This window comes from Salvelinus fontinalis, chromosome 11 (genome assembly GCF_029448725.1).
Source record: "Salvelinus fontinalis isolate EN_2023a chromosome 11, ASM2944872v1, whole genome shotgun sequence".
Lineage (NCBI taxonomy): Eukaryota > Metazoa > Chordata > Actinopteri > Salmoniformes > Salmonidae > Salvelinus > Salvelinus fontinalis.
The window spans coordinates 35,800,738-35,856,741 of record NC_074675.1 but is presented as its reverse complement, the minus strand read 5'-3'; the positions used below and the strand labels follow the sequence as shown (position 1 = coordinate 35,856,741).

General features: G+C 44.0%; 2 protein-coding genes across 4 annotated transcripts; one reads left to right on the top strand and one right to left on the bottom strand.

The window, feature by feature from the left end:
* Positions 1-6,208: 6,208 nt before the first annotated feature.
* Positions 6,209-23,848, bottom strand: syt4 (synaptotagmin IV). 2 transcript variants are annotated; one of them, XM_055938563.1, is made up of 4 exons: positions 23,376-23,848; positions 21,477-22,420; positions 11,985-12,105; positions 6,209-7,337 (listed from the first exon to the last, which is right to left on the bottom strand). In XM_055938563.1, exons 1-4 carry the CDS (start codon positions 23,407-23,409, stop codon positions 7,009-7,011), a joined length of 1,428 nt encoding a protein of 475 aa, XP_055794538.1. In that variant the 5' UTR covers positions 23,410-23,848; the 3' UTR covers positions 6,209-7,008. The 2 variants fall into 2 exon arrangements, with proteins under 2 accessions (XP_055794538.1, XP_055794539.1); XM_055938564.1 differs by having other exon boundaries at positions 21,477-22,417.
* A 22,067-nt stretch (positions 23,849-45,915) lies between these two features.
* On the top strand, positions 45,916-51,630 carry LOC129865635 (liver-expressed antimicrobial peptide 2-like). 2 transcript variants are annotated; one of them, XM_055938561.1, is made up of 3 exons: positions 45,916-49,370; positions 49,718-49,899; positions 50,814-51,630. In XM_055938561.1, the coding sequence occupies exons 1-3, from the start codon at positions 49,293-49,295 to the stop codon at positions 50,851-50,853; spliced, it is 300 nt and encodes a 99-aa protein (XP_055794536.1). In that variant the 5' UTR covers positions 45,916-49,292; the 3' UTR covers positions 50,854-51,630. The 2 variants fall into 2 exon arrangements, with proteins under 2 accessions (XP_055794536.1, XP_055794537.1); XM_055938562.1 differs by having other exon boundaries at positions 45,916-49,508.
* Positions 51,631-56,004: the final 4,374 nt, after the last annotated feature.

The window sequence follows — 56,004 nt, the reverse complement described above, 5'->3', positions numbered from 1 at the left end:
AGAGCACTTTTTTGCCAGTCCGGTCTGGTCCAAAGACGGTGGGTTTGTGCCCATAGGCAACGTTGTGCCGGTGATGTCTGGTGAGGACCTGCCTTACAACAGGCCTCTCAGTCCAGCCTCTCTCAGCCTATTGCGCACAGTCTGAGCACTGATGGAGGGATTGTGCATTCCTTGTGTAATTCAGGCAATAGTTGCCATCCTGTACCTGTCCCGCAGGTGTGATGTTCGGTTGTACCGATCCTGTGCAGGTGTAGTTACACGTGGTTTGCCACTGCGAGGACGATCAGCTGTCCGTCCTGTCTCCCTGTAGCACAGTCTTAGGAGTCTCACAGTACGGACATTGCAATTTATTGCCCTGGCCACATCTGCATTCCTCATGCCTCCTTGCAGCATGCCTAAGGCACGTTCACACAGATGAGAAGGGACCCTGGGCATCTTTCTTTTGGTGTTTTTCAGAGTCATTAGAAAGGCCTCTTTACTGTCCTAAGTTGTCATTGCCGCGTTTTCGCTGTAAGACACTTAGAAAATCTGAAATATTGTCTGTATTCACAGGATCTGTGTCTTTCGATTAGTGTATGCTGTGTATTTTTACGAAATGTTTGATGATTAGTAAGTAGGTAAACACGTTGCTCTATGTAGTTATTCTAGTCCATTTGTGACGGTGGGTGCAATTGTAACCTATGCCATCTACCTGAAATATGCACATTTTTCTAACAAAACCTATCCCATACCATAAATATGTTATCAGACTGTCATCTGATGAGTTTTTTTCTTGGTTAGGGGCTATAAATATCTTAGTTTAGCCGAATTGGTGATAGCTACTGGTGTTGGTGGACAAATAAAAGATGGTGGATTATGCTAATGTGTTTTTAGGTAATAGATTTACATCTTTACATATTGTGTCTTCCCTCTAAAACATTTTAAAAATCGGACATGTTGGCTGGATTCACAAGATCTGTGTCTTTCATTAGCTGTATTGGACTTTAATGTGTGAAAGTTAAATATTAAAAAAAAAAAAAATAATTGAATTTCGCGGCTCTGCCTTTTCAGTGGGGGTGGGGGGGGAGTGCCGCTAGCGGCACCCTCAGCCTAGACAGGTTAATAGTCACAGTGGGTACAACATCTCAAATGCACTTCCTTATATACTCACTCACAGAGTCAGCGTATAAACTGATGTTATTCTCTGTCCAGAACATTTCTCAGTCCGTGAGATCGTCCACCAGAGACTGGACATTGGCGAGTAATACACTTGGAAGTGATGGGTGGTATGCATGCATTCGAAGTCTGACCAGGAGGTCGCTCCATCTACCTCTTCTGTGGCGACGTTGTTTTGCGTCGGCCTCTGGGATTAGAACCAATGTCCTGAGTGGTGGTCCGAACAATGGATTCGCTTTAGGAATGTCCTGGTCGTAATGTTGGTAAGTGGACGTCGCTCTTATATCCAATAGTTCTTCCCGGCTGTATGTAATAACACTTAAGATTCTCTGAGGTAACAATGTAAGAAATAATACGTAAGAAAACAAAAAATTGCATAGTTTCCTTAGGATTCGAAGCGAGGCGACCATCTCTGTCGGCGCCATCTTGTTTCCGTACGCACTACAGAGAGAGTGCGTACGACCCAGTACACCACTGGGGCCAAGCTTCCCACCAGCCAGGACCTCTGTGCCAGGAGGTGTCAGAGGAAGGCCCTAATATTTGTCAAAGTTCCCAGCGACCCTAGTCATAGACTGTTCTCTCTGCTAACGCACGGCAAGCGGTACTGGAGCGCCAAGTCTAGGTCCAAAAGGCTTCTTTACAGCTTCTACCCACTAGCCATAAGACTCCTGAATAGCTAATCAAAGGGCTACCCAGACGCTGCTGCCACTCTCTGTTTATTATCTACAGTATGCATGGTCATTTTAACTCTACCTACATGTACATATTATCTCAATTACCTTGACTAACCGGTGCCCGCGCACATTGACTGTGTACTGGTACCCCCTTTATATAGCCTCTGTGTTGTTATTTTTCTGCTGCTGTTTAATTATTTGTTACTTTTATTTTCGAAGGATTCGAAGCGAGGTGACCATCTCTGTCGGCGCCATCTTGTTTCCGTACGCACTACAGAGAGAGTGCGTATGACCCAGTACACCACTGGGGCCAAGCTTCCCACCATCCAGGACCTCTGTGCCAGGAGGTGTCAGAGGAAGGCCCTAATATTTGTCAAAGTTCCCAGCGACCCTAGTCATAGACTGTTCTCTCTGCTAACGCACGGCAAGCGGTACTGGAGCGCCAAGTCTAGGTCCAAAAGGCTTCTTTACAGCTTCTACCCACTAGCCATAAGACTCCTGAATAGCTAATCAAAGGGCTACCCAGACGCTGCTGCCACTCTCTGTTTATCATCTACAGTATGCATGGTCATTTTAACTCTACCTACATGTACATATTACCTCAATTACCTTGACTAACCGGTGCCCCCGCACATTGACTGTGTACTGGTACCCCCTTTATATAGCCTCTGTGTTGTTATTTTTCTGCTGCTGTTTAATTATTTGTTACTTTTATTTTCTATTTTCTATTTTTTACTTATATATTTGTTATTTGTTTTTTTCCTTAACTTCTTAAAACTTAGACTGTAAGGTCTACACATGTTGTATTCGGTGCATGTGACAATAACATTTTATTTTATACAACAGCCAACTTTCCGAGACATACACATGTCTAATATGGGCAGAAAGCTTATATTCTTGTTAATCTAACTGCAGTGTCCAATTAACAGTAGCTATTACAGTGAAAAAAATACCATGCTATTGTTTGAGAGTGGACAATTTTTAACATGAAACGTTATTAATTAAATTAGACTTATTTGGTCAGTGTTGATAGAACATTTTGAACAGAAATCCAATGGTTCATTGGATCAGTCTAAAACTTTTCACATACCCTGCTGCCATCTAGTAGCCAAAATCTAAATTGCACCTGGAATAATACATTATCGCCTTTCTCTTGCATTTCAAAGATGATGGTAGAAAAACAATTCAAAAGAACGATTGTTTTTTAATTTGTATTATCTTCTACCAGATCTACTGTGTTATATTCTCCTACATTCCTTTCACATTTCTACAAACTTTAAAGTATTTCCTTTCAAATGGTACCAAGAATAAGCATATCCTTGCTTCAGGGCCTGAGCTACAGGGAGTTAGATTTGGGTATGCCATTTTAGGCCAAAATTGAAAAAAAGGGGCGGGTCCTTAAGAGTCTAGCCTCACCAACAGAGCACATTTACGTTACTGAATAAGGTAAGTCTGAATACCAAATTCTGAGAAGTGCCTAGGAAAGCGTGCATAGGAAAGGCATACGTCTGAATAGGCCAATTAGTGAATAAGATAAAGAGCTCTCTACACAGCTAAGCGGAGAAGTATTTGTGAGCTTCAGGCAGTGAACAAAAAAGTATGACTGTGTCGATCACTCGGGCTCCCGAGTGGCGCTGCGGTCTAAGGGAATGCTTATCAGTGCAAGAGGCATCAGTACAGGCTGTATCACATCCGGCTGTGATTGGGAGTCCCTTAGGGCGGCGCACAATTGGCCCGGGGTAGGCCGTCACAGTAAATAAGAATTTGTTCTTAACTGACTTGCCAAGTTAAATAAAGGTTTGAAATTTTAAAAAATCATGTATAATATGTATATTATATATTTTTATCTGTATCGGGACGTCAGGTAAATCAAATCAAAGTGAATTGGTCGCATACACAGCTCCTAACAATCCAGTGAAATGTCAAACAAGTACACAAATAATAAATGATAAAATCATCAAGAAATCAAGAAATGTCGGGAAACGAATCTAATGATAAATATACACAAGAAACAGTGCTTTCAGAACGTATTCATACCCCTTGACCTATTCATGTTGTTACAGCCTGAAATTAAAATGGATAATAAAAAAATTCACCCATCTACACACAATACCCCATAATGACAAAGTGAAACCATGTTTATTTTATTTTTGGCTAATTTATTACAAATGAAATACAGAAATCTAATTTACATAAGGATTCACACGCCTGAATCAAAACATGTTAGAATCACCTTTGGCAGCGATTACAGAGTCTTTCTGAATAAGTCTCTAATAGCTTGGACTTGGACTGTAAAATATTTGCTTGTTATTCAATGGTGTCTTGGTAGGCAGCTCCAGTGTACATTTGTCCTTGTGTTTTAGGTTAATGTCCTGCTGAAAGTGAATTTGTCTCCCAGTGTCTATTGGAAAGCAGGTTATTCTGTGTAGGCCAGTGACACAAAATCTCAATTTAATCCATTTTAAATTCAGGCTGTAATGCAACAAAATGTGGAAAAAGTCAATTGATGGGAATACTTTCTGAAGGCGCTGTATACTAAGATTTGTATGTAAAGCAGTTCAGTATATACACTACATGAAAAAAAATATGTAGACACCTGCTTGTCGAACATCTCATTCCAAAATCATGCGCATTAATATGGAGTTGGTCCCCCCTTTGCCGCTATAACAGCCTCCACTCTTCTGGGAAGGCTTTGCACTAGATGTTGGTTGGAGCATTGCAGCGGGGACTTGCTTCCATTCAGCCTCGAGCATTAGTGAGGTCGGGCACTGATGTTGGGCGGTTAGGCCTGGCTAGCAGTCGGCGTTCCAATTCATTGATGGGGTTAAGATCAGGGCTCTGTGCAGGCCAGTCAAGTTCTTCCACACCGATCTCGGCAAACCATGTCTGTTGTCATGCTGAAACAGGGAACTGCCTTCCCCAAACTGTTGCCACAAAGTTGGAAGCATAGAATTGTCTAGAATGTCATTGTATGCTGTAGTGTTGACTTCCCTTCACTGGAACTAAGGGGACTAGCCCAAACCATGAAAAACAGCCCCAGATCATTATTCCTCCTCCACCACACTTTACAGTTGGCACTATGCATTCAGGCAGGTAGTGTTCTCGTAGCAACCGACAAACCCAGACTCACCCGTCGGACTGCCAGATGGTGAAACGTGATTCATCACTCCTGAAAATGTGTTTCCACTCAGTCCAATGGAGGTGAGCTTTACACCACTCCTGCTGACGCTTGGCATGGTGATCTTATGTTTCTGTGCGGCTGCTCGGCCATGGAAACCCATTTCATGAAGCTCCCGAGGAACAGTTCTTGTGCCGAGGTTGCTTCCAGAGGCCGTTTAGAACTCTGCAGTGAGGTCTGCAACTGAGGACAGACGATTTTTGAGCTTTGTTCTGTGAGCTTGTGTAGCCTACCACTTCCTGGCTGAGCCGTTGTTGCTCCTAAACATTTCCACTTCACAATAACAGCACTTACAGTTGACCGGGGCAGCTCTAGCAGTGCAGAAATTTGACAAACTACCTTGTTGGAAAGGTGCCGTACTATGATGGTGCCACGTTGAAAGTCACTGAGCTCTTCAGTAAAGCCATTCTACTGCCAATGTTTGTCTATGGGGATTGCATGGCTGTGTGCTTGATTTTGTTCACCTGTAAGCAACGGGTGTGGCTGAAATAGCCAAATCCACTCATTTGAAGGGGTGTCCATATACTTTTGTATATATAGTGTATTAGAGTGAGCTATGTCAAGAATCCAGTATTTAAATAAACATGCAGTGTGTATAAACAGTGTAACTAAAATGCAATGTACAGTAATAGAAGTATTAGATATGGTATAGTCTTGACACTAATGACGCTAATTGGAGAGCGAGAGAGAGGAGGGTGGAGAGAGAGTGAGAAAGAGAGCAAGGATGGATAGCAAAGAGTCAAAAACAGAGACAGAGCATGAGAGAGAGAGTGAGCGAGAGGGAGGAAGGGAACAAGTGTGGGCGCTGTGCCAACTGTACCTCATCTTGCAGCACTTAGCTGATATTAAATTCTACAGTGCCATGATATCATCTGAGAGTAGCTACCTTCTCACTGATTACATCATCCACTCAGGGAGGGAGGGAGTGATGTCATCTTCAAGGTTTTCTAAGGACAGGCCAGTGGAATTGAAGGGAATATATTGACTAGATTCTATAGAATGTTCATTAGATTCAAGAACGTTCATTAGATTCTAGAATGTTAATTTCATTCTAGAACATTCTGAAACATTATAATTTTCTGTGCAGGCAAACTGGGAATTGGATTTCAGGGTGCATGGTTTGTGTACAGGATGTTAAACTTATGTGTATTTTAAGGATGTTTTTGTGATGCATTGAAATAAAACACACAACCGATTGAGGTGCTTTTCTCAGAACTTGACATGTTTTATAGTAAGGTACATGTACATTTCAGGCTGTCTTTGTGCTCACAGTAAAGACAGAATACACACTGCCTCTCATCCCTTCTGACCTAAATACAAATGCACAATGTCCTTTATGCACTCCAAGCTTCGTTCCTGTCACCTAATTTAGGCTAGTCTCGCCCCTCTGGGATGCAATGATATGAAATACCACTTTTACTTACAAAACATACTCAGGAACTCAACCAGAAGAGTACAAAAACGAAAAAATAAATAAATATAACTTTGATAAATAAAAGATAGCATCTTTATAAAATAAAGTTTTGATGATCCACATCTTTATACATCAGTAGTAATATTAAAATGTTTTTTGTTGTACAACGGAGTAATGTTAATAGTAATAATAGTAGAAGTTAGCGACAGTTACTAGGACATTCTGCACTGCACAAGGTTGCCGTGACGATCAGATGATGTTGCCATGGAGATAGAGAGCTGCATTGCCGGGGGTCGTTGTGTTGACAGTCTATGGGATCATAGACGGATGATTCGGTTTCTCGGTCACCATAACCAAACAATTTCAAAGATCGATAAATTGATTGAATAACTGATTGATTGATTAATTACACCATCACTTAGAATGAACTCCACCCCCCTCCCCCCTTTCACTTATCAATAGTTCCTTGGGTGTTGGTCACGTTAAAATCTACTTGTTGTTAGGCAATGCCCGTCGATGTCGACCCCCCCCCCCCCAAATAACCGTAGCTCCGCTGTAACCTTGACGGCGAAGCCTCAACAAAAACCTTAGTCTTCGGACAGGATGTGCCACTTGGCAATCTGCCGGCGCGGGTGGTCGCAGATCTCCCTCCAGTGCTCCCCGGGGGTGCCGGCAGCAGCCGTACCCAGGATCAGGCGCCCCAAGATGGGATTGGGGGAGTCTCCCCGCCTGGTTGGTGGAGACTCAGAGTCCATGAGCAGGAGCTCTATGCTGGTCTCCTTCAGCCCCTCCTGGGAGGCTATGTCGAACACAAACAGCTCGTTGAACACAGGGTTGGGGGAACACTTTTTCACATGGGTCTTCTTTTTACTGACACGCTTCTTCCCTTTAAAGAGGTTGACTTTCACATATGGGTCTGGAGGGAAGGAGAGTGGGAAGGAAGGAAGGAGGGAGGTAGGAAGGGATGAGAGGAAGGAGAGAGAGAGAGAGAGGCAGAGTGAATAGAATTCATATCACAGCTCTGAAAATGGCACAATGGATCAATACGGTGGTATACGTGTACATGTGTGTGTGTGTGTGTGTACATGCGTGTGTGTGGTATTGACTGGCTCAGTTTGTTGGTAGTATGAGCATCTGTAGAGCATCTACAGATGGACTATCCGGACTATCCAAAGAAAGTGTGACCAAACACTGTGATATGGCTAAGACTCTGTTTTATCTAAAGTGTTTTTATTACAAGATTACATTACCTCAGTCTCTGTCATTACAACCTGTAAAAGAGTATTAGGGTTGTGTCCCAAATGACAACCTACTCCCTATATAGGGCACTACTTTTGACGAGGGCCCACTGGCTCTGGTCAAAAGTAGTGCACTGTGTAGGGAATAGGGTGCCATTTGGGAACTCCACCCATAAGTACTCCTGAAGGGGCTGAGTGTCTGATTACTGAGAGAATCATTTTGTTCCTAGTATCCTGGGTCTGTGTGTGCATGTCTCTGTGTGCGCGTGCATATCTGTGTGTGCACATTCTTGTGTGTATGAGTACGTTCTTGTGTGCATACTTATATTTTTGCGTGTCTGTGTATGTGTGTATGCCTGTGTGTCAGGGGAGAATGACTGCGCCCTCTCATTGAAGCCACAAAGTTCAAGACTGACTGCAGTAATGCAGGCTTTGTTTGCAGAAAACAAGATTCACCATTCACTATAATGGCAATCTTCGTGGCAATTTTCCATGTAAAAATGAATAATTAGAATCTATTATCGCACACAGAAGTTATAAGGATCATTTAGTTGACAATGGCAGCCTGTAGTACCCCGATCAGGCTTCAACTTGAGCTACTCAATGAGAGGGGTCAGCACTGAGATAGCCTAAAACGTCACTTCCTGGAGTAGCTCATACCACACATTTTATGTCTACCAGTGGGAGCTGGTGGGATGAGCTATTGGAGGAAGGGCTCATTGTAATGGAATTAATGGAACGGAGTCAAACATGTAGTTTATATATGTTTGTGTTTGATACCGTTCCATTTATTCCATTCCAGCCATTACAATGAGTCCGTCCTCCTATAGCTCCTCCCACCAGCTTTCTCTGATGCATACATACATCTCCCCAATGAGATAACATTTTAGAATGCTAAAACCGACTTTCTTGGCTTCAAATGCGCTATTGATTCTATACATAGGAATGAAGGGTGTCACGTGATCAATGGTTTTGTCCATTCATATATAGTAATTGCTGTGTGTCAATTATTTATATATACGCTAGATGACTGATACGGGACGTTGTGTTGAAGAGTCCATGCCTCCATCTTGGCACAATTACTCTATTACAGACACCTTAATGTATACTTTATAATTATATAATATATGTGAGATAAGCATAAAAATAAAATAAAACATATATTTTTTGATTAATAATGTTACTGTCCCCACTATAAAAACCAGTCAAGTACCAGTCAAATGTTTGGACACATCTACTTATTGAAGGGTTTTTCTTTATTTTTACTATTTTCTACATTGTAGAATAATAGTGAAGACATCAAAACTAGGAAATAACACATATGAAATCATGTAGTAACCAAAAAGTGTTAAACAAATCAAAATATATTAGAGATTCTTCAAAGTAGCCACCCTTTGCCTTGATGACAGCTTTGCACACCTTTGGCATTCTCTCAACCAGCTTCATGAGGTATTCACCTGAAATGCTTTTCAATTAACAGGTGTGCATTGTTAAAAGTTAATTTGTGGAATTTCTTGCCGTCTTAATGTGTTTGGGAAAATATGTTGTGTTGTGACAAGGTAGGGGTGGTATACAGAAGATAGCTCTATTTGGTAAAATACCAAGTCCATATTATGGCAAGAACAGCTCAAATAAGCAAAGAGAAATATAGGTCTGTCAATCTGGAAAATTTCAAGAACTTTTAAAGTTTCTTCAAGTGCAGTCGCAAAAACCATTGCTCTCATGAGGACCGCCACAGGAAAGGAAGATCCAGAGTTACCTCTGCTGCAGAGGATAAGTTCATTAGAGTTAACTACACCTCAGATTGCAGCCCAAATAAATGCTTCACAGAGTTCAAGTAGCAGACACATCTCAACATCAACTGTTCAGAGGAGACTGAGTAAATCAGGCCTTCATGGTCGAATTGCTGCAAAGAAACCACTACTAAAGGACACCAATAAGAAGAAGAGACTTGCTTGGACTACGAAACACGAGTAATGGACAATACATCAGTGGAAAACTGTCCTTTGGTCTGATAAGTCCAAATTTGAGATTTTTGGTTCCAACCACTGTGTCTTTGTGAGATGCAGAGTAGGTGAACGGATGATCTCCGTATTTGTGATTCCCACAGTGAAGCTTGGAGGAGGAGGTGTGATGGTGTGGGGGTGCTTTGCTGGTGACACTGTCTGTGATTTATTTAGAATTCAAGGCACACTTTACCAGTATGGTTACCACAACATTCTGCAGCGATATGCCATCCCATCTGGTTTTCACTTGTTTTTCAAAAGGACAATGACCCAAAACACACCTCCAGGCTGTGTGCGGGATATTTGACTAAGGAGAGTGATGAAGTGCTGCATCAGATGACCTGGCCTCCACAATCACCCGATCTCAACCCAATTGAAATGGTTTGGGAAGAGTTGGACCGAAGAGTGAAGGAAAAGCAGCCAACAAATCTTCAGCATAAAGAAATATCATTGAATGAGTAGGTGTCCAAACTTTTAACTGGTACTGTATATACTTTAATACATGTATAATTTTGTCCTTGAAACATTTAATTAAAATACTGCAGAATTCCATTTGTTCATCTGGAGGACTGCTCCTATTGGGGAGTGCCAATATGACTAACCTGTGACTTCAAAGCCTCTTAATGGCCAATACATCAGCAATCCAAGTTTTACAGATGTGCTCAAATTTGTTGGTACCCCTCCACAAAAAAATGAAGAATGCACAGTTATCTATGGAATAACTTTAAACTGACAAAAGTAATTGGCATCCACCATTGTTGATTCCATATTTAATAGATATCAGACTTTACTTTAGATTTTTTTATTCAACATAATATTGTAAATAATAAAACAAATTAAAATGGCATGGACAAAAATTATGGGACCCTTAACCTAATATTTTGTTGCACAACCTTTAGAGGCAATCACTGCAATCAAAAGTTTTCTTTAGCTCTCAATGAGCTCAATGAGCTCACTGCAAGTTTCAGCTCTTTCCATAGATGTTCGATAGGATTCAGATCAGGACTCATAGAAGGCCACTTCAGAATAGTCCTATGTTTTGTTGTTATCCATTCTTGGGTGCTTTTAGCTGTGTGTTTTGGGTCATTATCCTGTTGGAGGACCCATGACCTGCGACTGAGACCGAGCTTTCTGACACTGGGCAGTACGTTTCGCTCCAGAATGTCTTAATAGTCTTGAGATTTTATTCTGCCCTGCACAGATTCAAGGCACTCTGTGCCAGGCGCAGCAAAGCAGCTCCAAAACATAACCCAGCCTCCTCCATGTTTCACTGTAGGTATGGTGTTCATTTCTTTGAAAGCTTCATTTTTTCATCTGTGAACATAGAGCTGATGTGACTTGCCAAAAAGCTCCAGTTTTGACTCATCTGTCCAAAGGACATTCTCCCAGAAGGATTGTGGCTTGTCAATATGCATTTTAGCAAATTCCAGTCTGGCTTTTTTATGTTTTTCTTTCAAAAGTGGAGTCCTCCTGGGTCTTCTTCCATGGAGCCCACTTTCACTCAAAAAGTGACGGATGGTGCGATCAGGAACTGACGTACCTTCACCTTGGAGTTCAGCTTGTATCTATTTGGCAGTTATCCTTGGTTCTTTTTCTACTATTCGCACATTCCTTCTGTTCAATCTGGGGTCGATTTTCCTCTTGCGGCCGTGCCCAGGGAGGTTGGCTCCAGTTCCATGGACCTAAACTTCTGAATAATATTTGCAACTGTTGTCACAGGAACATCAAGCTGCTTGGATATGGTCTTGTAGCCTTTACCTTTACCATGCTTGTCTATTATTTTCTTTCTGATCTCCTCAGACAAATCTCTCCTTTGCTTTCTCTGGTCCATGTTCAGTGTGGCGCACACAATTATACCAAACAGCACAACGACTACTTTTCTACATTTAAATAGGCTGAATGACAGATTACAAGATTATAGACATGTGTGATACTGATTAAAGAAACAAATTAGTTTGAAATATCACTATAATCCAAATATTTAGTATCTTTTCTAAGGGGCACAAACAAATATGTTGCGCCATTTTAGAATATCTTTGTAGAATAAGCAATAATTCATCTCTTTTCACAGCTTCTTCGTTTTATTCTATGACATATTAAAGGCATGCAAGTATACATGATAAAATGTCTTTTCATTTCATCACTTTTCAGGAATCATTATTTCAATGAGGACATTTGTATACATGATTGGTGTGTGTGTGCGCGCGTGCGTGCGTGCGTGTGTGTGTGTGCATGCATGCGTGCGTACGTACGTACTTAGATTTGCATGTGTGTGTGTGTGGGGGGGGGGGGGGGGTTTGGAGGGGTGTCTGTATGTACCTGAGGGCCTGTGGTTGTCGGTCTTCAGCAGGTGGCGAGCCTTCAGCACCACGACTGTTAGAGTACTGGTGGTAGACTGGTAACACAGAGACAACAGCAGCTCCCCTCGACCTGCACTCCTCTATAAACAGAGAGGGAGAGGGGGGAGGGGAATAGAGAGAGCGTGAGAGATAGAGGTGGAAGGAGGACAGATGGAGGGAGGAGAGAGAGAAATTCCCCATCAGAATATCAAAACTTCGAGACCCGAGCAAGGGACTGACTAGTGACGAGGAAGATTGGGTTTACACTGACATGATGATGAACTGATGAACTACACCAAGTTATAAAGTAGAGATATATACAGTCAGTTCCAAAATGATTGGCACCCTTGATAAAGATGAGCAAAAAAATACAATTACTGAGCTATATTGTATGGCAAAAAAAGGGGAAATTATATTATTTTATAGAAAAAGTGACAAGTAATACCTTTTTCTAAAAAAGATAAGGGGTCAAAATTATTGGCACCCCTGTTTTCAATATGTTACCTTGCGAGGATAATGGCACTGAGCCTTGTTCTAAAATGTTTTATGAGAAGAAAACATTGGGAGGTATCTTAGACCAATCCAAGTGCTTATGGACTGTCCTCTTCAATTCAAACCACAGATTTTCAAAAGGGTTCAAGTCCGGAGACCGAGATGGCCATTGCAAAATGTTGATTCCTTTTAAAATATTTTTTTCAAAAGATACATTGAACAAAATAGTCAAAACATAGTGTAAACGCAGGTGAGGTGGTACAACACCTTTTGGCCATTTTCTGGTGTTTTGTTGTGAAAAACTGAGCAGGTCATTTTAAAAAGGAATCAACATTTTGCAATGGCCATCTCAGTCTCTGGACTTCTTATTTATTTTATTTCAACTTTATTTAACCAGGTAGGCCAGTTGTGTAAAGGTTGTCGTAGTCGTTCTCCTCCTCAGACGAGGAGGAGCATGGATCGGACCAAGATGCGGATTGGTAAGTATTCATGATTTAATGGCAAACCAACAAACACTACAAATTAACAAAACAACAAACGTGACTAACCTGCAACAGTCCTGTGTGGCCCAAACGCTGACACAGGAACAAACACCCACAAAACACCAGTGAAACCCTGGCTGCCTTAGTATGACTCTCAATCAGAGACAAACGATACACACCTGTCTCTGATTGAGAATCATACCAGGCCGAACACAAAAACCCAACATAGAAATAGAAAACATAGACTGCCCACCCAAAACTCACGCCCTGACCAATAAACACATACAAAACAAGAGAAAACAGGTCAGGAACGTGACAAGTTGAGAACAAGTTCTCATTTACAACTGCGACCTGGCCAAGATAAAGCAAAGCAGTGCTACAAAAACACAACACAACACCTAAACAAACGTACAGTCAATAACACATAGAAAAATCTATGTTATGGCGAAAAAAATTCAATTTAGCATTAACACTAGAGTGATAGATGTGCAGATGATGATGTGCAAGTAGAAATACTGGGGTGCAAAAGAGAAAGAAGATAAATAACAATATGGGGATGAGGTAGTTGGGTGTGCTATTAACAGATTGGCTGTGTACAGGTACAGTGATCGGTAAGCTGCTCTGACAGCTGATGCTTAAAGTTAGAGAGGGAGATATAAGTCTCCAGCTTCAGTGATTTTTGCAATTCGTTCCAGTCATTGGCAGCAGAGAACTGGAAGGAAACACGGCCAAAGGAAGTGTGGGCTTTGGGGATGACCAGTGAATATACCTGCTGGAGCGGGTGCTACGGGTGGGTGTTGCTATGGTGACCAGTGAGCTAAGATAAGGCGGGACTTTACCTAGCAAAGACTTATAGATGACCTGGAGCCAGTGGGTTTGGCGAAGAATATGTAGCGAGGGCCAGCCAACGAGAGGATACAGGTTGCAGTGTTGGGTAGTATATGGGGCTTTGGTGACAAAACGGATGGCACTGTGATAGACTACATCCAGTTTGCCGAGTAGGGTGTTGGAGTCTATTTTGTAAATAACATCGCCTAAGTCAAGGATCGATAGAATAGTCAGTTTTACGAGGGTATGTTCGGCAGCATGAGTGAAGGAGGCTTTGTTGCAAAATAGGAAGCCGATTCTAGATGTAATTTTTGATTGGAGATGCTTCATGTGAGTCTGAAAGGAGAGTTTACAGTCTAACCAGACACCTAGGTATTTGTAGTTGTCCACATATACTAAGTCAGAACCGTCCAGAGTAGTGATGCTAGTCGGACGGGCGGGTGTGGGCAGCAATCGGTTGAAGAGCATGCATTTCATTTTACTACCATTTAAAAGCAGTTGAAGGCCACAGAAGGAGTGTTGTATGGCATTGAAGCTGGATTGGAGGTTTGTTAAAACTTCTTATGGGCAGGTGGGATGGTAACGTCCCACCTGGCCAACATCCGGTGAAATAGCAGAGCGCCAAATTCAGAAAACAGAAATACTCATAATAAACATTCATAAAATATACAAGTGTTATACATCGGTTTAACTTCTCTATGGTAGGGGGAAGCATTTTCACATACCCACATGCAACTGCCAGCTACTCATCCCCATAAGATAAGATATGCATATTGTTAGTAGATTTGGTTAGAAAACACTCTGAAGTTTCGAAAACTGTTTGAATCATGTCTGTGAGTATAACAGAACTTATTTAGCAGGCGAAACCCTGAGGACAAACCATTCAGATTTTTTTTTTTGAGGTCACTCTCTCTGGGAAACCAGATTTCTAAGCGACTTGCTTGCAGTTCCTACGGCTTCCACTGGATGTCAACAGTCTTGAGAAATTGGTTGAGGTTATTCCTTTGTGTAATGAAGAAGTACGGCCGTCTTGAAGTCGAGTCACTCGACGTGTCCTGTTTGTTAGAGGTGGGAGACCAGAAAGCATGCTACACATTGTTTTCCTCCGGTATTGAACACAGATCACCCCGTCTTCAATTTTATCGATTATTAACCTTAAAAAATACCTAAAGTTGTATTACAAAAGTAGTTTGACATTTTTGGGCAAAGTTTACAAGTAACCTTTGAGATATTTTGTCGTCACATTTGAGCAAGTTGGAACCTGTGTTTTTCTGAATCAAACGCGCCAAATAAATTGACATTTTGGATATATATCGACGGAATTAATCGAACAAAAGGACCATTTGTGATGTTTATGGGACATATTGGAGTGCCAACAACAGAAGCTCGTCAAAGGTAAAGCATGAATTATATTTTTCTTTCTGCGTTTTGTGTCGGCGCCTGCAGGGTTGAAATGTTTTCTCTCTTTTGTTTACTATGGTGCTATGCTCAGATAATAGCATCGTATGCTTTCGCTGAAAAGCCTATTTGAATTCTGACATGTTGGCTGGATTCACAACCAGTGTAGCTTTAATTTGGTATCTTTCATGTGTGATTTAATGAAAGTTTGATTTTATAGTAATTTTCATAGTAATTAATTTTAATTTGGCGCTCTGCATTTTCTCAGTCTTTTTGCCAAGTGAGACAGTAGCGTCCAGTCTAAACTCAGATTATTTTTATATAAATATGAACTTTACCGAACAAAACATACATGTATTGTATAACATGAAGTCCTATGAGTGTCGTCTGATGAAGATCATCAAAGGTTAGTGATTAATTTTATCTCTATTTCTGCTTTTTGTTACTGCTCTCTTTGGCTAGAAAAATGGCTGTCTTTTTCTGTGACTTGGCTCATCCCTAACATAATCGTTTGGTGTGCTTTCATCGTAAAACCTTTTTGAAATCGGACACTGTGGCTGGATTTACAACAAGTGTATCTTTAAAATGGTGTAAAATACTTGTATGTTTGAGGAATTTAAATTATGGGATTTCTGTTGTTTGGAATTTGGTGCCCTCCAGTTTCACTGGCTGTTGCCGAGGTGGAACGCTACCGTCCTACATACCCTGGTGAGGTTAAGAAAAATATTGATAAGTAAAAATTGAAAGTAGAAAATAAAAGTAACAAATAATTAAACCGCAGCAGTACATGTAGGTAGAGTTAAAGTGACCATGAATAGATTATAAACAGAGAGTAGCAGCAGTGTAAAAGAGGGGTCTTTGATTAGCTGTTCAGGAGTGTTATGGCTTGGGGGTAGAAGCTGTTAAGAAGCCTTTTGGGCCTCGATTTGCCGCTCCGGTACCGCTTGCCGTGCGGTAGCAGAGAACAGTCTATGACTCGGGTGACTGGAGTCTTTGACAATTTTTTGGGCCTTCTCCTGACACCGTCTGACATAGAGGTCCTGGATGGAAGGAAGCTTGGTTCCAGGACGCACTACCCTCTGTAGTGCGTACTGGTCGGAGGCCGAACAATTGGCATACCAGGCAGTGATGCAACCAGTCAGGATGCTCTCGATGGTGCAGCTGTAGAAGCTTTTGAAGTTCTGAGGACCCATGCCAAATCTTTTCAGTCTCCTGAGGGGGAATAGGCTTTGTCGTGCCCTCTCACAACTGTCTTAGTGTGTTTGGACCATGAAAGTTTGTTGGTGATGTGGACACCAAGGAACTTGAAGCTCTCAACCTGTTACACTACAGCCCCGTCGATGAGAACGGGGCTGCTCGGTCCTCATTTTCCTGTAGTCCACAATCATCTCTTTTGTCTTGATCACATTGAGGGAGAGGTTGTTGTCCTTGCACCACACGACCAGGTCTCTGACCTCCTCCCTATAGGCTGTCTCATCGTTGCCGTTGTCGGTAAGACAGCATTCTAGGTGACTACCTCATGAAGCTGGTTGAGTGAATGCTAAGAGATTGCAAAGCTGTCATCAATGCAAAGTGTGGCTATTTTGAAGAATCTCAAATATAAAATATGTTTTGATTTGTTTAACACTTTTTTGGTTACTACATGATTCCATATGTGTTATTTCATAGTTTTGATGTCTTCTCTATTATTCCACAATGTGGAAAATATAAAAAATAAAGAAAAACCCTGGAATGAGTAGGTGTGTCCAAACTTTTGACTGGTACTGTATATTTTAATCAATTTTAGAATAAGGCTGTAAAGTAACAAAATGTAGAAAAAGTAAAGGGTTCTGAATAGTTTCCGAAGTCACTGTATATCCGCCTCACTTTCAGAGAAATTAGTACTACTAGGTTACACACAGTCAAATGTAACAAATAACTATATTTTTAATGTATTACATTTTTGGGAAATTATACATTTGTGACATCAATATGTTTGTTTTAAATAAATCAATCAATACAGTAACATGAGATTTGTAAGTAAAACATTTACATTTGGCATTTTAATTATTTAGCAGATGCTCTTATTGTCACGATCGTATTGACTTGAATGAGAGGACCAAGGCGCAACATGATATGAATACATCTTCTTTATTTATAACGACGAAGATGATCACGAAACACTTAAACAACACTAACAAAAAACAACAAACGATCGTGAAACTTCAAACGCAAGTGCACACACAAACTACTTACGTCGACATATACATATACAATGACCCACAAACAGCTAAAGCCTATGATCGCCTTAAATATGGTTCCCAATTAGAGACAACAGAAACCAGCGTTCTCTAATTGAGAACCCATTCAGGCAACCATAGACTTTCCTAGAAAACTCCACACAACATAGACACAGCTAGATACATACACTCAACACAAACCCATACACTACCACCAACACCCCCTCTACCATATAATACCCCAAACACACACATACCCCATGTCACACCCTGACCTAACTAAAATAATAAAGAAAACAAATAATACTAAGGCCAGGGTGTGACATAACCCCCCCCTTAAAGTGCGAACTCCGGGCGCACCAACCCATAGTCTAGGGGAGGGTCTGGGTGGGCGTCCTTCCACGGCGGCGGCTCCGGCACTGGTCGTGGTCCCCACCCCACCATAGTCACTACCCTCCACATTAACCCCACTGGATTAAGGGGCAGCACCGGACCAAGGGGCAGCACCGGACCAAGGGGCAGCACCGGACCAAGGGGCAGCACCGAACTAAGGGTCAGCACCAGGATAAGGGGCAGCACCGGGATAAGGGGCAGCACCGGGATAAGGGACAGCACCGGGATAAGGGGCAGCACCGGGATAAGGGGCAGCACCGGGATAAGGGGCAGCACCGGGATAAGGGGCAGCACCAAGATAATGGGCAGATCCTGGCTGGATGACGGCTCATGGCTGGCTGACGGATCTGGCTGCTCATGGCTAGCTGACGGATCCGGCTTCTCATGGCTGGCTGACGGATCTGGACGCTCATGGCTGGCTGACGGATCTGGACGCTCATGGCTGGCTGACGGATCTGGACGCTCATGGCTGGCTGACGGCTCTGGCAGATCCTGTCTGGTTGGCGGCTCTGGCAGATCCTGTCTGGTTGGCGGCTCTGGCAGATCCTGTCTGGTTGGCGGCTCTGGCAGATCCTGTCTGGTTGGCGGCTCTGGCAGATCCTGTCTGGTTGGCGGCTCTGGCAGATCCTGTCTGGTTGGCGGCTCTGGCAGATCCTGTCTGGTTGGCGGCTCTGGCAGATCCTGTCTGGTTGGCGGCTCTGGCAGATCCTGACTGACGAATGGCTCTAGCGACTCCTGACTGACTAACGGCTCTGACGGCTCGGGACAGACGGGCGGCTCTAATGGCTCTGGACAGACGGATGGCTCAGACGGCACTGGGCAGATGGATGGCTCAGACGGCGCTGGGGAGACGGATGGCTCAGACTGCGCTGGGGAGACGGATGGCTCAGACTGCGCTGGGGAGACGGATGGCTCAGACGGCGCTGGGGAGACGGATGGCTCTGGCCGGATGAGGCGCACTGTAGGCCTGGTGCGTGGTGCCGGAACTGGAGGCACCGGGCTAAAGGCACGCACTTTCAGGCTAGTGCGAGGAGAAGGAACAGGGCATACTGGACCCTGGGGACGCACATTAGGCCTAGTGCGTGTGGCCGGAACTGGTGGTACCGGACTGGGGACACGCATCTCAGGGCTAGTGCGGGGAGCAGCAACAGGATGCACAGGACTCTGGAGACGCACAGGAGGCTTAGTGCGTGGTGCCGGAATTGGTGGTACCGGGCTGGAGACACGCACCATAGGACGAGTAACAGGGCTCTGGAGACACACTGGAAGCCTGTTACGTGGTGTAGGCACTGGTGGAACTGGACTGGGGCGGGGAGGTGGCGCCGGAAATACCGGACCGTGCAGGCGTACTGGTTCCCTTGAACACCGAGCCTGCCCAACCTTACCTGGTTGAATGCTCCCCGTCTCCCGATCAGTGCGGGGAGGTGGAATAACCCGCACCGGGCTATGTAGGCGAACCGTGCGTAAGGCCATGCGTACCATGCGTAAGGCTGGTGCCATGTATACCGGCCCGAGGAGACGCACTGGAGACCAGACGCGTTGAGCCGGCATCATGGCACCTGGCTCAATGCCCAATCTAGCCCTACCAGTGCGGGGAGGTGGAATAACCCGCACCGGGCTATGACATGTACAGGAGACACCGTGCGCTCTACTGCGTAACACGGTGTCCGCCCGTACTCCCGCTCTCCACGGTTAGCCTGGGAAGTGGGCGCAGGTCTCCTACCTGCCCTCGGCCCACTACCTCCTAGCCCCCCCCCAAGAAATTTTTGGGTTGTACTCGCGGGTCTCCAGCCTTGCCTCCGTGCTGCCTCCTCATATCGCCTCCTCTCGGCTTTCGCTGCCTCCAGCTCTTCACGCGGGAGGCGATATTCTCCCGGTTGTGCCCAAGGTCCCTTACCATCTAAAATCTCCTCCCATGTCCATGAATCCGTAATGCCTTGATCCTGTTGCCTCTGGTCATGTTGCTTGGTCGTAGATTGGTGGGTCATTCTGTCACGATCGTATTGACGTGAATGAGAGGACCAAGGGGCAACATGATATAAATACATCTTCTTTATTTATAACGACGAAGATGATCACGAAACACTTAAACAACACTAACAAAAAACAACAAACGATCGTGAAACTTCAAACGCAAGTGCACACACAAACTACTTACGTCGACATATACATATACAATGACCCACAAACAGCTAAAGCCTATGATCGCCTTAAATATGGTTCCCAATTAGAGACAACAGAAACCAGCTGTCTCTAATTGAGAACCCATTCAGGCAACCATAGACTTTCCTAGAAAACTCCACACAACATAGACATAGCTAGATACATACACTCAACACAAACCCATACACTACCACCAACACCCCCTCTACCATATAATACCCCAAACACACACATACCCCATGTCACACCCTGACCTAACTAAAATAATAAAGAAAACAAATAATACTAAGGCCAGGGCGTGACACTTATCCAGAGCGGCTTACAGTGAGTGCATTCAACTTTAGATATCTATGTGAGACAATCACATATCACTGTCAACTATGCAGGATACAAACATTCCATTACAGTTAAACAATGTTATATAGCATTTAGCAAAAAAACAAAAACATTTTCATACACATCTAAAATCTATTGTTAAGTTTTTTTTAGAACAGTAATATTTTACACAAACATGAAGGTACCCATAAGCAATCAATTATAATGAAAAATTGGTTGATATAGCATTTTGGAAATAAACTCTTCATGCATTTGTAAACATTAGAAAAGAGGGAGAACATAAAACCAAGAAACAACAAATCAGTAATACAACCAAGCCCTTTTCTCAGTCCCTTTACTAAGCAGCAGAGCAGCAGCAGAGAGAGAAGTCATGTTTACCAGCAGCGTAGAAGAGTCTAGAAGCTTGGCACACAACACTACACAAAGACATACGGCTCACTCTCTCACTCCCTTGCCAATGTACACAGTATACAGTACAATACAATTCAATAGAGCCTACAACTCTCTCCCTTCACGTAGTACTACTCCTCACCTATCATATGGAAAAGACAGCAAAAGCAACAGCCCAGCCCAGCGCTACATAGAGGATAGAATATCAGTATCAATTCTAGAATAATCTATTCTAGAATGATCTAGAGATTCTAAAGACACAGTGGCTGGTACAATGATACCTGCAATCTTACAACATTCATAAACTGTGGTTGCGTCCAAAATTGCACCCTATTCCCTATATAGTACACTACTTTTGACCAGAGCCATATAGGTCCTCTCAAAAGTAGTACACTATAGGGAATAGGGTGACATTTGGGACTCTCCTTGTGTTATTCCATTAGTACCCTGTAACATTTAACTACAGGAGGCTGTATTATCATATTACATATTACTGTAGGAATAAACTCTCACTACAAAGAGGATTTAATTAATATTATGCTAAGGGTTATTATGCCAAGCAGAATTTCTATTAGACGCTAATAGTGCACCGTCATTGTGATCATGATTCCCTCAGAGCTAGAATGGAGAGGGGTTGTTTTACTGTACTCTATAGTAGTGAAGGTGTAAAAGCTGAGCATGATGAATATGATGATGGGGATGATGATGACTATAATAATGAGAATTATAATAATGATGATGATGATGATGAACCAAGTAACTATCTCTTACCCTGACATTCTTCTTGATGATCTCACGGCTCATCAGGACACGCCCCTCCGTCAGGTCGATCCCGGCCAATGGGATGAGCATCTCGCCGATAACCTCATCACGGGAGAACCTATCGAAGCTGAGCACCATGAAGTGGAGCGACAGCTCCTGCACGCGGATCATTGGGATCCCATAGAAGCTGAAGGTCTCGTCGAACACCGGGTCCAGAGTCTTCCTCAGGACGCGGGTCTTGACCCGGTGCTTCTTCTCAGGCAGCAGGGTCAGCTTGATGTAGGGGTCAGAAGTCAGGGACTGCTCGTCGGTTGGAGTCAGCCTGTGGGCCTCCTTAATGTGAACCACGAAGGCCTTCTTCTCTGAGTTGTACTCTAGAGAGAAGTGGAGGGTCCCAAGGCCGACATCGGGGCCTCCGTCCTGGGGTTTGTCCTGGTCCGCGTCCCCTTGGGTGCGGGTGGTGGCCTGGCTGGAGAGACTGTCGCTGGTGGGGGAAACCAGGGCCAGGTCTCTAACCCCAGGTTGGGTGAACCCTGGGTGGGGCGAGGGAAGATCCAAGTCTGGGGAGCTGCGGACCTTGGTGTGGATCTGGACATTGGGGTGTGGAGGTTTGGTGGTGATGGTGAAGTTGTCATTCAGGTCTTGTTGATTTTCCAGGTCGAGGTGGAGGGCCATTCTGCCCCCTGCTGGGCTGGAGGCCACTTGTTGTTGTTGTTGTTTACCATTGTTGCTGTTGACATTACAGTTTCCGTTCACGTCGATCTTGCTGTCTAACTTCTTGTCGCTGAGGCTCTCTGGGTAGATGTCAATGCCTTTGAGCATGTGCATGAACTTGTAGGGTGTTGTCTCCTGGGACTTGGTGTTCTTACGTTGGCAGCAGATCCAGGCGAAGATGGAGACGCAGGACACTAGGCCAAACACACTTACCACGGCAACACTCACCGGCACCTCTGCTATGGAGAAGGGGGGGGGGGGGGGGGACACAGAGAGAGTAGGGGAGAAGTCGGGGGGAGAGAGAGAAAGATAAATTAATACTTTTGTCTTGTTTTTGTAACTGTCCCTCCCTCCTGTTGATCCGTCTGTCTGTTGAGTGTGTCTCTGTGTGTGTGTGTGTGTGTGTGTGTGTGAATGTGCGGAAGCTTCCTTTGTCTTACTAGGTCTGTAGATGAATGTAATGACAAGCTGCGTCAGAAACCCACTGCTTAATACTAATTACTAATAGACTGAATGACTGACTGGCTGGCTGACTAATGCACTGTCTGAGTCAGAGACAGCATAACAACTGCACAATCTCGGGGCGTGTCACAAATGGCACCTTATTCCATATGGACACTGGTCAAAAGTATTGCACTATATAGGGAATAGGGTGCCAGAGACATCACACGTATCATATGACAACAGCACAATCTGACTCCTACATTACATGACTGACTAATCAAGGCCCGTATAGAGTCATGAGATGTACTGAATATGAATAGAGAAAATGCCTTTTTGACGTAAACATTTAGATGTCATGGCGATTTGAAGACAAAGTCATTCACTTGCTTACTGATTTATCTAACTGATTACTGATTAATGAACTATCACTAATCTCAAATAGTAATCCAATCAGATGAGTGACTAGGGTGCTTGGTTAGTTAGCAACACAAATAGATATTCTTAGCTTAGTGTCAGAGCACAAACTGGGTAGGCAACCCCAGTGCATTAGGACATGACAGGATATTTTCAATATGAACTCCTAAATAAATAAAGGATAAATACATTTAATAAATAGTGAATAGGGTACTATTTGTGACGCAACTGAATATTACCAACCAAAATAAAAGAGACAGGGGCTTTTAAAGTTCTCCCACCAACTATTGGCTGCTCCCACTCAAATAAGACAGTTTTCCCATCCCAGCTACTTACCGAACTGCATTTCTTTCGTCATCATTGGAGCCATGGTCCCGCTCGCGTGCTCTATCCAAGGTGCTGAAAATGCTCCCTCTTCGACTTAATTCAGCGCTCGTGCTCTATAAACCTACCGTCAACCAACAACCCTGCGCACCAATAGTCAACCTCTCTCGGTAGCTTATATCTAGGTATATCTCCTTGACAGGGAATAGCGATTGTTTTTTTACCAATAGTCAACCTCTCTCGGTAGCTTAAATCTAGGTATATCTCCTTGACAGCGAATAGCGATTGTTTTTTTATGATGTGACTCCTTCAATCATTTAATCTGTTTGTTTCCGTTTAATAAGTCAATCCCAGCTGTTCCTTTCAGAGAGGCGAAGGTTGGTATTCTCCGTTCTCTTCCAAGTGCTAGTCTCACCCTGCTCGTGTTGTTACTCTCTGCACTATGATCTTCTCTGAGGAGGCACCACCCTCTCTCTCTCTCTCTCTCTCTCTCTCTCTATCCTCTCTCCTCCCTCCCTCCTTCCTTCCTTCCCTCCCTACCTCCCTCCCCCGCCTCCACCAACCATGCTGAGTTCACTGCCACTGCCAGAATTGTGATGGCTTCAGAAATCACTGCCTCAGTGACAGCACAACAAGTAACAAGCTCATCAATTTCCCTGACTGGTTGGCTGACTGAAGGTCTGAATTGTTGACTGAATGCCTAGCCATGAAAGGAGTTTCCCAGACCCCAGAGGTGTGTGTGTGGTGTGCAGGGCGTCACGGGCGGGTCTTATGGGGCCTGGCCTGCCCTACCTTACCTCTTTGTCTGTTCAAAGAAAATATTCAAATATTGATAATTTATTTGACCGAGACTGCCCCTCTGTCTCAGTATGTGTAGACCATGTATCTGATGCTGTATGGACCAAAAGATTATGGCTTGGCATTCTATTTCTGTCCAGACAGCATCAGATGCATGGGCTACATATAGTTGGCAGTAAATTGATTCGCCAAAAATTATATAATTACTCCTGTCTAAATCAAATCATTCAAAATACTTCAACCGGTAGCATGACATAGCCACAGACGATCATTAGCTTACTTAAAAAATACCTGTGGATTGGATCAAATCACAAGTATGTTTGGAAAGCCCGCAATTTGGGTAGTGTGCATGGCAATAGGTCTAGCTGATTGAGTTGCGGCTGTCAGTGAAAAGCTTCTAAAATACACAACATGACCAAAAGTATGTGGACACCTGCTCGTTGAACATCTAATTTCAAAATCATAACAATTAATATTGAGTTTGTCCCCCCTTTGATGCTATAACAGTCTCCACTCTTCAGGAAAGGCTTTCCACTAGATGTTGGAACATTGCTGCGGGGACTTGCTTCCATTCAGCCACAAGAGCAATTCTAAGGTCGGGCACTGATGTTAGGCAATTAGGCCTGTCTCGCAGTCGGTGTTCCAATTAATCCCAAAGGTTCGATGGGGTTGAGGTCAGGGCTCTGTACAGGCCAGTCACGTTCTTCCACACCGATCTCGACAAACCATTTCTGTATGGACTTCGCTTTGTGGACAGGGGCATTGTCATGCTGAAACAGCAAAGGGCGTTCCCCAAACTGTTACAAAGTTGGAAGCACAGAATCGTCTATAATGTCATTGTATGCTGTAGCATTAAGATTTCCCTTCACTGGAACTATGGGGCCATGATAAACAGCCCCAGACCATTATTCTTCCTCCACCAAATGTTATGGCACTATCCATTCGGGCAGGTAGCATTCTCCTGGAATCCGCCAAACCCAGATTTGTCCGTCAGACTGCCAGATGGTGAAGTGTGATTCATCACTCCAGAGAACGCATTTCCACAGCGCCAGAGTCAAATGACGGTGAGCTTTACGCCACTCCCGTTGACGCTTGGCATTGCGCATGGTGAGCTTAGGCTTGTTTGTGGCTGCACGGCCATAAAAACCCAGTTCATGAAGCTCCTGACGAACAGTTATTTTGCTAACGTTGCTTCCAGAGGCAGTTTGGAACTCGGTAGTTAGTGTTACAACTGAGGAATGACACGCTACGCGCTTCAGCACTCTGTGGTCCCGTTCTGTGAGCTTCTGTGTCCTACCACTTCGCGGCTGAGTCGTTGTTGCTCCTAGACGTTTCCATTTCACAATAACAACACTTACAGTTGACCGGGCAGTTTTAGCGAGGCAAAAATTTGACGAACTGACTTGTTGAAAAGGTTGCATCCTATGACGGTGATACATTGAATGTCACTGAGCTCTTCAGTAAGGCCATTCTCTGGTCAATGTTTGTTTTTGTAGATTGCATGGCTGCCCGGTCAACTGTAAGTGCGACGAAGTCCACGCAAACTAGATAAATCTGACGAGTTATCTACAAACAGGGGCATGCAACTTGATAAAATGCATGCAGTTTTGATGAACGTTACTCAAAGCAATAATGTTCTAGTCCAAATGCTGCAGATCAAAGATGATACATTTATGAACACAATGACCAAGTTGGATGAAAATACAGCGGAACTCATTGAAGTCGCTGATCAAATGATTGATGAGAGAACCCAGGTGAGAAAGATGGAAAAATGTATCTCCAATCTCATCACTGAATCTCTCGCTCCACACTCTCTACCTGCAAACCATGACAGTTAAGCATGAAGCCGAACAGAGACAGTGTGACACTCACGTGTCTGAAATAAGTACTCTAAGCGCCCAAGTGGACTCTGCTATGCAGCAGAATACCACCCTTAGGTACTGTACCGTCTGGAGGAATTCCAGAACAGTCACGCACTTGTGACTACCCTACCAAGCAGCCAAGCTCGCAATCGGACCCCGGTACACAAAGGTGTGAAGACGACAAAAGGTTTCAGTCTTCTCCTCTTGGCCATTCGGCACAGAGTAATTTGGCACCTCCTTGCCAACAATCCCAAAGCTTGGCTTCTCCTCTTGGCCTTTCGGCCCCAATTTCCCCACAGGATGAAGAAAACCCTCTTCACACACTTGGCACGGAACGCCTTGACAAAATTGTCAAAAACTTCCACACTGTTGACCCCGTTCCAGGGAAGCCAAATGACACTGAGACGTTCTTAGCAGACATAGAGGACGGCTGCCCGAATGCCACGGGTACTGACAGGCTTTACCTGTTGAAGCGAATGTCGAATAGACACGTGACAAGATTCATCCATCTACAACAGCAACACATGCAAAACGACTAGGCAAAACTTGCCACGGCTTTGAAAATAGAATTCAGTGATTCGGCGACTCGCATACACAACAGCTTGCTGGCTAACACTGTCAAACAAGCTCGGAATGAACACCCACAAGCATATTATCATAGGCTTTGTTCAGTTTACTCTGGCCTACTCACTGAAACAGGAATGGAAGAGCTATTGCCATTCAAACAAATGTTTCTGTCGAACTTTCTACCCCTGCTTTATTACCTACTTGGGCCCTACAGCCCACATTGGTTTGCCAATCTCAGAACTCAGAGATCTTGCTAGCACAGCGTTTGAGGCATCAAAAGTGAGCTGTGCTAAGAGCCCTGACATCTCTGTTTTGAAAATTGAACAGAAGCACTCACTTCAGTTAGAGAGGGTGCGTTAACAGAGATAGGAGCGTTGAGAGATGACGCACAAACAATTTATCTACAGTGGTTCTTCCTGTAAAAGTGTCATACTGCAGCACACCTTGCGGGCTGCCGCAGAATTCTATTGCATATTATTTAAGTGTCAGGCATTGTTGCCATTAATGCTAGTTAGTGCTAGTTTTATCACCAGAGGGCATCTTTGGGCTGTACTAGAGAATTTAAAACCTTTTTTTGGAAGAGCATAGTATATGGGATTGATTTTAAGAAATGTAGCTTCATTAATTTGATTAATATTATGGTGTTTCAATTCCAAGAAAAACAAAACCCTCAGGGTTTCCATTAGGAAAATATGGCGCTGTACAACATGACCGTTTCCACACCCTAGTTGTAGGCTAACCAATACCCAAACGAAGATTCAGTGAAATAAAAATCTAATTGATTTATCAAGACCAGTCCCCATGCTTGTCTCAGAGCAGCGCAAAAAGGTGCTGAAATCGGCTATTGCTTCAAATTCTATTATAATAATTGGATGACGGCGGGCCAGAACATAATAAGTATATAATATTAGCACAATTCATTTATGTAGCCTACTGTAGGCTACACTACTTTTTTAACAGTAACATTTGGTCAGAACAATTTGCTTGATAGCAAGATAAAATGTGTCTCTCAAAAAGTATCAAGAAGAAAGGTGGATAATGAAAATCGAAATTTCAGAGAAGAATGTACAGAGAGATCTCTCCATCTTTTCCCAATGCCGAGTCATATTTGCAATGAAAATATCTCTGTTTGGAAATAATTCAATATTAGACTAATTATGAATCTAAGCATAGAACTTTCAGTGGCCTTCCCGCCCCATATAGAGGCCCGACGCAGAAACATTAAACCGTTAACGTCAAGCTGCACACACCGCTTTCTTTGCGGACATATTCTGTATCTTAAACAGGTTAAATCTGCAGTTACAAGGAAGAGGGAAACAGTCGTGGACATGGTGGAGGCCTTGACTAGGAAGCTTGAGTTGTTCGATTTGGACTTGTCATCTGGAAGGCTACTGCACTTCAGCACACTGAAGAAATGGCAGGCAGAGGAACCAGGATGCTGCATTGTCAGAGGTGATGGAAGATTTCATCAAGCAGCTGAGGGACCACTTATCCACCAGATTTGAAAACTACAGCATGCCCAAGGATATCATTGCTTTAATACGTGATCCTCTCACAGTCCGCCCAGGTGGAGAATTCTCCTCCCTTGCTAAGAAAATGATACCCTCAGGAGTGCCGAGTCCCTGTGTGCGTTGTGGGTGGCCTGCTCAGAGCAATACAGCACAATAAAGAAACTTGCATTTTATGTGCTGACACCTGCGAGTCCTCATTTTCCTCTATGAACGCAATAAAGGCTCACGACAGGAACCGGATTTCACATAAATCAATCGAGGACTGCCTGCACATCACAATCACATCCATCAAACAAAATCCATCACATCCACAAGAATGTGTCTGAGCGGAAATGCACTTTTAAAGCATAAAGATGTTGATGAAGAACTGTTCACACCTACAGCAGCCGGGCTATGAAGAGTTGTGTAACAACTAATAAACCATGTGCCATGGACTCTCTTCCCAACTATTTTGCAATCTATATAGCTGTCCGACATTTTGCGGTTGCATGAGGTCTTGAGCAACATCCGGTTTGGAGCGAGCGGGTAGTATAACTTTTCATTACATTTCATTACATTTCATTATAGTACAACGGTTTGATTTGTCTAACCTTAGCAATTTATTCTTAGCTAGCTACATAGCCGTCTTTGTATCAAAGATAATTGCGTAATTATCGTATTTCGTCGTCCTATCGTAGTCCACACTGCTATCTGCCCAGCAGCTAGCCAGCTAGCCAGCTAGCAAACGTCCACCGTCTACCGAATAGTAGTATAACTTTTCATTACATTTCATTATAGTACAACGGTTTGATTTGTCTAATCTTAGCAACTTCTTCTTAGCTAGCTACATAGCCGTCTTTGTATCAAAGATAATTGCGTAATTAGCGTATTTCGTCGTCCTAACGCAGTCTACACTGCTATCTGCCCAGCAGCTAGCCAGCTAGCCAGCTAGCAAACGTCCACCGTCTACCGAATAGCAGCACTGTAGAAACTATTACACTCAACGGAATGACTTGATTAGTGTAGTGTTAGCTAGCTACATAGTTGTCTTTGCTGTCTTCGTATCCAAGATAATTGGGTAGTTCAGAGTGTGTAGTTTTAGAGTGATTATCTTAATTTACCGAGGTTAGCTAGCCAGCTATTTGTCGTCCTTAACGTAGGAAACACTGCTAGCTAGCCAACAGCTAGCCAACGTCTACCGAATAGAACTTCCGCACTCAACAACCCGGTCGCATTCCGCTTCGCTCCACAGGTAGTATCACATTTTCATTTCATTTCATTACAGTACAACGGTTTGATTTGTTTGATCGAAGCTAGCTACATAGCTAGCTACATAGCCGTCTTTGTATCAAAGATAATTGTGTAGTCTAGAGCGATTTTCTAGGTTAGCTAGCCAGCTATTGTCGTTCTTTTTACGCAACGTAACGTAATCAACACTGCTAGCTAGCCAGCTAACCACCGAATAGCAGCACTGTAGCAGCACTGTAGAAACTATTACACTCAACGGAACGACTTGATTAGTGTAGTGTCAACAACGCAGCCACTGCCAACTAGCCTACTTCAGCAGTACTGTATCATTTTAATCATTTTAGTCAATAAGATTCTTGCTACGTAAGCTTAACTTTCTGAACATTCGAGACGTGTAGTCCACTTGTCATTCCAATCTCCTTTGCATTAGCGTAGCCTCTCCTGTAGCCTGTCAACTATGTGTCTGTCTATCCCTGTTCTCTCCTCTCTGCACAGACCATACAAACGCTTCACACCACGTGGCTGCGGCCACCCTAATCTGGTGGTCCCAGCGCGCACGACCCACGTGGAGTTCCAGGTCTCCGGTAGCCTCTGGAACTGCCGATCTGCGGCCAACAAGGCAGAGTTCATCTCAGCCTATGCCTCCCTCCAGTCCCTCGACTTCTTGGCACTGACGGAAACATGGATCACCACAGATAACACTGCTACTCCTACTGCTCTCTCTTCGTCCGCCCACGTGTTCTCGCACACCCTGAGAGCAGCTGGTCAGCGGGGTGGTGGCACCGGGATCCTCATCTCTCCCAAGTGGTCATTCTCTCTTTCTCCCCTTACCCATCTGTCTATCGCCTCCTTTGAATTCCTTACTGTCACAGTTACCAGCCCTTTCAAGCTTAACATCCTTATCATTTATCGCCCTCCAGGTTCCCTCGGAGAGTTCATCAATGAGCTTGATGCCTTGATAAGCTCCTTTCCTGAGGACGGCTCACCTCTCACAGTTCTGGGCGACTTTAACCTCCCCACGTCTACCTTTGACTCATTCCTCTCTGCCTCCTTCTTTCCACTCCTCTCCTCTTCTGACCTCACCCTCTCACCTTCCCCCCCTACTCACAAGGCAGGCAATACGCTTGACCTCATCTTTACTAGATGCTGTTCTTCCACTAACCACATTGCAACTCCCCTCCAAGTCTCCGACCACTACCTTGTATCCTTTTCCCTCTCGCTCTCATCCAACACTTCCCACACTGCCCCTACTCGGATGGTATCGCGCCGTCCCAACCTTCGCTCTCTCTCCCCCGCTACTCTCTCCTCTTCCATCCTATCATCTCTCCCCTCTGCTCAAACCTTCTCCAACCTATATCCTGATTCTGCCTCCTCAACCCTCCTCTCCTCCCTTTCTGCATCCTTTGACTCTCTATGTCCCCTATCCTCCAGGCCGGCTCCTCGAGCCACGGAGCTCACAGAACAGGGCTCCGGGCAGCCGAGCGGAAATGGAGGAAAACTCGCCTCCCTGCGGACCTGGCATTCTTTCACTCCCTCCTCTCTACATTTTCCTCTTCTGTCTCTGCTGCTAAAGCCACTTTCTACCACTCTAAATTCCAAGCATCTGCCTCTAACCCTAGGAAGCTCTTTGCCACCTTCTCCTCCCTCCTGAATCCTCCTCCCCCTCCCCCCCCCTCCTCCCTCTCTGCAGATGACTTCATCAACCATTTTGAAAAGAAGGTCGACGACATCCGATCCTCGTTTGCTAAGTCAAACGACATCGCTGGTTCTGCTCACACTGCCCTACCCTGTGCTCTGACCTCTTTCTCCCCTCTCTCTCCAGATGAAATCTCGCGTCTTGTGACGGCCGGCCGCCCAACAACCTGCCCGCTTGACCCTATCCCCTCCTCCCTTCTCCAGACCATTTCCGGAGACCTTCTCCCTTACCTCACCTCGCTCATCAACTCATCCCTGACCACTGGCTACGTCCCTTCCGTCTTCAAGAGAGCGAGAGTTGCACCCCTTCTGAAAAAACCTACACTCGATCCCTCCGATGTCAACAACTACAGACCAGTATCCCTTCTTTCTTTTCTCTCCAAAACTCTTGAACGTGCCGTCCTTGGCCAGCTCTCCTGCTATCTCTCTCAGAATGACCTTCTTGATCCAAATCAGTCAGGTTTCAAGACTAGTCATTCAACTGAGACTGCTCTTCTCTGTATCACGGAGGCGCTCCGCACTGCTAAAGCTAACTCTCTCTCCTCTGCTCTCATCCTTCTAGACCTATCGGCTGCCTTCGACACTGTGAACCATCAGATCCTCCTCTCCACCCTCTCCGAGTTGGGCATCTCCGGCGCGGCCCACGCTTGGATTGCGTCCTACCTGACAGGTCGCTCCTACCAGGTGGCGTGGCGAGGATCTGTCTCCTCACCACGCGCTCTCACCACTGGTGTCCCCCAGGGCTCTGTTCTAGGCCCTCTCCTATTCTCGCTATACACCAAGTCACTTGGCTCTGTCATAACCTCACATGATCTCTCCTATCATTGCTATGCAGACGACACACAATTAATCTTCTCCTTTCCCCCTTCTGATGACCAGGCGGCGAATCGCATCTCTGCATGTCTGGCAGACATATCAGTGTGGATGACGGATCACCACCTCAAGCTGAACCTCGGCAAGACGGAGCTGCTCTTCCTCCCGGGGAAGGACTGCCCGTTCCATGATCTCGCCATCACGGTTGACAACTCCATTGTGTCCTCCTCCCAGAGCGCTAAGAACCTTGGCGTGATCCTGGACAACACCCTGTCGTTCTCAACTAACATCAAGGCGGTGGCCCGTTCCTGTAGGTTCATGCTCTACAACATCCGCAGAGTACGACCCTGCCTCACACAGGAAGCAGCGCAGGTCCTAATCCAGGCACTTGTCATCTCCCGTCTGGATTACTGCAACTCGCTGTTGGCTGGGCTCCCTGCCTGTGCCATTAAACCCCTACAACTCATCCAGAACGCCGCAGCCCGTCTGGTGTTCAACCTTCCCAAGTTCTCTCACGTCACCCCGCTCCTCCGCTCTCTCCACTGGCTTCCAGTTGAAGCTCGCATCCGCTACAAGACCATGGTGCTTGCCTACGGAGCTGTGAGGGGAACGGCACCTCAGTACCTCCAGGCTCTGATCTGGCCCTACACCCAAACAAGGGCACTGCGTTCATCCACCTCTGGCCTGCTCGCCTCCCTACCACTGAGGAAGTACAGTTCCCGCTCAGCCCAGTCAAAACTGTTCGCTGCTCTGGCCCCCCAATGGTGGAACAAACTCCCTCACGACGCCAGGACAGCGGAGTCAATCACCACCTTCCGGAGACACCTGAAACCCCACCTCTTTAAGGAATACCTAGGATAGGATAAAGTAATCCTTCTGACCCCCCCCCCTTAAAAGATTTAGATGCACTGTTGTAAAGTGGCTGTTCCACTGGATGTCATAAGGTGAATGCACCAATTTGTAAGTCGCTCTGGATAAGAGCGTCTGCTAAATGACTTAAATGTAAATGTAATGTAGATGTCTTGAGTTAGAAATGTAACACTTTAGAGTACTTAAGCGTCGAATACATTGCAAATTGGGGAATTTTCACAACTACAGTAGCTGGGCTGTGACGAGTCTATTGTCCTTCTAATAGGAAACAGTGTTTGCATGATTGGCTATACCTGCTACACTACTACAGTACACTTGTGTAAAACAAGTGTTTGAAAACCTGTTTTCAAAATGCCTCCAGCTGTCCATCACTACTGTAAATCTAAAACACAGAATCTTGTTTACATTCTTTATTGTAACCACAATGTCAAAAATAATTTGTATCTACCTTTCCAATTACTTTTAGAGTTTGGGATTTACAAATGTGTGCTTTTCATGTTATTTTTCGTTAGATCCAGTTTGGGATTTAATGTCAGAAGTTGAGTGTAGCTGTTGCATGAAGGCAGGAGAGCAAAATGAGTGAGCAATGTACTTTACTCAAAAATAAAGGCACAAGGTAACAAATACACTTGACCAAATGCAAACGGTAAATATTACACGCGGGTGAAAACAGCACTCGTTGAACAGCCAGCCATCATGAACCGAAATGAACATAGAAACAATCACGCACAAAAACATGGGATAAAAAAAGAGAGTTAAATACATGAACATGTAATTGGAGAATGAAATCTAAGGGGCATTTTTTGTAAGGGCAAATCTGGAAAATGACATGCGCAAGAGACGGTGGTAATATTTTTCCTTTTAGAGACTATAATACTGTACATGGCACGAGTAGAAACAAAGAAATAAGTGTATTTTTCCAGGTGTGCATGCAGGACAGAGGAATAGCAATTCTTACAGTATTGTTCTAAATTCAATCACCTTCTTCATCCTCATCATTCAGTTCACAATTACCAGTTTCAATTAGGTTTATATCGCCCATTTATTGTCAGTTAGAAACACATTTGCACCTTGGAACCAAAAAGCATAATTAGTGCTCTAACTGCCCCTTGTGGTGGTCTGGAGCAATGAAGCAGTGATGCAGGGTACCGTACTAAACCACAAATTACCTCTAAGTCCCGCAGCATAATCTCAAAACTTTTAGTTGAGCAACCACGAAACCACGACACCAATAACCACCGCGGTCAATAGATTTAAAGTACGTCGCCAGCCAAACGACTACCGCTACAATCAACCTGATCGCTACGTTCCTGCACCCAAGGTACAAGGGCAACAAGGGTTGTCTATGCTTGACGACCCAAGCATAGACCAATACTCTCTAGAAGCTCTGCTGAGAGAAGTACAAAACCGCCAATATTTTTACATAATGGATTTGCCGGACAACATGTATGGCAAAATTAACACCATTTGCGAGGACGTAAACAACCAAATTACAACCGCTCTCACTCGAGACCCTATCCAGGGCCCGCTCGATCAAGAAACAAGCCCACAGGCTTTGACTTTAGACCCAGATTCAAATGTTGCGATGCAGAAAGTAAACATTGCAATAGCCAATTCCACTCAAGTTCCAAAGAGTCAATCTGTTTTAACCATGAACACAAATGACACATCATACCGTTGCAAACATTCACTTGACTTTGTGGGGAATTTGACCACAAAACGCAACTCAAAGAGGCCATTCTGGAAACAGTCATGGAGGACTGCTTAACCTGTGATGTGCTAATTGATTCGGGCTCGACAATATCGCTCATCTCTCAAACGTTGTTCAATGATCTCAAAAGGGCTTTGAACCCAGCTAAATGTTGGTTAAAAACGGAACGACGCAACACTAAGCTTCGAGGTTTCACTCAGACTACCTCGCCTCTCACAATGCGACTAATACTGAAACAACACTTCCAGGACGTATCGCTTGTTCACCCTGTGTATGTTACCAGCCTTGAAACTGAATACTTGCTAATCGGAGCAGACTTGATGGATTGTTTTGTTAGCCGTTGATGTTATTCTTCAATAGCACAGACCCCAAAACAAATCAGGGGGAGAAAAATAGGTTTATTCATATATAACAAATCATAGTTGTTATGCAGGCAAGTAGATGACAGATGTTCCTTCTTCCCTGTCCTCAATTATTCTCCAAAGAACAAAGCAATAGGATGTAATTGTCACACCCTGACCTTAGAGAGCCTTTTAATTTCTCTTTTTGGTTAGGTCGGGTGTGATTTTGATGGGCAATCTATGTGTTCTATTTCTTTGTTGGCCTGTATGGTTCCCAATCAGAGGCAGCTGTCTATCGTTGTCTCTGATTGGGGATCATACTTAGGCAGCCTGTTTTCCACCTTAGTTTCTGGGATCTTGTTTTTGCATAGAGACATTGAAATAGAGACATAAAAGCTCTCTACGGTCAGGGCGTGACAGTACCCCCCCCCCCCCACCCCCCAACGGTGCGGACTCTGGCCGCAAAACCTGAACCCATAGGGGAGGGTCTGGGTGGGCATTTCTCCGCGGTGGCGGCTCTGGTGAGGGACGTATACCCCGCTCCACCTCTGGCTCGGCTCACTTAGGTGGCGCCTCTAGAGCGGGGACCCTCGCCGCCGACCCCAGACTGGGGACCCTCGTAGCGGGTCCCGGACTGGGGACCCTCGTTGTGGGCCCCGGACTGGGCACCCTTGTAGCGGGCCCCGGACTGGGGACCCTTGTTGGGAGCTCCAGACTGGAGGGCGTTGCTGGAGGCTCCCGACTGGAGGGTAACACTGGAGGCTCCGGACTGGAGAGCGTCGCTGGAAGCTCCGGACTGAAGGGCGCCTCTGGAGGCTCCGGACTGGAGGGCGACGCTGGAGGCTCCGAACTGGAGGGCGTCGCTGGAGGCTCCGAACTGGAGGGCGTCACTGGAGGGTCCGAACTGGAGAGCGACTCTGGAGGCTCCGGACTGTAGAGCGTCGCTGGAAGCTCCGGACTGAAAAGCACCTCTGGAGGCTCCGGACTGGAGGGCGACACTGGAGGCTCCGGACTGGAGGGCGTCGCTGGATGATCCGGACTGGAGGGCGACTCTGGAGGGAGGAGACCTAGGAGAGACCTGGGGAGACCTACAGGAGGCCTGGTGCGTAGAGGAGGCACCGGATGAACCGGGCTGTAGGGGAGCACTGGAGCCCTGGTGCGCAGCCTTGGCACCACTCTTCCAGGCTGAATGCCCACTTTAACCCGGCCCCTCCAGAGTGCAGGCATAGGTCAAACCGGGCTGTGGGGGAGCACTGGAGATCTGGTGCTTACCACTCGCACCTCTCCATTTGGCTCAATGCCCACTTTAGCCCGGCACGGGCGGAGCGCAGGCATAGGACGAACTGAACCATCCCAGCGCCCCGGAGACACAGTATGCAGAGCCGGCGCAAGATACCCTGGGTCGAAACGACGCACCGGAGACCAAGCGCGCTGAGCTGGCACAATCCGCCCTGGCTGGATGCCCACTCTTGCATGGCACTTGCGGGGGGCTGGCATATAGCGCTCCGGGCTATGAGCGCGCACTGGAGACACCGTGCGCTTTACCGCATAACACGGTGCCTGACCAGTACCACGCTGCTTCCGGTAAGCATGGGGAGTTGGCTCGCCTGACTCCGCTAATCTCCCCGAGTGCCCCCCTCCTCTCGTGCCTGCTGCGCTGCCTTGCCTCATATTGCCGCCTCTCAGCTTTAGCTGCCTCCAGTTCTTCTTTCGGGCAGCAATATTCCCCAGCCTGTCTCCAGGGTCCCTGTCCATCCAATATCTCCTCCCATGCCCAGGAGTCCTGAACACTCTGCTCCTCCATACCACGCTGCTTGGTCCGCTTGTGGTGGATAATTCTTTAACGTTCGTCTGTTGAAGAAGGATCGGACCAAAGCGCAGCATGGTAAGTGTTCATGCTTTTTATTACAACTGAACACTAATAACAAAAATAACAAAGAGAATGAACGGAAACCGAAACAGTCCTGTCTGGTGCAGACACAAAACAGAAACCAACTACCCACAAAAACCATGTGGAAAAATGCTACCTAAGTATGGTTCCCAATCAGAGACAACGATAGACAGCTGTCCCTGATTGAGAACCATACCCGACCAAGACAAAGAAATACAATAACATAGAAAAAATAACATAGAATGCCCACCCAAATCACACCCTGACCAAACCAAAATAGAGACATAAAAAGCTCTCTATGGTCAGGGCGTGACAAGAATCAAAATCATACATTGAAGGGAACAAGAGAAACCCTCTACGAGCGAAACTGAAGGGAAGCCGCCATCTAAATTTTTTAATTTAAATGAAAAAAAATATTAATAATTGAACATGTCTTCAGAGGATAGAGCATTGCTTACAAGCATGAGCGAGCAGTTAAAAAAAGTTGGATCGATTGCCTGGGATACTGGGGGAGGTTGAGGCCTTAAAAACAGGAATGGATTACAGTAATGAAATGATGGAAGAAATACGAGCGGAAAAGAAGATATTGAAAACTAACGTGGACTCCCTAAAAGACACTACGGAGAGGCTACTGTATGATAATATAACACTAATAGTTTAACCTGTTGAGGATGGGGGCGCTGTTGTGACTATTTATGCTAATTGGGTAATTTTTGAAACGGCTTCCCACAAAGTTCTTGATCGTACAATATGCATATTATTATTATTATTGGATAGAAAACAGTCTATAGTTTCTATAGGAGTTGAAATTTTGTCTCTAAGTGGAACAGAGCCCATTCTACAGCAATTTCCCTGACATGGAGTCAGATTTCAGAAATGTTGGCCACTGTTCTGGAGTCAGTTAAAAGGGCACTGTTATTGCTATGACTATACGGACACTGCTTACGTCTTCCCCTGAATGCCTTTACGTGATGACGATTTCAATGGGGTCGATTGCGCGTTCACAGGCACTACAAATGAAAAAACCCTGAGACTAGTCACTCTTTTGGAGCTGCGTCATGCGCCTAGAGGACACCGACCCGCGCCTGTTCCAAGCATTAGTGGAGGGAGTAATATTACTCGGGTCATGTTTCTACTCGTTATGGGAGTTAAAAACATCATAAGGTAGTTAATTTAAAGCGTTTTATAGCAATTTATATCCGTTTAGTGCGATTTTGGGACATTTTTTTCTTTAGCGCTGTGAATAGCTGGGCACGCTTTCAGTTCATCCCGAACGCAGTTGGCATTTCCACATGGCAAGAGGACAGCTTTCCACCAAAAGACGATTACTCCCAAGAAAGGATCCTTTGCCCAAGATACTGATGGAAGAACAGCTCAAAGTAGGACATTTTTATTATGATAAATCGTGTTTCTGTCGAAAAATGTTAGTGGCTTAGGACGCCATGTTTTTTGACGTAGCTTCGCTTGGCGCAAACTGTATTGAAAAGTAAGGATAAATTAAAAAATGTAATTCCGCAATTGTATTAAGAATTAAATTGTCTATCAATCCCTGTCCACCCTATATTTTTTAGTCACGTTTATGAGTATTTATGTATAAGAGTAGATCACTGTCTAAGTGGCGCAAGGACATTTTCTGACCAGCTGAGCTACATTTCACATTGTCTAACCATGATTTTGGTGGCTAAATATAAACATTTTCGATCAAACTCTATATGGATTGTGTAATATGATGTTACAGGAGTGTCATCGGAAGAATTCTGAGAAGGTTAGTGAAAAAATTAATATCTTTTGGCGATGTTGACTTTTATCGCTCACTTTGGCTAGAATCAATGCTGGGCTGCTATGTGCTATGTGCTATGCTAATATAACGATTTATTGTGTTTTCGCTGTAAGACACTTAGAAAATCTGAAATATTGTCTGTATTCACAGGATCTGTGTCTTTCGATTAGTGTATGCTGTGTATTTTTACGAAATGTTTGATGATTAGTAGTTAGGTAAACACGTTGCTCATTGTAATTATTCTAGTCCATTTGTGACGGTGGGTGCAATTGTAACCTATGCCATCTACCTGAAATATGCACTTTTTTCTAACAAAACCTATCCCATACCATAAATATGTTATCAGACTGTCATCTGATGAGTTTTTTTGTTGGTTAGGGGCTATAAATATCTTAGTTTAGCCGAATTGGTGATAGCTACTGGTGTTGGTGGACAAATAAAAGATGGTGGATTATGCTAATGTGTTTTTAGGTAATAGATGTACATCTTTACATATTGTGTCTTCCCTGTAAAACATTTTAAAAATCGGACATGTTGACTGGATTCACAAGATCTGTGTCTTTCATTAGCTGTATTGGACTTTAATGTGTGAAAGTTAAATATTTAAAAAAAAAATTTTTTTTGAATTTCGCGGCACTGGTTTTTCAGTGGGGGTGGGGGGGGAGTGCCGCTAGCGGCACACTCATCCTAGACAGGTTAACTAATAATTACTTGATCAAAAGTACAGAAGTATGAGGAATGATATTGCCATCATGGGAATAAAGGAAGATGACATGAAAACTATCAGCCAACGGAGGAAAAAGTCAAGGTTTACAAAAACGTAATCTCAAAATGACGGACAAACAATAGATTTTCAAGGGCTCATCGTTTTTGGTGGCAGAGGGTAGGGAAGGCCCTGTCTGATAGTAGCTAGGCTAACTCACGACAAAATTAAGATTGCCTTATTACAACAGGGTAGAGGGCTGAAGAACACTTTTCCTTATTTGTTAAGTAAAAAAACGGACCACAGAAAAATGGAACCAACAGTGTCCTAGAGGGCGGGTAGTTTGCCTCCAGTAATGCGTTGGGCAGACCACACCACCCTCTGGAGAGCCTTGCGGTTGCGGGCGGTGCAGTTGCCATAAGAGGCGGTGATACAGCCCGTCATGATGCTTTTAATTGTGCATCTGTAAAAGTTTGTGAGGGTTTTAGGTGGCATGCCAAATTTCTTAAGCCTCTTGAGATTCAAGAGGCTCTGTTGCACCTTCTTCACCACACTGTCTGTGTCCGTGGTCCATTTCAGTTTGTCAGTGATGTGTAAGCCAAGGAGCTTGAAGCTTTCCACCTTCTCCACTGCAGTCCCATTGATGTAGATTGGGGGGTACACAGTGTGCTGTTTCCTGAAGTCCACGATCATCTCCTTTGTTTTGTTGACTTTGTGAGAGGTTGTTTTCCTGACACCACACTCCGAGTGCCCTCACCTCCTCCTCCCTCGTCATCGTTGGTAATCAAGCCTGCTACTGTTGTGGCTTCTGCAAACTTGATGATTCATGACACATTCATGAAGCCTCTATATCGAATGACGTGTACTTCTTTTAAAGTCAGATATATTTGGTCATTTACAGCACATGCAAAATGGCTTAATGATGTCAACACAAATGTTTTAACACTTAGGGAATCATCACTAACAGTTAAAACAAATTAACATTTAAGACATGTTTAAATTATACATTTCCTTTTATTTGTACTTTTGTACATTTTTGTACATAAAGTTCAGCAATTCAATTACATTGAACATTACAGAGGGCTGGCGAATAGTGTAGCTTGTCCCTGAGCTGGCGGACAAATGGTTTTTGCCTCTCTTCTTGTTGGAGGAACTGCATGTAACAACAAAGAAAGTTAGTAGGTCTGTTTGTAAATGCCTTTATTACACCATCTGGTTAAGGGCATTTCTGTGCTGTGACAGAAACTCTAAATAGGAAGATGGGACACTCAATTAAATTGGTATTATATTCCTCTCAATTTACAAATCTCATGACGTGGCTATGAGATGTGGCTGTATCTAGGGGGATTTGTAATTAGCTGAGCCTGCTAGCTAGCAAAATTGTAGCTAGCTGCAATTGCTGTGAAGTCACGGAAATTATTTGAAAGAAATGTGGTAAACCAGAAGAAATTTGGGAAATACGAAACCCGGAAAAACAAAACCAAGAAAACAGAATTTTGGGGGAAAAAATGATTTTAAAAGGCCCTAACAATGCTTTGTTTCATCCTGCAGCACATCATTTTGGGGGAAGTTGAGGTCAGGTCCAATATTGACTCTGCACCCAAGAGGAAAAGAGGTTGGGACATCCTAGAAATGTTTTATTGAAATATAGTAGATACTGAACAAAAATATTTATACACATTTAAAGTGTTGGTCGAATGTTTCATGAGCTGAAATAAAAGATCCCAGAAAGCACAAACTGCTTATTTCTCTCAAATTTTGTGCACAAATTTGTTTACATCCCTGTTATTGAGAATTTCTTATTTGCCAAGATAATCCATCCCCCTGACAGGTGTGGCGAATCAAGAAGCTGAGCATGATCACAGGTGAACCTTGTGCTGGGTACAATAAAAGCATACTCTAAAATATGCCGTTTTGTCACAAAACACAATGCCACAAATGTCTCAAGTTTTGAGGGAGCATGCAATTGTCATGCTGACTGCAGGAATGTGCACCAGAACTCTTGCCAGAGAATCCTCTACCATAAGCTGCCTCCAACTTAATTTTAGATAATTTGGCAGTACGTCCAACCGGCCTCACAAACGCAGATCATGTGTAACCACACATGTGGTATCATCGAAGACCAGCCACCCGGACAGCTGATGAATCAGAGGAGTATTTCTGTCTGTAATAAAGCCCGTTTGTGGGGAAAAACTCATTCTGATTGGCTGGGCCTGGCTCCCCAGTGGGTGGGCATATGCGCCGGTGCCAAGTCATGTGAAATCCATAGATTAGGGAGTAATGAATTTATTTCAATTGACTGATTTCATTATAAATCAAATCAAATGTTATTTGTCACATACACATGATTAGCAGATGTTAATGCGATTGTAGCGAAATGCTTGTGCCTCTAGTTCCGACCATGCAGTAATATCTAACAAGTGATCTAACAATTTCACAACAACTACCTTATACACACAAGTGTAAAGGAATGAAAAAGAATATGTACATAAAAATATATATGGATGAACGATGGACGAATGGCATAGGCAAGATGCAGCAGATGGTATAGAGTACAGTATATACATATGAGATGAGTAGTGTAGGGTATGTAAACATTATATAAAGTGGCATATTATATAAAGTGGCACACTAGTGACTAGTGAAACATTTATTACATCCAATTTTTAATTATTCAAGTGTATAGAGATGAGTCAGTATGTTGGCAGCAGCCACTCAATGTTAGTGATGGCTGTTTAACAGTCTGATGGCCTTGAGATAGAAGCTGTTTTTCAGTTTCTCGGTCCCCGCTTTGATGCACCTGTACTTACCTCGCCTTCTGGATGATAGCGAGGTGAACAGGCAGTGGCTCGGGTGGTTGTTGTCCTTGATGATCTTTTTGGCCTTCCTGTGACATCGGATGGTATAGGTGTCCTGGAGGGCAGGTAGTTTGCCCCCGGTGATGCGTTGTGCAGACCTCACTACCCTCTGGAGAGCCCTACGTTTGTGGGTTGAGCAGTTGCCATACCAGGCGGTGATACAGCCCAACAGGATGCTCTCGATTGTGCATCTGTAAAAGTTTGTGAGTGTTTTTGGTGACAAGCCAAATTTCTTCAGCCTCCTGAGGTTGAAGTGTCGCTGTTGCGCCTTCTTCACCACGCTGTCTGTGTGGGTGGACCATTTCAGTTTGGCCATGATGTGTACACTCGAGGAACTTAAAACTTTCCACCTTCCACACTACTGTCCCGTCGATGTCGATAGGGGGGTGCTCCCTCTGCTGTTTCCTGAAGTCCACGATCATCTCCTTTGTTTTGTTGACGTTGAGTGTGAGGTTATTTTCCTGACACCACACTCCAAGGGCCCTCACCTCCTCCCTGTAGGCCGTCTCGTCGTTGTTGGTAATCAAGCCTACCACTGTAGTGTCGTCTGCAAACTTGATGTTTGAGTTTGAGGCGTGCATGGCCACGCAGTCACGGGTGAACAGGGAGTACAGGAGAGGGCTGAGACCGCACTTTTGTGGGGCCCCAGTGTTGAGGATCAGCGGGATGGAGATGTTGTTTCCTACCCTCACCACCTGGGAGCGGCCCGTCAGGAAGTTCAGGACCCAGTTGCACAAGGCGGGGTCGAGACCCAGGTCCTCGAGCTTTAATGACGAGTTTGGAGGGTACTATGGTGTTAAATGCTGAGCTGTAGTTGATGAACAGCATTCTTACATAGGTATTCCTCTTGTCCAGATGGGTTAGGGCAGTGTGCAGTGGGATTGCGATTGCGTCGTCTGTGGACCTATTGGGGCGGTAAGCAAATTAGAGTGGGTCTAGGGTGTCAGGTAGGGTGGAGGTGATATGATCCTTGACTAGTCTCTCAATACACCTCATGATGACAGAAGTGAGTGCTACGATAGTAATTTAGCTCAGTTACCTTAGCTTTCTTGGGAACAGGAACAATGGTGGCCCTCGACGCATGTGGGAACAGCAGACTGGGATAAGGACTGATTGAATATGTCTGTAAACACACCAGCCAGCTGGTCTGCGCATGCTCTGAGGACGCGGCTAGGGATGCCGTCTGTGCCGGCAGCCTTGCGAGGTTTAACACGTTTAAATGCTTTACTCACGTTGGCTGCGGTGAAGGAGAGCCCCTAGGTTTTGGTAAAGGGCTGTGTCTGTGGCACTGTATTGTCCTCAAAGCAAGCAAAGAAGTTGTTTGGTTTTTCTGGGAGCAGGACATTGTGGACCGCGACGGGGCTGGTTTTCTTTTTTGTAGTCTGTGATTGACTGTAGACCCTGCCACATACCTCTCGTGTTTGAGCCGTAGAATTGTGACTCTATTTTGTCTCTATACTGACACTTAGCTTGTTTGATTTCCTTGCGGAGGGAATAGCTACACTGTTTGTATTCGGTCATGTTTCCAGTCGCCTTGCCCTGATTAAAAGCAGTGGTTCGCGCTTTCAGTTTTGCACGAATGCTGCCATCAATCCACGGTTTCTGGTTGTGGAAGGTTTTAATCGTTGTTGTAGGCAATCTTGAAGCGTGGAATCAGATTGGTCTGACCAGCGTTGAACAGACCTGAGCACGGACGTTTCCTGTTTTAGTTTCTATCTATAGGCTGGGAGCAACAAAATGGAGTCGTGGTCAGATTTTCCGAAAGGTGGGTGGGGCAGGGCTTTGTATGCGTTGCAGAAGTTAGAGTAACAATGGTCCAGGATTTTTTCAGCCCAGGTAGCGCATTCGATATGCTGATAAAATTTATGGAGTCTTGTTTTCAGATTTGCCTTGTTAATATTCCCAGCTACAATGAACGCAGCCTCAGCATATATGTGGTTTCCAGTTTACATAGAGTCCAATGAACACTGCCATCGATGTGTCTGCTTGGGGGGGATATATGCGGCTGTGATTATAATTGAAGAGAATTCTCTTGGTAGATAATGCGGTCGACATTTGATTGTAAGGAATTCTACGTCAGGTGAGCAAAAGGACTTGAGTTCCCTGTATGTTGTTATGTTCACACCACGTCTCGTTAATCATAAGGCATAACCTCCCGCCCTTCTTCTTACCAGAGAGATGTTGGTTTCTGTCGGTGAAGAAACCAGGTAGCTGTACCGACTTCGATAGCGTGTCTCGAGTGACTCACGTTTCCGTGAAACAAAGAATATTATAATCTCTGAAGTCTCTTTGGAAGGCAACCCTTGCTTTGATTTCGTCTACCTTGTTGTCAAAAGACTGGACGTTGGCGAGTAGTAAACTCGGGAGCGGTGCGCGATGTGCCTGTCTACGGAGCCTGACCAGAAGACCGCTCCTTCGGCCCCTCCTGCGGCACCGTTGTTTTGGGTCGCCGGCTGGGATCCGATCCATTGTCTTGGGTGGTGAACCAAACAGAGGATACACTTCGGGGATGTCGTATTCCTGGTATTAATGTTGGTAAGTTGACGTTGCTCTTATATCCAATAGTTTCTCCCGGCTGTATGTGATAAAACTTAAGATTTCCTGGGGTAAGAATGTAAGAAATAATACATCAAAAAACAAAATGCTGCATAGTTTCCTGAGAACTTGAAGCGAGGCGGCCATCTCAGTCAGCGCCAGAAGAACAGTAACTCAGTAAAATCATTGAAATTGTTGCATGTTGGGTTTATCATTTTGTTCAGTATCATATATCAAATTTAGCAGGCGCTTTTATGCAAAGCGACTTACAGTCAAGCGTCAAAACATTTTTACGTAAGGGTGGTCCCTTGAATCTGTACCAAGATGCATGACAGGGTTAAACAGTCTTTGTGAAGCCTCAATTTAATATGATTTATAAGGACGTTAATAACCCTTGTGTGGTGTTCATGTTTTTGTAATTCACCCAATGTCCGAGGGTCTGATGGACCCACAACATGATTGGGTTTATAAAACAATACAGCCATAACCATTTACATAAAAATACTTAGTACTTAATACTTAGATGTTGACTTATATCAATTGCAAGCAGTATAAACAGCATACAGGTTAATATTTGCCATTTACCTCTGCTAGATCACATTTATAAATAAAAGCGCTAATCATTTTTATTATCAATTATCATCAAGACATGTGTGGAATAAATCATTTTTTATCTTGAACAAATATAAATAAAGGTTTTCATCACTTGCCTGATTACCTTCCCTATATATGTCACTCCCTTTGGTTCCTTCCCCAGGTGTTATTGTTTTTGTTCTGTGTCAAGTCTGTGCGTTGTTCGTGTTTTCTTGTTTCGTATTATGTTACCTTTATTTATTAAAACACTCACTCCCTGAATTGCTTCCCGACACTCAGCGCACTCGTTACAAAATAACGCCTCACCTAAGGGAGTGTTTTTTGTTTTTTTGTGTGTCAGTGGGAATGACTTCGGGTCCGGGAGCCGCTAATGGCTCTCATGCCTCAGCCAGATCAACAGGCACTCATGCCTCAGCCGGATCGCCAGGCTCCCCTGCCTCAGCTGGCTCGTCGGGCTTTCATGCCTTCGCCGGATCGCCAGGCTCTCCTGTTTCCACCGGCTCGTCAGGCTCTCATGCCTCACCCGGATTGCCAGGCTTCCCTGCCTCAGCCGGACTAACAGGTTCCCGCGCCCCAGTCGGCGACAGGGGTGACCTGTCTGCTCCTGATCCCCAAGATCGTCCCTTTGGTTGGTGTCCTACAGCTCGAACCGAACTCGTCGGGGAGGGTGTACCGTCACGTAAGCTCTCTCTCCGGCGCTCTCGGTCACCATGCTCCCACTTCTCAGCCGGATTGACAGGTTTCCTGTGCCTCAGCAGAGGTGACTGGTCCGCTCCTGATCCCCGGGATCGTCATTTTGGTCGGTGTCCTGTGGCCGGAGCCGCGAGTCGGGGAGGGGGTACTGTCAAGTGTGCTCCCTCTCCGGCCTCTAGGTCACCAGCCTGCTCGTTATGGCGTACACCTGTCACCTTCGTTACACGCACATGCGCGCACATGCGCATCATCAGACTCCTGGACACCGGGACTTCATCACTTGCCTGATTACCTTCCCTATATATGTCACTCCCTTTGGTTCATTCCCTAGGCGTTACTGTTTCTGTTTCTTTGTGAAGTATGTGCATTGTTCGTGTTTTCTTGTTTTGTATTATGTTACGTTTATTTATTTAAACACTCACTCCCAGAACTTGCTTCCCGACTCTCAGCACACTCGTTACATCACTATTGATATTTATTGCTTTGAACTAAACAAATTGGAAGGACACATTTTACATTTTACATTTTACAGTATTTTATGGAAATTATAAATGAGCCCCATTCAACACAAATTAAGGCCGGTCTACACACCACATGAGGGACAGAATTGTACTGTGTGTGTTTGCATATGTGTCTTGAACTCTGTGAAGCATATATTTGGGCTGCAATCTGAGGTGCAGTTAACTCTAATGAACTTATCCTCTGCTGCAGATCCTGTGGCGGTTCTCATTGAGAGCCAGTTTCATCATAGCGCATGATAGTTTTTACAACTACACTTGAAGAAACGTTGAACGTTATTTTACATTTTCTGCATTGATTGACCTTCATGTCTTAAAGTAATGATGGACTGTTGTTTCTCTTTCTCGCCATAATATGGACTTTTACCAAATAGGGCTATCTTCTGTATACCACCCCTACCATATCACAACACAACTGATTGGCTCAAATGCATTAAGAAGGAAAGAAATTCCACAAATTAACTTTTAACAAGGCACACCTGTTAATTGAAATGCATTACAGGTGACTACCTGGATAGAAGGCCAAGAGTGTGCAAAGCTGTCATCAAGGCAAAGGGTGGCTACTTTGAAGAATCTCAAATATAAAATATGTTTTGATTTGTTTAACACTTTTTTTGTTACTGTATGATTCCATATGTGTTATTTCACAGTCTGCACTATTATTCTGCAATGTAGAAAACAGTACAAATAAAGAAAAACCCCATACTGAGTTGGTGTGTCCAAACTTTTTACTGGTGCTGTATGTCCATTAATCTCTGGAATGCATTTTAAGCCATTACATGCATTTTAGCAAATACATTCTATGTGACTTAAATGTATTGAACTGTATTTTTTTCTCATCTGGGTTAAGAACAAAACAGTACTTTATTAGCCACGTGTCAAATCATTATTTTCTCTCTCGTCTCTTATGTGCCCTCATACTCTTCATTATCTCTGCTCTTCATTCTTATACTTTTGCTCTCCTTTCCTCTCTCTCTCTCCGTCCCCATTCCTCCCGTTCTCTCAAACAGAGATGTGTTGAAACTACCCCAGCTGAAGAATCTGAACTCCTTAGATTTATCCCTCCCAAGAGCATAACAAAAACCATTTGACGATAATCAGGCCAACATTGCAGTGGTACCGAATTCGTCACTTCTTTACTGAGTGCGTTTTTGCAAATCAAGCACTTTCAGTTGGGAAAGACATCAGGAATTAGAACTCAAAGGGTCTCCCGATTGGCGCAGAGGTCTAAGGCACTGCATCACAGTGCTAGCTGTGATGTCTGTAACTACCAATTGGGGAGAAAAAGGGGTAAAAACAAATATGATAAAACATTTATAAAAACTAACTTAGAAATTAGAACTTACAACATATAACTCAGAACTATGGACTATCATTATAGTGAATAATTTGAAGCCTCCTTAAATGAAATATGCTGTTGTCATTGCAAGAGATTCAGCATGTCAAAATCAATGTGATTGCGTGTTTTTTCTTTCTGAAACAATAACATGCAAGAGATAAACCTAGCTACATCCAGTTACATAATAGCAGGCCTATATGGGTTGATGTTCTGGAATAATTAATCTGTGTTGTTCCAACATATGTGAAAGGTAAAATAATTTTCCCTTTGACGAACACAAATAATAGCATGTTCCATGTTCGATCCAGATGACAGAGTTAGTAAGACAGAAAGTCAGGACCTTTGTTTGGCTTGGGAATCGGACCCGGTTCTAATAAAGAGTTCTGAGGTATTTTCGCCTCATGATTTCTTCATGACTTTTATGCAGATGTGGTGACTCACATGGATTCTCACTCATGCTTTTATGATGCACACATTCCAGGAATCTATACCATATGTGCTCATAAAATATCCTGTAATTTCGCGTAACTGCATCAGCTTGCATGGAAACCGTTACTGTTGAGGATATTTAAGATGAATAAAGTACATATTCAGTTAAGAGTAATTGACACAATGCCTATTATATTTACATGTTGTCCCTTTCTGTAATAAACATTATTTCCTGTGTTCTATTTTGTGACACATTTGTGTACGGTTTGAAGGTCACTAGACTTGATACTGAATGTTATGGATTGTTCTCATATCTGTTGATAATGATTCATGCCAGACTGTAGGTAAAAGGACCGAGGACACTGATTGTGAATGGCGGGTGTTTACAGAACTTTGGTGCTGTGAGATAAAGGGCTTGCTTACAGAAAGTGAGTTAGACATTTTCTATGCTTCTATCTTGGAGGTTGCCTCCCTGTTGTAACTTGTATTAAACATTTTAAAGTGCTATAAGACAACCAAATTTAACACTGATTTACAGTCATTTTCACACGCCCTCCTTTAAGGGCCTTATCTTTTATGACAAGGAAGGACTCAAACTCTCTTAAGCCTCAACACTCCCCCTTCAACCTCCCCCTTCCCCTATCTCAAGTTCACACGCCACGTTCATGCTAGCAGTGTCTGCACAGCAGGTATGTGTGCGTGTGACTGCTGTTCTGCTGGCTCACGGTCTAGAGCTACGGCTGATCAGAACGATCTTCAAGCTTTGAACAAACACATGATGTCATAGAGGGGGAATAAAAAGGCCAAGTGCAGAAAGAGAAAGAGAGAGAGAGAGAGAGGGAGAGAGAGAGTCAAACTGATAAGCTGACACGCATGTGCGCGCACACACACACACACACAATTCTCTGAGGACCTTATGGGAGAGTATAAGGAGGAGGAGAAACAGTCTAGTTCTGCTGACACTGCTAACTGAGACTGAGTTGAGGAGAGAGACGACGCCGGCCAGAACTAAACAGACTCTGTAAAACTACTGAACATAGACTAGGCTTCACCAGACCAGTATAGCACCTCTGTCTACCTGTCTCTAGTTGTGTCTCGAGCTCTGTCTACCTGTTTTAGTTGTGTTTAGCTGCATCTAGCCTGTGTCTAGCTCTGTCTATCTGTATCATCGGACCTCAAGTTCATCAGTCAAACATGCAGGACCATCACCACTATTTCAGTAGCAGGACAGCCTTTGCATGGTGTCTGGTGTCTCTGGTGCTCGCTCAACAGGTAAGAGTGAAAACCTTTACATTTCCTATACTGTAACTTCTATTCATTATTTTGCATGCTTGCGAGTTTATGGAACTTTGGACCTGCAGCCATTCCGATGTAGAAAATGGAAACAGTCAACATGATGACATATCAACGGTAAAGTAAAGTTACAACATTTGTCCTTTACAATTACAACTACCTCCAATTATTGGCCATAGGTCATAATTGGGCTGCCTGTGTAAACTCAGCCTGACTTTCTATTGTATCAGTTGTCTGCCAGCCCTATTCTCTCTTTAATATTTTATTTTACAAACAACGGTATGAACAACCGTAGCTCATTGATTATGTCTGTGTATATTTTTCAGGTGTCTTCGAGCCCTGATCCTTCTGCGGACGTCCAGCCCAACTCTGGTCAGCTCCAGCTGGGTCCGGGGCAGAGGGTACTGAGGAGGACGGCACGTATGACCCCGCTGTGGAGGACCATGGGTACTAAACCCTATGGGGCGTACTGTCAGAACTACTACGAATGCTCCACTGGAATCTGCAGGTAAATAACATACACGCGCAGACACGCACGCACACACACACACACACACACGGACGCACACACACACACACACGGACGCACACACACACACACGGACGCACACACACACACACACACACACACACACACACACACACACACACACACACACACACACACACACACCTAGGCAACATCTGTGGGTCAAAATGTTCCATCATTAGCTACAGTGTATGACGTAGGCCAAAACGTTGGAGTACGATTCGACAACGTTACATTATTGCCTTGCATGTCTGTTTCCCCTTTTATCGTTTTCAGTTGAAGAGAACCGAAGTTGTTTAATTCTACAGATAGATGAAGTTGACTTATTCTACAAATGGATGAAATTGATTTATTCACACCAGATAGATTTCACTATTTGGCTTTTATCCAGGTCCACAGGACATCAGGAGATGCCTTCAATACCGTCCACTAGGGGCAACATGAATCTGTATTACATCTAGTAGGTTCGCGGCTTGCAAGAGCATTGTGGATGGGTATAGTGTAAGGGCTTAAACTGTGTGCTTTGGCTCTGAGTATCACAGATTCAATCCCTGTGCTAGGCACTCTTTTTTTAACCATAACCCTTACATTAACCAGTCAGAATTAATGCCTTCACTTAAACGTCAAGTCTTTTTCTGTTTTAACATTAACCCTTACCTACTTTCACTTCACCCATAGATGTTTATCCCCCCTCGACAAACGTTGAATACTGAAGTGAGACTTTGAGATCTTGTTGCATTCTAAACACTTTTTTGACTCTCTCCTCTCATCTCTTTTTCTCTTCTCATTGCCTCCTTTCATTCTCCTCTCTTCTCTTCTACTGTCCTTTCCTCCCCTCCCCTCTCCTTTCCTCTCCTCTCTTCTCATCTCCTCTCCTCTCATCTTTTCTCCAGGCGTGGTCACTGTATGTTCAGCCAAGCCATCAAGTCCTAGAAGAGATGACAGAGAAACATGTTCAACATTTTCCCAATCAGTTCTTCATGGACTTGTTCTCCAGGGATATATCATCACTCCCCTCAACCCTCCTTCTCCTCCACAGACCCAATTATTAGTTATGGTATGGCTGGTTTCTATTGAAGAAAACCTCCAAGCGTAAGGGTTAGGATTTTTAATAAACAAGGAGTTTGGAAGATTGTTTATTAGCTTTTTGACTTCACCAAAGTCGATGATATGCAAAAGGTATATCTCTAGTATATGAAGGGTTGCGATATCTTAAATCAGGCGTAAAGATATTCCTTAGAGCAGGACTCTCCAACCCTGGAGTGCTACCCTCCTGTAGGTTTTCGCTCCAACCCTAGTTGTAACTAACCTAATTCAGCTTATCAACCAGCTAATTATTAAAATAAGGTCCGCTTGATTAGGATTGGAATGAAAATCCACTTATCTTTCTTTTTCTTATGCAAGGTGATGGTTTGACTTGATGTTGTATGTAAGCTTTTTGACATTACCAAAATGGATGCCACACGGGTTTTTGCTTGTCATACAGGTGACATATGAGGTTTCTAATATTTCTACTAAGATTTCATATGGGTGACAACAAATCATAGTGCCTAAACAAATCAAATCAATAAAATTTGATTTGTCACATGCACCGAATACAACTGGTGTAGACTTTACCGTGAAATGCTTGCTTACGAGCCGTTCCCAACAATAAAGAGTTAAAACATGTAATATTAACACAAGTGGAATAAAATAAAATACAAGAATGGAGCTATGTACAGAGAGTATCAGTACCAGTTCAATGTGCAGAGGTACAAGGTATTTAAGGGTAGATATGTACATGAAGGCATGGTAAAGTGACTTGGCATCAGGATCGATAATAATACAAGTGAAATAAAGAACAGCGTAGCACCATCAAATTATGAGTGTTGAAGTGTACGTGTGTAATGTTTGTGTTGTGTCAGTATGCGTGTGTGTGTTATGTGTGTGCGTATGTAGTGTATGTGAATGTGTGTGGGTTTTGTGTGGGAGTGTCAATGTAGTGTGTGTGAGTGAGTGTGTAGAGTAAATATATATGGGCTGCTGAGTGGTGCAGTGGTCTAAGGCATTGCATCTCAGTGCTAGAGGTGTCACTACAGACACCAATCCAGGCTGTATCACAACCGGCCGTGATTGGGAGTCCCATAGGGCGGTGCACAATTGGCCCAGCGTCGTCCTGATTTGGCCGGTGTAGGCATAATATTCTACAGGATCGGTGGGTCCCCCACGGGACAGTTGAGCTAACGTAGGCTGATGCGACTATTATGAGGTTGTAAGTAACAAGAACATTTCCCAGGACATACACATATCTGAAATTGGCAGAAAGCTTAAATTATTGTTATTCTAACTGCACTGTCCAGTTTACAATAGCTATTACAGTGAAATAATACCATCCTACTGTTTGAGGAGAGTGCACAGTTATGAACATGAAAAAATATAAATAAACCAATAAGGCACATTTGGGCAGTCTTGAAACAACATTTTGAACAGAAATACAATGGTTTATTGGATCAGTCTAAAACTTTGCACATACACTGCTGCCATCTAGTGGCCAAAATCTAAATTGCACCTGGGCTGGAGTAATGCATTATGGCCTTTCTTTTGCATTTAAAAAAATACAAAAAAAAGCATGTTTTTTTTCTTTGTGTTATATTTGACCAGATTGTAGGTGTTATATTCTCCTACATTCATTTAACATTTCCACAAACTTCAAAGTGTTTTCTTTCAAATGGTATTAAGAATATGCATAACCTCGCTTCAGGTCCTGGGCTACAGGAAGTTAGATTTGGGTGTGTCAATTTAGGCGAAAATTGAAAAACAGGAGGATCCCTGACTTGCCTAGTTATATAAAGGTATATATATATATATATATATATATATATATATATATATATATATATATATATATATATATATATAGATAGTTTATAGATAGTCTAGTGAGTGTGCTTAGACTCAGTGCAAGATAGGGTCAGTGCAGATACAGTAGTTTGTGTACCATTAATTGACTGTTTAGCTGTCTGGCTATTTAGCAGTCTTATGGCTTGGGCGTACCAGCTGTTGGCTTGGGGATAGATCCTGTTGGTCTGCGAGCCGATGCATCTGTCCAACAGATTGAACAGTCTATGGCTTGGGTGGCTGGATACTTTGGACATATTTCAGGCCTTCCTCTGGGATCTCGGCACCAGTGATATACTGGGCTGTACGATTTACCCTCTGTAGCATCTTCCGGTTGGATGCCAAGCAGTTAACATACAAAGCGATGATGCAGCCAGTCAAGATGCTCTCGATGGTGCAGCCGTAGAACCTTTTGAGTATCCGAGGTCCCATGCCAAATCTTTTCAGCCTCCTGAGGGGGGAGAGGTGCTGCTGTGCCCTCTTAATAACAGTGTGAGTGTGTGTAGACAATGCTAAGTCCTTAGTGTTGTGGACACCAAGGAGCTTGAAGCTCTCTGTCACGATCGTCGTCAGGGTGGAAATGACCGGACCAAGGTGCAGCGTGGTGAGCGTACATTTCCCTTTATTATGAATGTCGCCAACAAGAAACAACAGAAACGAACGTGAAGCTTACTAGGGCTATACAGGCCACTAACACAGACAACTACCCACAACTAAGGTTGCAAAACAGGCTGCCTAAGTATGATTCCCAATCAGAGACAATGATAGACAGCTGTCCCTGATTGAGAACCATACCGGCCAAAACATAGAAACAGAAAACATTGAAATAAAGAAACTAGAATGCCCACCCTAGTCACACCCTGGCCTAACCAAAATAGAGAATAAAAGCCTCTCTATGGCCAGGGCGTGACACTCTCGACCCGCTCCACATTAGCCCCGTCGATGTGGATGGGGGCGTGCTCTCCTCTCTTTTTTCTATAGTACACAATCAGCTCCTTGATCTTATTGACATTGAGGGAGAGGTTGTTGTCCTGGCATCACACTGCTAAGTCTCTGACCACCTCCCTGTAGGCCAGTAGCTCGCCAAACAATTCTGAAAGTACATGCAATTTTTACGTGTTCCAATGCAAACTGTCATAAACAAATCTTATGAATATTAGACACCACAAGCTCCCAGCTACTATCTAACAAATGCAACATTGACATTATCCCACCCCAGGATAGCCACTATTGGCTTAAAAAGCCAAACCTAACACAATATCTGCCAATGAATTTCCAGCAATATTGCCCCTTTTCTCTGTGTGGTGCGGGCGTTCGTCTATCACTTCGCATGTAGCCAGTAGTGATGGGTCGTTCACAAACAAACAGCTCTTTTTGAATGGCTCTTTTTAGTGAACGTTGGGAAGTGAATCGCATATGTGAAAGAGATGGTCATTTGGCATATGTATTCACCCCCTTTGCTATGAAGCCCCTAAATAAAATCTGGTGCAACCAATTACCTCAGAAGTCACATAATTAGTCCACCTATGTGCAATCTGTGTGTCGCATGATCTGTCACATGATCTCAGTATATATACACCTGTTCTGAAAGGGCCCAGAGTCTGCAACATCAGTTAACAATGGGCACCACCAAGCAAGCGGCACCATGAAGACCAAGGAGCTCTCCAAACAGGTCAGGGACAAAGTTGTGGAGAAGTACAGATCAGGTTTGGGTTATAAAAAAATATCCGAAACATAGATTTTTTTGGGGGAAAGAATATGGCACCACAACAAACCTGCCAAGAGAAGGCTGCCCACAAACTCATGGACCAGGAGGATTGGAATGAAATCATTCTAATCCAAGGAGGGCATTAATTATTCGAGGCCACGAAGAGACCAAAGATAACACTGAAGGAGCTGCAAGCTCCACAGCAGAGATTGGAGTATCTGTCCATAGGACCACTTTAAGCCGTATACTCCACAGAGGTGGGCTTTACGGAAGAGTGGCCAGAAAAAAGCCATTGCTTATAGAAGAAAATAAGCAAACACATTTGGTGTTCGCCAAAAGGCATGTAGGAGACTCTCCAAACATATGGAAGAAGGTACCCTGGTCAGATGAGACTAAAATGTAGCTTTTTGGCCATCAAGGAAAACGCTATGTCTACCATAAACCCAACACCTCTCATCACCCAGAGAACACCATCCCCATAGTGAAGCATGGTGGTGGCACCATTATGGTGTGGGGATGTTTTTCATTGGCAAGGACTGGGAAACTGGTCAGAATTTAAGGAATGATGGATGGTGCTAAATATAGGGAAATTTGAGGGAAACCTGTTTGTCTTCCAGAGATTTGAGACTGGGACGGAGGTTCACCTTCCAGCAGGAAGTGTAAATCAAATGATACACCCCCCAAAAAATCTATTTTAATTCCAGGTTGTAAGGCAACACTATAGGAAAAATGGGGGTGAATACTTCCGCAAGCAACTGTACCTGACAGAATTATATCATTAGTAGGTATATCATTTGTATCTATTATTTGTTATTTGCAAACTTTGAATGAAATGAGCAGCAGCAAAACAGAACCATTACTAGACCGGCACATTAGAAGGCACACTAGATGCGCAATTAAAGGGCCAGATGCACAATTAAAGGGGAATTACACCAAATCAAAATGTGTTTGTTTTCTTCCAGACAAATAAAAGGTATTTTAGCATTACATTGACTCAGAACATCCAATTGTGTTATTTCTCTATGAACAATTGTAATGACAGTGAGAATGAAAAACAAAACAAAATCTAAAACCAGGGAAAGTAAATCAGAGAAATTATAATTTGTGAAAATATAAAACCTAATTTGGAAAACAAATCAGAGTTTATAGGGCCCGCTTTAAGCTTTTTATCAACTGTTATTTTACCAGGTATATTGACAGAAAACTCTTGTACACTAAGGACTTAGGGAAGAGTTGCAGGGGAGAGGAAAAGAGAAGAATGTGCCTATTTGAAACCTGGAAAGAAATTAGTAGCTTGAGAGATGTTTAATTATTAAAATGTAGCTCTCGTGCTAGAAAAGGTTGGAGACCCCTGCTGTAGGCTTTCTCATCGCTGTCGTGTGTCATCAGCAAACTTGATGATGGTGTTGGAGTCCTACGTGGCCACACTGTCGTGGGTGAACAGGGAGTACAGGAGGGGACTAAGCACACACCGCTGAGAGGTACTCTGGTTGAGGGTC

What these genes read in the sequence shown, in the direction of transcription:
- syt4 (XM_055938563.1), bottom strand. Translation starts at nt 23,409, where the DNA reads ATGGCTCCAATGATGACGAAAGAAATGCAGTTCG. An exon ending in GACGAAAGAAATGCAGTTCG is followed by an intron (nt 22,421 to 23,375) that starts GTAAGTAGCTGG and finishes CCTTCTCCATAG; the next exon opens with CAGAGGTGCCGGTGAGTGTT. An exon ending in CGACAACCACAGGCCCTCAG is followed by an intron (nt 7,338 to 11,984) that starts GTACATACAGAC and finishes CCTTCCCTCCAG; the next exon opens with ACCCATATGTGAAAGTCAAC.
- LOC129865635 (XM_055938561.1), top strand. Translation starts at nt 49,293, where the DNA reads ATGCAGGACCATCACCACTATTTCAGTAGCAGGACAGCCTTTGCATGG. An exon ending in CTCTGGTGCTCGCTCAACAG is followed by an intron (nt 49,371 to 49,717) that starts GTAAGAGTGAAA and finishes TATATTTTTCAG; the next exon opens with GTGTCTTCGAGCCCTGATCC. An exon ending in TGCTCCACTGGAATCTGCAG is followed by an intron (nt 49,900 to 50,813) that starts GTAAATAACATA and finishes TCTTTTCTCCAG; the next exon opens with GCGTGGTCACTGTATGTTCA.